The sequence below is a fragment of the Rhinoderma darwinii genome, chromosome 3 (genome assembly GCF_050947455.1).
Source record: "Rhinoderma darwinii isolate aRhiDar2 chromosome 3, aRhiDar2.hap1, whole genome shotgun sequence".
In the NCBI taxonomy this organism is placed as follows: domain Eukaryota; kingdom Metazoa; phylum Chordata; class Amphibia; order Anura; family Rhinodermatidae; genus Rhinoderma; species Rhinoderma darwinii.
In genome coordinates this window covers 429133497-429205585 of record NC_134689.1, presented here as the reverse complement: position 1 = coordinate 429205585, position 72089 = coordinate 429133497, and the positions used below count along the sequence as shown (strand labels likewise).

Sequence of the window (72089 nt, the reverse complement as noted above, 5' to 3'; positions counted from 1 at the left end):
AATGGATGGAGCCATGTACCATCAAATCCTGAGTGACAACCTCCTTCCCTCCACCAGGACATTAAAAATGGCTCGTGGCTGGGTCTTCCAGCACGACAATGACCCGAAACATACAGCCAAGGCAACAAAGGAGTGGCTCATAAAGAAGCACATTGAGGTCATGGAGTGGCCTAGCCAGTCTTCAGACATTAATCCCATCGAAAACTTATGGAGGGAGGTGAAGATCCGAGTTGCCAAGCGACAGCCTCGAAATCTTAATGATTTACAGATGATCTGCAAAGAGGAGTGGGCCAAAATTCCATCTAACATGTGTGCAAACCTCATCATCAACTACAAAAAAACGTCTGACTGCTGTGCTTGCCAACAAGGCTTTTGCCACCAAGTATTAAGTCTTGTTTGCCAAAGGGATCAAATACTTATTTCTCTGTGCACAATGCAAATAAATATATATAATTGTGACAATGTGATTTTCTTTTTTTTTTTTTTTTTTTATGTAATCTATCTCTCACTGGTAAAATTAACCTAGCCTAAAAATTCTAGACTGTTCATGTCTTTGACAGTGGTCAAACAAACAAAATCAGTAAGGTATTAAATACTTATTTCCTTCACTGTACATATTATGTAAAGACTATAGTTAACTGTATACATGTTTTCTTACATTTACACTAAATGTTTGTGCAACTTGTAAAAAATTACAATAAAAAAACTCTGATTGAAAAAAAATATATATGTTAAAAACTAACCGTTGAATATCCCTTATATTTATTACAAATGTAGCCCTTGACAATCTGACCTATCACAAAAAATGTCAAGGTTCTGCGACACGCGCTTGGCCCACAAAGGCCTCGTCAGCAACGCCTGTTTTTACGCATGTTTAGGCTGGTTTTTGGTGAAACACCCCCGATGAATGTAAAATAAGTGCAGTATCAATTTCACAGTGTTTTTTCACAGATCCATCTGAAAACAGATTTGACACTGTATTATCACACGAGAAAGATATTTAAGGCCCCATGGCACATATAGCACCCAGAGTGCAGGTTTCCAGTGAGGGCTCAGAACACTGCTGTGAGTACCTCACCAGTAATGTATCAGTGTGTACAGTGTTTAATCACCTTTATGTGCTATTTTACTGTGAGCTCTATGTGGGAAATGGGAATTGTGTGGAAAAGGTAAATATCCTGAAGGGGGTGCAGAACCTCCTGGAGAGAATGTGCCTACCCATGTAAATGACACAAAGGTTGATTTATTGACAGAAATTCATGATGACAATGACAAATTTCTATTGCAGGTCTTAGCTGGAGAGTAGGATAATCCTCCCCCTGATCAAAAGAGGTGTCTCGAGATAATTTTGGGAGACCCATTCTCATAAATGCTCGGAAAGGTATTATGATCATAAATGTTAAATAATTTCCAAATTGTGCCATGAATAAAGCTTTAGTTTAAAGAGTTACAGTGAAATTGTGGAACAGCTTCTGGTACCTAAGCCGTGCAGACGCATGATACTTAACATGGCTCATAATCATGTACTTGGGGGACATTTGGGGAAAGACAAAACAAAGAGAAAGTTCTTGTTTTTCTTGCCATGGGTATATAAGGGAAGTGAATAAATACTGTGAGTCGTGCCCCACATGTCAGATAAGTGCCCCAACGTCACACTTTCAAAGCCCTTTGTTTCCGCTTCCAATTATTGAGGTACCACTTGTAGGTAATGCCACCCTGCCCCTTGTAGGTAATGCCACCCTGCCCCTTGTAGGTAATGCCACCCAGCTCCCTGTTGGTAAAGCCACCCTGCCCCTTGTAGGTAATGCCACCCTGCCCCTTGTAGGTGATGCCACCCAGCTCCCTGTTGGTAATGCCACCCAGCTCCTTGTTGGTAATGCCAACCAGCCCCCTGCAGGTAATGCCACCCAGCCCCCTGCAGGTAATGCCACCCAGCCCCCTATAGATAATGCCACCCTTCCCCTTGAAGGTAATGCCACTCTGCCCCTTGTAGGTAATGCCACCCAGCTCCCTGTTGGTAATGCCACCCAGCTCCCTGTTGGTAATGCCACCCAGCCCCCTGCAGGTAATGCCACCCAGCCCCCTGCAGGTAATGCCACCCAGCCCCCTGCAGGTAATGCCACCCTGCCCCTTGTAGGTAATGCCACCCTGCCCCTTGTAGGTAATGCCACCCTGCCCCCTGTAGGTAATGCCACCCTGCCCCTTGTAGGTAATGCCACCCTGCCCCTTGTAGGTAATGCCACCCTGCCCCTTGTAGGTGATGCCACCCAGCTCCCTGTTGGTAATGCGACCCAGCTCCTTGTTGGTAATGCCACCCAGCCCCTTGTAGGTAATGCCACCCTGCCCCTTGTAGGTAATGCCACCCTGCCCCTTGTAGGTAATTCCACCCTGCCCCTTGTAGGTGATGCCACCCAGCCCCCTGCAGGTAATGCCACCCAGCCCCCTGCAGGTAATGCCACCCAGCCCCCTGTAGGTGATGCCACACAGCCCCCTGTAGGTGATGCCACCCAGCCCCCTGTAGATGATGCCACCAGCCCCCTGTAGGTGATGCCACCCAGCCCCCTGTAGGTGATGCCACCAAGTCCCCTGTAGGTGATTCCACACAGCCCCATGTAGGTTGCACCCACCCATCCCCCCCACATTCCAGGAGCAGTCACTGACTTCAATGTCCTCTCCTGGAGAGGAATTCCCTGCCACAGGTCGGGAATTCCGCTTCAGAAGTGAGTGACATCACTGTGTCCATATATGGACAGTGTAGTCACTCACTTCTCCTGTAGCGGAATCCCCGGCCATAGAGTCGGGGATTCCGCTGCAGAAGTGAGTGACATCGCTGTGTCCATATAAAGGACAGTGTAGTCACTCACTTCTCCTGTAGCGGAATCCCCGGCAATAGAGTTGAGGATTCCGCTGCAGAAGTGAGTGACATCGCTGTGTCCATATATGGACAGTGTAGTCACTCACTTCTCCTGTAGCAGAATCCCTGGCCATAGAGTCGGGGATTCCGCTGCAGAAGTGAGTGACATCGCTGTGTCCATATATGGACAGTGTAGTCACTCACTTCTCCTGTAGCGGAATCCCCGGCCATAGAGTCGGGGATTCCGCTGCAGAAGTGAGTGACATCGCTGTGTCCATATATGGACAGTGTAGTCACTCACTTCTCCTGTAGCGGAATCCCCGGCCATAGAGTCGGGGATTCCGCTGCAGAAGTGAGTGACATCGCTGTGTCCATATATGGACAGTGTAGTCACTCACTTCTCCTGTAGCAGAATCCCCAATCCCCGGCCGGGGATTTGGGATTCCGACTCCTACAAGGAGCAAAAAAAGACCCTCCTCCTCACATGCACTCTGCACTGTGAGGAGGAGGAGGAGGAGGAGAGAGAGCGTGTGAGCGACAGAACATGGCCGTCACTCGGGACACATTCCGGTGATGGGCGTGTATTACCCGGCCCCATAGACTTCTATGGCAGCCGGGCGGCCGGGTAACCGGCCGAAAATAGGGCATGTCCCATTTTTTGACGGCCAGGTTTCCCGGGCCGTCAAAAAATCAGTCGTGTGAATAGCCCCATTAGGGGTCTATTGTTCCTAATGCAGCCGGGTGACGGCCGATTTATGAACGGCCGTCACCCGGCCGGGAAACCCTGTCGTGTGAATAAGGGCTTAGGAGAACATGCCATAAAGTTCAAGATGTTGAAGTTGCCCCTAAATTTCCCAGATCAGATCTGATCAAGCATCAGTGGGATATGATGGACAAGCAAGTCAGAACCATGGAGGCCGCACCTCACAACTTACAGATCTTAAAGGATCTACTGCTAAGACCTCGATGCCAGATCCCACAGGAACATTTAGAGGTCTTATGTAGTCTATGCGTTGATGGGTCATAGCTGTTTTGGGGGTGTGTGATCTATACAACATCGGGCAGGTGGTTTTAATGTTATGTATTTATTTAAGCACACAGCATTCTACCAAAGCAATATAAAAACAGAATCAATTCACCATAAAAAAGTAAAGGGATTTTTTTAGCAACAGGGAAGGGATGGGGGCGCAGTTTATGATTTAAAAAAAATAAGCCAACTTTAACACAGGTGACGGATTGAGGTGATGGATGGAGCCAGGAAAGGAGCTACAGGAGTCGGCGTACCCTGTTACAGATATATTTCAAGTGGGCCAGTTGGGTCTTCATTAAGAGCTGCATATATGTTGAGGGGATGGAGGTGGAGGGAAATGAGGAGTATGTATTATAAATATGAATGCTAGGGATTGGTAAGGAAGGGGGGAGACAGAAGGTAACTCAATAAATAATTGTCTATCCAACATCTATTATGGCAAACTTTAGGGAGTGCGTGTGGTGGGGGTGGGATCTGAAACTTTTGTTGAGGGTACCAGCCGATTCCAGACACTTATACAGTCCAGTAGATATAAAACTCTTCCTAGAAGACATGTTTAATCTTATAGAAAGCTTCTTTAAAGTCTTTGTTCCTCAGAGTGTATATAATAGGGTTAAGCAGTGGGGTCACCACAGTATACATCAGAGACAAGACCTTACTCAGGATCAGGGATTGTCCTCTTGGTGGAAACATGTAAACAATGATTAATGTCCCATAAAATAAAGAAACCACAATGAGGTGGGAGCTGCAGGTGGAGAAGGCTTTATGTCTTCCGGTATTGGACGGGATCTTCAGAATAGTGATGACAATGTACACATAGGACATCACAATTATTATAAAAGGTCCCATGACAATAAAATATCCCAATATAAAAATCTGTTTATGAATGATGGATGTATCAGAGCAGGAGAGCTGCAGTATGGGTTCTAAGTCACAATAGAAGTGGTCAATAACGTGCGGTCCACAGAAATGTAAATTATAAACAGAAATTACGTCGATCAACATCACCATAAAACTAACCAACCAAATCAAAATTACTGATGTCACACAAAACGTATGATTCATGATGGAGTTATAACGGAGGGGGTTACAGATGGCCAGATATCGATCATAAGACATCACCGACAGTAGAAGACATTCCGAGGACTCCGAGGTGACAAAGAAAGAAAACTGGATGATGCAGCCGATGAGAGTTATAGTACTCCCTCCATACAGTACAGTGTGAAGCAGGATGGGGACAATATCTGTAGTCACCAGGATATCACACAATGATAGCTGTGTAATGAAGAAGTACATGGGGGACTGGAGGTTTCTACTCACTAAATATAAGGTCATGATAAGAAGGTTTCCTATAATTGTCCCACAGTAAATAATAACCAGTAGAGTGAAGAACGGGATTTGAAAGTTTTGAAGATTTGAGAATCCCAGAAGAAAAAGTGAACTGAAATTATTTGCAAGTATTGCCTGGAGAAAGCATAAGTAATTGCAGAACAATTCAGTAGTGGATCACGCAGCATGTCTTTGTAATTTTCAAGTAGGAATCTTTGTTATGATGATATATAATTTAAAAAAAAATAATATATATACTGTATATATATATAAATGAATATTCAAATGAACTGCACAAGCAGTTATTTAGTGACAAATATAATTTTATCACAGATTAATGTTTTTATTTTTTTTATGAATTTTCATTTTTTTCTGCTGAGCTGAATATGTTTCCTAAATGTGTCATTTAGTTATTTATGTTTCGCTGATTAAAAAATGTATATCAATATTTATATAAATTTCCTCTTAAAAAAAAAAGAAAAATGAAATTCAGCTCTGATTGTCTTGAAAATTAGTGCTCACCTCGTCTTTTTTTTGTAGATTCTCCATATTTGTGTCAATTTCAAATAATATTCAGTCTTATAATATTAGAATAAGGGATTGAAAACAAGGACATATTAATATGACGGTAGACAGTCCGGACATTTTATAATATATCTAAATCCGGTGATTTTGTAGCCGCATTTATAGAGAGTCTGATACCTGATCGAGTCCACAGAGAACTACAACCATCCCCTGAGCTCCCATGAAATCATTTTCTACTGAGATCAAATCTTCATTAAGTTTTTTTATAATTGACATCATATTTCAGAATATAAATTATAATAGAACAATTTAAAAGAATGAAACACTATATGGCTAAAATATGTTTTTCATAATTTTCAAAATGTGAACACTTGACCATCACACTTGTAGTATATGAGCTTGTTGGACAGCCCATTTATAAACTATGGGTGGTAATATGGTGTTGGACCCCTTTTTTGGCTACAACAGTCTCCACTGTTCTGGGAAGACTTTCCACAAGATTTTGGAATGTTTGTGGGATTTTTTGCCCATTTAGGCAATAGATTATTTTGAGGCAGGCACTGATTTTGGGGGAGAAGTTCTGACTCCCAATCATCATTCCAATTCATCCCATAGGTGTTGAATGGGGTTAAGGTAAGGGTTCTTTGCAACCACTCGAGTTTCTCCACACCAAACTCACCCAACTATGTCTTTATAGAGCTTGCATCATGCACATGGGCAAAGTCATGCTGGAACAAAAAATGGCTGAACCCAAACTGTTCCCACAGTAATGAAGTTAAATTGCACTGAACAAAAGGGACCAACCCCTGAAAAACAGCCCCAGATTATTACCCCTCCTCCACCAAATGTGACAGAAGGCATTCTAGTGGTATTCGCCAAACTCAGATTCCTCAATCAGAGTCTCAGATAGTGAGACGTGATTACTTCAGAGAACACACTGCTCCAGAGTCCAGTGACGGCGTGCTTCATACCACTCCTGCCGATATTTAGCATTGTGCATGCTGATCTTAGGCTTGTGGGCAGCAACCATTAAAAACAATTTCATGAAGCTCCGCATGCAAGGTTCTTGTGCTGATGTCACCTCTAGAGGCCGTGTGAATCTCTGCAGTGCGTGAGGCTAGGTGATTTTTACATGCCGCGTACCTCAGCACTTGGCGGCCCCTTCTCTGTGAGTTTTCCTGGTCTACCACTTCATGAGCTAGTGTTACTTTCAGATGATGCCAGTTCTCATGAATAGCGCTTACAGATGACCGAGGCAAATCTAACAGAAAATGATAACAATTATAGATGACTGGAGCAGATAAGAGTCATCTGATAGTTCCACACAGTAGTATAACAGCGTGCTGTATAGATACTTGTGATCGATGGTCTAAAGCTCCAACAAGGGAGAAAAAATGAGATAGTGCACTACCTTTTGGAAAAATGTGAACTCCACGTTTTTATTCCATACTTACAAGACAGACAGAGAATAAGAGCATAAGAAAATCTCTTGCGGCACGCCAAATTCTACAGCCCGACCCTGGGTTTGGCCCTTCCGGCTTCCTCTGGGGCATTTCTTGTAAGTATGGAATAAACACGTGGAGTTTGCATTTTTCCAAAAGGTAATGCACTATCTCCTTTGTTCTCCCTTGTTGGAGATGTAGACCATCGATCACAAGTATTTATACAGCACGCTGTTATACTACTGTGTGGAACTACAAGAACCAGCAATACAGAGATACACACCGGTGGAAGTTGGGATTTTCTTTTTTGCATGCAAGCTGGGTGGTCCCTGGTGAGTAAAAAGGGAATTGGTTATACTCTGCACCTCACTTTAACCAGCACCAGACCATTTGCAGTGTATGTTCCATTGTTTCAAGGCATGCCGGCCTAGCACCCTGCAGATCTGCAGTACAAAGTTGAAGGTGTGAATGTGGCGCCATATGGGGCTCTGTATAGCAGATCACATCTGTAATCTGTGGGTAAACCTCGCAGTAAATGGGGAAATTAAACATTACACAGTGCCTATTCCCATCAATGGACTGTCTGTTTGTGTAATATTGGACAGGACCTCCAGAGCAAGAGACACTCTTTCTAAAAAATCTCAACTCTGGCCAAGAGATGACAATCCTGAGCAGAGGACCTCCCTCTCAGAAAAATGTAGAATTTCCCTAATAGAATTTATGAAAATGGGTTTAATAGATAGAGAACTACTTTAACCCCTTCCCTCCGCAGCCATTTATCAGATTTTCACTTTTTTCCTCCCCACATTCCAAAAGCCATAACATTTTTATTTTTCCATCAATATTGCCATATGAGGGCTTGTTGTTTGTGAGATGAGTTGTAGATATTCACAGCACCATTTTTTGTACCATATAATGTAGTGGGAAAAGAGCAAAAAATTATATGTGGGGTGGAATAGGAAAAAAACAGTGATTCCTCAATCTTTTGGGTGGTTTTATTTTTACGGCGTTCACTGTGTGGTAAAAACGGCATGTTAACTTTATTCTGTGGGTCAATACGATTACAGCGATACCAAATTTATATAGTTGTCTTTATGTTTTACTACCTTTACAAGGGAAAAACTGATTGTTGAAAATAAAATATGAGTTTTGTCGCTATATTCTGAGAGCCATAACAGTCTTAAAGGGCCAGCGCGCACACTTATTAAATTTTCCCTAACCTATCCCCAGATCACCCTGAACTATAAAAAGGGCTTTGCCCTTCCCCTCCATGCCTGAGCGTTGTTATCTACCCATGTTCATATTGCAAATGGTCCCTTAGTTGTTATCCTGCTCCCAGTGTTCCCATATCCCGTATCCTGTATCATGTTGCTGTATTGTCTCCTGTACCTAGCCTTTAGTGGGAGTTGTGTGTGTCATCTGCCACGTCTGATGTCATCTGCCACGCCTGGTGCCTTATACCACGTCTGGTATCATCCGCCACGTCTGGCATCATCTGCCACGTCAAGTACCACCCGTGCCAAAGCCTCTGCTACTGTCTGAGCTCTTACAGGTACTCTCGTAATAAGGACTTTGCATAGAATGTTGTTTGGCCAGCTGCCACTCCTCTACGGCGGAGCGGCGTAGTGGGTCAACATACCCCCAGATTGTGACATAATGGCATTGTCACTCAGAGATCAACTGTTTGTAATTAAAAAGTTCAAGAAGTCTCTACAAGTAGGAGATCAGAAACGTATCTTACTTGACAGGGAATATGAGAGTCCTGTGGGCATGAACTTAAATGGAAAATAATGTTTCTTATTTTATGCAACAATGTTCATGTATTTACTATTCATCACTTACATTGTTCTGTTTTTTATGTGTTTAACATGGTGTAACATTGCATTCTAATAGAGGGATTGATAAGGGCCATATGTGTCTCATGAATTTGCATTTTATTTGTGATGTCGTATGTGACGTAGGTAACGTGTTTTCTGACGATCTGATGTTGATTGGTTATAGATAATTTACATATGTGATCTATTTGCAGGACATGTGCTATGAGTAAGAAAAGCTTAAAGCGACCCTCCAGTCCCCACAAAAAAATAAACCAAAAATAGTACAATGATTTTTAACTTACCTAGTGTCCATCCCGTTGGTTCTTCTATCTCCGTTGCCTCGTTCTCGGTCCCCGTTGTCTTCCATCAAACATGGCCCCCGCAGTCTCAGACTTGCATAGGGAGCGTAGTCTGCAAGTCTGAGACACACCCCCTCCTCCTTCACTGCCCTCTCATGGACCAGCGCTGATGACGTCAGAGCTGGTCCACTACTGACACTTCAGTGGGCACTTTAAAGAATCATGTTTTCTAGCAACTTTGTATAGTGAATTTTAGTGTTTTTCTAGAAAGTATGAATCTCGTTCTCCAAGTGCGGGACTGATCTTTTGGCTTAGCTGACAAATAAACAGATCTAGTAGAAAAAATAAATAATACTTCAGGTGCCCAAACACATCAGACAAAACTTGGCCAAATATCTAATGTATATGGTGCCAGGCAAATTTCCCCGACGGCAGGTGTAGGGGAAAAGAAGCATCGGACATACTGGATTGCAGCATGTGTGGCACATTCTCTTCTCTTAATTAAACAAAACGGCATGCTCGGCCGAATTTATAAATAAGCATATTCTCAATTTTCAAGTAATGCACAGGGGTAAGTTACTTATCTATTTTTCTGTGACATATATAGTGTCACTCTGGGTAGTGGTATGCCATTCTATTTTTTGATTATTATTTAATGCCCCATATATATTTTTGGGTTACCTCTGCATTACTGCTGGCAGATTAAAAAAAAATAATATTATGTATACTATTATTGTGAGTTATGCCTGTCTGTATATACATTCTTTATGCCAAGGGTTATAAGTTATACGCCTGTGACTTCTTTGTATATTTACTATAATTAGTGGTTGATAGTACAGTTTACCTCCTATAGTGATCTGACTGATCTTTTATATACAGGGTGGGCCATTTATATGGATACACCTAAATAAAATGGGAATGGTTGGTGATATTAACTTCCTGTTTGTGGCACATTAGTATATGGGAGGGGGGAAACTTTTCAAGCTGGGTGTTGACCATGGCGGCCATTTTGAAGTCAGCCATTTTGTATCCAACTTTAGTTTTTTCAATGGGAAGAGGGTCATGTGACACATCAAACTTATCGAGAATTTCACAAGAAAAACAATGGTGTGCTCGGTTTTAATGTTACTTTATTCTTTCGTGAGTTATTTACAAGCTTCTCTTTGTTTACAGCCATTGACATGTCGCAGATGTTAACACGTGAGGAGAGGATAGAAATTGTGTTGATGTCTGGTGAACGCAGTACGCTGGTCATTGCAGCAGATTTCAATGCAAGACACCCTACGAGACCACCCATCTCCCATGCTACAGTTTGCAAACTGCTTGCCAAGTTTCGTGAAACTGGTTCAGTGTTGTATTTGCCCAAATGCGGACGCATGAAAACTGTCACTAATGAAGAAACATCAGTGGCTGTCCTAGCTTCATTAAGCAAGAGCCCACAGCGTAGCACTCACCGCATGTCACTGGAGAGTGGCATCAGTCGACCATCCCTTCGGCGGATATTAGCTACTCACAAATGGCACCCTTACAAACTCCAGCTGCTGCGGCATCTCAACGAGGATGACACATATCGGCACACTGAATTTGCAGTATGGGCAAAACAAATATTGGAACAGGACCCTCAGTTTACACAGAACATTTTGTTCAGTGATGAGGCAAACTCTTATGTGAATGGTGAAGTTAACAAACAAAACCACCGCTATTGGTCTGACACTAACCCACATTGGATAGATCCCTCCAAGACTGTTGGAACACAAACATTGATGGTATGGTGTGGTGTATGGGTTACAAAGATAGTGGGGCCGTTCTTCATCAATGGAAACCTCAAGGCCACGGGATATATGAAATTGCTACATGATGATGTGTTTCCCTCTTTATGCACTGAAGCTGGCACGTTCCCTGAGTTTTTCCAGCAAGATGGTGCACCACCACATTATGGGTGTCAGGTCCGAGCATTCCTAGATGAACAGTTTCCTGGAAAGTGGATTGGTCGTCGTGGGCCAGTTGAATGGCCCCCTAGGTCTCCCGATCTGACCCCCTTAGACTTTTATCTTTGGGGTCATCTGAAGGCAATTGTCTATGCTGTGAAGATACGAGATGTGCAGCAACTGAAACTACGGATACTGGAAGCCTGTGCTAGCATTTCTTCTGCGGTGTTGCTATCAGTGTGTGAAGAGTGGGAGAAGAGGGTTGCATTGACAATCCAACACAATGGGCAGCACTTTGAACACATTTTATAAGTGATCAGAAACTTGTAAATAACTTATGTAAGAATAAAGTAACGTTAAAACCAAGCACACCATTGTTTTTCTTGTGAAATTCTCGATAAGTTTGATGTGTCACATGAAACTCTTCCCATTGAAAAAACTAAAGTTGGATACAAAATGGCCGACTTCAAAATGGCCGCCATGGTCAACACCCAGCTTGAAAAGTTTCCCCCCTCCCATATACTAATGTGCCACAAACAGGAAGTTAATATCACCAACCATTCCCATTTTATTTAGGTGTATCCATATAAATGGCCCACCCTGTATATATATATATATATATATATATATATACTAGTCTCTCAATGAATTAGAATATCAAACAAAAAGTTAATTTATTTCAGTAATTCAATTAAAGAGTGTCTCTCATATATTCTATAGATTCATTACATGCAGAGGGATCTATTTCCAGCTTTTCTTTATTTTAATGTTGATGATTATGGTAACAGTAAATTAAAGCCCAAGATTAAGTTTCTCAGAAATTTAGAATATAATATAAGCCCAATTTAAATAATTATTTTCTTTTGTTTTCTTCTCTTTTCTTTTCTTTTTCCTCTTTCTTCGGTTTTCTTCTTCTCTTTTTTTCTTCTTATTTTTTCTCTTTGTCCTTTCTTGGTTTTCTTCTGTTCTTAATCTTTCATTACTTTCAATATAGGATAAAATTGGATATTTGTTAGGTTCTCATTTTCAATAAGGCCTAGGAGTAAATGACCCCCTTACACTTATTTCAATACCTTCTTATTCCGGGGTCGCGCATGTACGGTGAGTCTGGGAGCCTCGCCCGGCTCTCTGACGTCTTTACGCTCATGCTGCGCCTGCTCTGTCTCCATGGACACGCGTCCTTGGGGGCACGCAGGCGCAGTGCGGACGTGACGACGAACAGCGGGGATCTCGCTAGATTGGCGAAACGCGCGTCGGGGCGCTACCATATCAGGCTGCAGTGTGGGGCCATCATACCATCTATTACCATGGGTAAGCTTGCAGACATATCTACTATGCATGTACAGACTCTTTCTGTTTTGTGAACGCTTTAGACACTTGAACTTTTGTTCGGCTGTGTTTGCCTGACTCTGACCTCCCTCTCGTGGTCTATCCTTTTACTCTGGCGTAATTCGCTATACAGCCTTCTGACTTTGGGTATTCTGGAGCACATGGTGTTAATTTAACCCTGTGTCTTCCTTAAGACTACTTTTGTGTTTTCACACATAGGCTACATACACGCCCGTTCTATAGGATTTGGACACGCATTGTTGGTCGTTGTGAGGCTTACATAACCGCTAAAGTATCTGTTATGCAAGACACCCTGGAATTAATTGTTTTGAAGCAACCATACTGTTTCTTTTTAGATCCCTTTAAATTTTATATTAATGTTATTTTATGTTGTATGTCCCAATAAAAATTGTAATTTATCTTTAAACATTGGTGGTGTTATGGCTTCCTTTTCTCCTAGTTCTTTATGATGCAATGAAGCTTGCCATTATATAAACCTATATTGGAGGTGCTCAGACACTTGTCATTGGCACCTAACTTGTGATTTAACCTGCTGAGTCTTTATATTTAAATAGTGGTAATCAGCCTGTGGCACTGCTGAGGTGTTACAATGCGGCGTGGCATGTAGGTGATCAGACTGTGGCACTGCTAAGGTCTTATCAATGCGGCATGGCATGGAGGCGATCAGCCTGTGGCACTGCTGAGGTGTTATCAATGCGGCATGGCATGGAGGCGATCAGCCTGTGGCACGCTTGAGGTGTTATCAATGCGGCTTGGCATGAAAGCGATCAGCCTGTGGCACTGCTGAGGTGTTACAATGTGGCGAGGTATGGAGGCGATCAGCCTGTGGCACTGCTGAGATGTTATCAATGCGGCGTGGCATGGAGGCGATCAGCCTGTGGCACTGCTGAGGTGTTATCAATGCGGCGTGGCATGGAGGTGATCAGTCTGTGGCACTGCTGAGCTGTTATGGAAGCCCAGGTTGCTTTGATATTGGCCTTCAGCTCCTCTGCATTGTTGGGTCTGGTGTCTCATCTTCCTCTTGACAATACCCCATAGATTCTCTATGGGTTTTAGGTCGGGCGAGTTTGCTGGCCAATCAAGCGCAGTGATACTGTGGTTATTACACCAGGTATTGGTACTTTTGGCAGTGTGGGCAGGTGCCAAGTCCTTCTGGAAAATGAAATCAGCATCTCCATAAAGCTTGTCACCAACACCAGCAGATGACACGACCCCCAAACGATCACTGACTGTGGAAACTTCACACTGGACGTCAAGACACTTGGATTGATGCCTCTCCACTCTTCCTCCAGACTCTGGGACCTTGATTTCAAAATGAAATGGAAAATTTACTTTGTGAAGTCTCCACAGTCAGTGATGAAGCAACCTGGGCTTCCATAACACCTCATTTTGCTTTTTGCATCCACCTAATATATGGGAATATATTTTGATTGATTGCCTTGTTTTACCACCATTTATCATGTATAACTATTTCATTGCTATGCTCAAGGCCTTTACACCTGTCTCATTCATCTTGGATTTACATACCTGGGTTGTGGCTTAATCCTATGGCCTACCGTATCGATTGTCTATCTCTTATTAACAATAATGTGGAGAATTTTAGTACAATAGTCTCAGTGACGGTTGAACCCCAGTAGTGTCAGCATTTATTGTGGTATATTTTTTTAAGCTTTCCCATACTTTTCATCTACATACATGTAGCACCTCATGTTATTGCTCTGTTTCCAGATATGTTATAATACTGGTAATATCTGTGCACACATGAGTTAACTGCTTATATTGAGTCCTGTAGTGGATGGATAGAGGATTTATTTATTTTTTTCGTTTTTTGGGGATTTCTCTTCCATCTTGTTCATATTGCTCTACTCACCTTTTTTAAACTGTGTATTTTTTTTATGTGCTTCTTATTTATATTTAATAAGGTTATTATTGGCATATACTATGGGTATCGTGTTCTCCTTTTTTGGTTCACGTGTAGGTTTTGATAGCTATTAGTATATCTATGGTCATTTAATACATGAAATGTATTAATACTTTAAAATCTCGGCCTTCTTTAATAGTGAAAGAAATAGAACAAATATACAAAGTTCTCATATTTAACCCCTTAAGGACGCAGCCTAGTTTGGGCCTTAAGGCTCAGAGCCCATTTTTCAAATCTGACATATTTCACTTTATGTGGTAATAACGTCGGAATGCTTAAACCTATCCAAGCGATTCTGAGATTGTTTTCTCGTGACACTTTGGGCTTCATGTTCGTGGTAAAATTTGGTCGATATATTCAGTCTTTATTTGTGAAAAATTGCAAAATTTAGAGAAAATTTACAAAAAATAGCATTTTTCAGAATTTAAATACATCTGCTTGAAAAACAGACGGTTATACCACCCAAAATAGTTACTATTTCACATTTCCCATATGTCTACTTTAGATTGGCATCGTTTTTTGAACATTATTTTATTTTTCTTGGACGTTACAAGGTTTAGAACATAAACAGCAATTTCTCATATTCTTAAGAAAATTTCAAAAGCCTTTTTTTGAAGGTGCCAGTTCAGTTCTGAAGTGGATTTGAGGGGCCTATGTATTAGAAACCCCCATAAAACACCCCATTTTAAAAACTAGACCCCTCAAAGTATTCAAAACAGCATATAGAAAGTTTTTTAACCCTTCAGGCATTTCACAGGAATTAAAGCAATGTGGAAATGAAATTTGCAAATTTCATTTTTTCTGCTGAATTTCAATTTTGTTCAATTTTTTTTTAGTAACAGAGAAGGTTTTACCAGAGAAACACTACTAAATATGTATTGTCCAGATTCTGCAGTTTTTAGAAATGTCCCACATGTGGCTCTAGTGCGCTCGTGGACTAAAACACAAGCCCTAGAAGCAAAGAAGCACCTAGTGCATTTTGAGGCCTCTTTTTTATTAGAATATATTTTAGGCAGCATGCCAGGTTTGAAGAGGCGTTGAGGTATCAAAACAATGGAAACCCACCAGAAGTGACCCCATTTTGGAAATTACACCCCTCAAGGAATTCATTTATGGTTTTTGTTATCATTTTGACCGCACAGTTTTTTCACAGCACCTATTTGAATTGGGCTGTGAAATGAAAAAAATGATATTTTTTCCAATAAAATGTCATTTTTGATCAAATTTTCTTATTTTCACAGGGAACAACATACCCCATTTTGTTGCCCAATTTGTCCTTAGTGCGGCAATACCCCATTTGTGGTGATAAACTGCCGTTTGGGCCCATGGGAGGGCTCAGAAGGAAAGGAGCGCTATGTGTTTGTTGGAGTCCAGATTTTGCTGGATTGGTTTTCGGGAGCCATGTCGCATTTGCAGAGCCCCAGAGGTATCAAAGCAATGGAAACCCACCAGAAGTGACCCCATTTTGGAAACTACACCCCTCAAGGAATTCATTTATGGTTTTTGTTATCATTTTGACCGCACAGGTTTTTCACAGCACCTATTTGAATTGGGCTGTGAAATGAAAAAAATGATATTTTTTCCAATAAGATGTCATTTTTGATCAAAATTTCTTATTTTCACAAGGAACAACATACCCCATTTTGTTGCCCAATTTGTCCTTAGTGCGGCAATACCCCATTTGTGGTGATAAACTGCTGTTTGGGCCCATGGGAGGGCTCAGAAGGAAAGGACCACCATTTGGCCTACTGGAGCTTTTCTGGTGCTAAGTCATGTGTGCAGAAGCCCCTGAGGTACCAGTACAGTTGAAACCCCCGAGAAGTGACCCCATTTTAAAAACTACACCCCTTAAGACATTCATCTAGAGGTGTAGTGAGCATTTTGACCCCACAGGTACTGTGTAAAAGATAATGCGCAGCAGATGGTGCAGTGTGAGATTTGCAATTTTATATATGTATATGCCATTTCAGTGTCCAATATAGTGTGCCCAGCATGCGCCACCGGAGATATACACCCCTTAAATTGTAATGTGGGTTCTCCTGGGTACGACAATACCCTACATGTGGCTGTTATCAGCTGCCTGGGCATACGGCAGGGCTCAGAAGGGAAAGATGAGGGGGGTAAGCTTTGCGGAGTGCATCAGGGTAAATTAAAAATCAAGGGATGTATGATACATTTTAAAACAATCTTTTATACAGAGCCCTGGTTTTTCGGGACACGTGTCACATTGGTATATTGTGTTCTTCCTTATCCCCCTCTTATAGCAGACTCTGCACCTCTTTTGACTCTTTCCCTTTCCACCGGTTTGGGGAACTTCTCCTGGAAAGTGTTGCCCTGGTACGATGCGTGTGGCCTCGCTTCCAGAAGTACTGGGTGCCCCCCCTTCCTGGTCCCTAAAGATTAGATCTTGAAATTCCAGGAAAGTTCCCCTCTGGCCTGCACATCGACGTAGCACATACGAATTGTACAAAGCCATCTGTATGATGTGCCCGGCCAGCTTCTTATACCACACCGCATGGCGCTGTAGGGCTTCAGGACTTGATTTGACAAGTCCATCCCTCCCATGTACCTATTGTAGTCCAGGATGCAGTCTGGTTTGGGGGTGGCCTTTCCTTCATATATCCTAAACCTGTAGGTATACCCTGATGCACTCTCGCACAGCTTATACATCTTCACGCCATACCTTGCCCTCTTACCTGGCAGGTACTGGCGGAATTGAACCCTCCCTTTAAAATGTACCAGGGACTCATCAATAGAAAAACACTTCTCGGGGGTGTATGCTTGGGAAAACCGGGCACTGGAACGGTCTAATAGGGGTCTCCGTTTATACAAACGGTCAAAACTGGGGTCATCTCGGAGTGGGCACGGCTCATTATCAGTATAATGTAAGAAGCGAAGTATTGCCTCATTTATTTATTTTTTTAGGTTCCAGTTCATTTCTGAAGTTGCTTTGAGGGGCCCATATATTAGAAACCCCTATCAAACACCCCATTTTAGAAACTAGACCCCTCAAAGTATTCACAACAGCATTTAGAAAGTTTATGAACCCTTTAGGTGTTTCACAGAAATTTAGAGCAAAGTAGAGGTGAAATTTACTCTTTTTATACCATTTTTTTTATAACACAAAAGGATTTATCAGAGAAACGCAACTCAATACGTATTGCCCAGATTCTGCAGTTTAGAGAAATATCCCACATGTGGCCCTCGGGCGGTAATGGACTGAAGCACCGGCCTCCGAAGCAAAGGAGCACCTAGCGGATTTTGAGCCCTCTTTTTTATTAGGCACCATGTCCGGTTTGAAGAGGTCTTGTGGTGCCAAAACATTGGAAACCCCCCAAAAGTGACCCCAATTTGGAAACTAGACCCCTTGAGGAATCCATTGTAGTTTTCATGGGGTGCATGCGGCTTTTTGATCAGTTTTTATTCCATTTTTAGGTGGCGTGGTGACTAAAAAACAGCAATTCTACTATTGTTTGTTTTTGTATACTTTTTTTTTTACAGCGTTCACCGTGCGCTATAAATGACACATTCACTTTATTCTGCGGGGCGATACGATTACGGCGATACCAGATGTTTATAGTTTTTTTTAATGTCTTATGGCGTTTGCACAATAAAATACGTTTTGTAAACAATCATTCACTTTTTGTGTTACCTTATTCTAAGCGCCAGAACTTTTTTATTTTTCAATCAATAAAGCCGTGCGAGGACTTATTTTTTGTGTAACGAACTGTAGTTTCCATCAGTACCATTTTTAGGTACATGCGACTTTTTGATCTCTTTTTATTCCATTTTTTGGGAGGTGAAGTGACCAAACAATTGTGATTGTGGTACGGTTTATTAATATTTTTTTTTACGGCGTTCACCGTGCGGGATAAATAACAAAATAATTTTGTAGTTCAGGCCGTTACGGACGCGGCGATACCAATTATGTATAGTTTATTTGTTTGTTTATATATTTTTATTAATAATAAATGACTGATAAGGGAAAAAGTGGGACTTTTACTTTTATTACTTTTAAAACTTTTATTTTCTTATTTTTACACATCTTTTTTTAACTTTTTTTTTACTTTATTACTTTGTCCCACTAGGGGACATGAGGGCAGGAGGCCCTGATCGCTAATCTAATACACTGCACTACATGCGTAGTGCAGTGTATTAGAACTGTCAGCTACTCACTGACAGCAAGCATAGTGGGTCCTGACGTTGTCAGGACCCACTAGGCTTCCGTCTATGGCATAGCCGGACGCCATTGTTTGGTGTCCGGTTGCCATAGTCACCATCGCCGGCCGCTGTCGCGTAGCAGGCCGGCGATGGCAGCTTAACCCCTAAAAAGCCGCGATCTCTATAGAACGCGGCTTTTAAGGGGTTAATCAGCGGGGACACAGCGATCGGTCCCCGCTGTAGGAGCTGTGACAGCTGCTGAACAAGACAGCAGCGTCACAGCTCCTGTATGTGTCGGGAGGACGGCCGAAACGGCCGTTACTCCTGAGACGTACTATTACGGCATGGAGCGCGAACGATACAGCTGCCATGACGTAATAGTACGTCAAGGAGCGGGAAGGGGTTAAGCCCAAACTCAAACTCAAATAAAGTTTAGGTATATATTTATTGAAAATTCTCAATATCTAGAGAGATTACAGAGTACATAGTACAAATTATATACAATGCATTTTGAAAGTCTTCAGATCATTTACATTTTTTCACATTTTGTTATGTTGAGGCCTTGTGCTAAAATTTTAAAAATAATCATATTTTACCCCATAATTTTGCACTAAATACCCCATAATGACAAAGTGAAAACAGAATATTAGTTCTTTGCTATTATATTGAAAATGTAAAAATAAAATCTTGCATTGACATAAGTATTCAGACCCTTTACTCAAGACTTAGATGAAGCCCCTTTGCAGTGATAACAACCTCCAGTCTTCTTGGGTCGGATTCTAGAAGGTGCACATCTGGATTTGGGGATTTACGGCCATTCTTCTCTGCAGATCCCCTCAAGCTTTGTCAGGTTGGATGGAGACATCGGTGGACAGGCAATTTCAGATCTCTCCAGAGATGTTCGATTGGATTTAAGTCAGGGCTCTGGCTGGGCCACTCAAGGACATTGAGAGACTTGTCCCTACGCCACTCCTTTGTTGTTCCTGGCTGTGTGCTTAGGGTCATTGTCTTGTTGGAAAAGTGAACCTTCCGTCCAGTCTGAGGTCCAGAGCACTCTGGATCAGGTTTTTATTAAGAATATCTCTGTACTTTACGCCATTCATCTTTCCCTCGACTCCAACCAGTCTCCCTGTCCCAGCCACTGAAAAAAAAAAATATGGCATGATGCTGCCACCACCATGCTTCACTGTAGGGATGGTATTGGGCAGATGATGAGCAGTGCCTGTGTAAAGGATCTGCCAGGCACTACGTCTGGGTATACTCCCAGGATTAATCAGCCGACACCTGAGGCCAGACCTCTGAGACTGACACCTGCTCCCACCAATCAGGGTGGCAGGCTCAGGAGTGGGAGAGCCTATCGCGGCCTGGTCAGTCAGAGTTAGCTCCGCCCACTGTCCATTTATAGCTGCCGTTTTCTCTTCCTCCTTGCTTGTTATTCTTCTTGGATTCCTGGCCCCACTGCTGCCTTGCTCCAGCCTGCTTCTGCCGTGCTTCTGCCTTGCTTCAGTTCCGTTTATCCTGCGTTGCTCTGCCCCTGGCTTGCTTCTGCTCCGTGCTCCCGTTTGTATACTCCACTACTTCCTGATCCTGACTGGCTCATTCACCGCTCCGTTTCCTCGCGGCGTTCCGTGGGCTACTGTATTCCCTTGCGTGTTCCCTGTTTGTACTCCCTTGCACTTAGACAGCGTAGGGACCGCCGCCAAGTTGTACCCCGTCGCCTAGGGCGGGTCGTTGCAAGTAGGCAGGGACAGGGCGGTGGGTAGATTAGGGCTCACTTGTTCCCTTCACCTCCTTCCTGCCATTACAGCCTGGTTTCATACAGACATGACTCTAAGAAATGAGGCTAAAATGTTCAATCTTGGTTTCATCAGACCACAGAATCTTATTTCCCAGTCTGAGTGTCCTTTAGATGCTTTTTTTCAAACTCCAGATAGGCTTTCATGTGCCTTTAACTAAGAAGAGGCTTTATTCTGGTCATAAAGTCCAGATTGGTGAAGTGCTGCAGTGATGATTGACCTACTGGAAGTTTCTTCCATCCTGACACAAGTTCTTTTGAGCTCAGCCAGAGTGACCATTGGGTTCTTGATCACCTTCCTTACAAAGGCCCTTCTCCTATTACTTGGTTTGGTGGGGCAGCCAGCTCTAGGAAGAGTCCTGGTTGTTCCAAACTTCTTCTATTTAAGAATTATGGAGGCCACTGTGCTCATGGGATCAGTGCAACATAATTTTGTTTGTATTCTTCTCCAGGTCTCTGCCTCCACACAATCCTGTCTCTGAGCACTGCGGACAGTACTTTCCTCCTCATGGCCTGGTTTTTGCTCTGATATGCATTGTCAGCTGTGAGACCTTATATAGACAGGGGTGTGTCTTTCCAAATCATGTCCAATCAAATGAATTTACCACCGGTGGACTCCAATCAAGGTGTAGAAACATTTCAAAGATGATCTAGAGAAATGGGAGGCCCCCAGAGCTTTTAAGTGTCATAGCAAAGTGTCTGAATACTTATGTCCATGATAAATGTGAGTTTTTCATTTTTAATAAATTTGCAAAAATGTCTAAAATTCTGATTTCACTTTGTCATTATGGGGTATTAAGTGCAGAATGATGGGGAAAAACATGTTATTTTTTATTTTACCATAATGCCTCAACATATCAAAATGTGAAAAAAGTGAAAGGGTCTGAAGACTTTCTGAATGCACTGTAATTCTCTGACTGACTTTACTCATAGCCTGCTGATAAGTTTCAGTCAGCGGTATAGCCGTAGGGATTATAGGGGTGTAATTGGGCTCCAATGCCAGGTGGCCCATATGCCCCTCCTCACCACATTAGTTTGCCAGTGCCTGGAATGATAGTGTTTACCCCATATACGTGTCAGGGACATCGAGTAAACAATGCAATGGGAGGAATTTTGTACTTAAAAGTCCCTTTCTCTCTCTTCCAAACTAGACAATTTTAAGTCTATGGAAGGCTTCTTTAAAGTCATTGTTCCTCAAAGTGTATATGACAGGATTAAGCAGTGGGGTCACCACAGTATAAATCAGAGACAAGATCTTACTCAGGATCAGGGATTGTCCCTCAGTAGGAAACATAAAAACAATGAATAATGTCCCATAAAATAAGGAAACTACAATGAGGTGGGAGCTACAGGTGGAGAAGGCTTTATGTATTGGATGGGATCTTCAGGATGGTGTTAACAATGTACACATAGGACATCACAATTATTACAAAAGGGCAAAATACATTAAAAACACCAATTATAGGAATCTGAATATAAAGTACGGATGTATCAGAGCAGGAGAGCTGCATTATAGGTTCTAAGTTACAGTAGAAATGGTCAATAATGTGCGGTCCACAGTAATACAAGCGAAACAAAGCAATCGCATACATCAACATTACTATGAAACCAACCAACCAAATGACATTTATAGACATAACACAAAACTTATGATTCATGATGGAGTTATAACGGAGGGGGTTACAGATGGCCAGATATCGATCATAAGACATCACTGACAGTAGAAGACATTCCGAGGACCCTGATACAGTAAAGATAGAAAACTGGATGATGCAGCCGATGAGAGTCATAGTGCTCCCTCCATACAGTACAGTGTGAAGCAGGGTGGGCACAATATCAGTAGTCAGCAGGACGTCACACAATGATAGCTGTGTAATGAAGAAGTACATGGGAGACTGGAGGTTTCTACTCACTGAATATAAAGACATGATAAGAACATTTCCTGAAACGGTCGCACAGTATATAATAACCAGTAGGGAGAAGAACGGGATTTTGAAGCTTTGAAGATTTGAGAACCCCAGAAGATTAACTGAGGTGACATTATTTGTAAATATTGCCTGGAGAAAAAAAATAAAATAATAATTAAGATATCAATTGTGCAAAATAGTTAAAACTTGTAGTGTTAATGTTCACTAAGGTGATCTTTTTTTTGGGGGGAAAAGATAAAAAAATTCTAATAACGGAAATATTTTATTGTAGTTGATTATTATTATTATTATTATTATTATTATTATTATTATTATTATTATTATTATTATATATTTCCCTTAAAAATCCCCTAATTTTTTCCCCCTCCCACACTATGATAAAGGCTTTAGTTGCTAAACTCATAAAGTATTTTATAAAGAATCTGATTTAAGTCTTGAAATGATCTATTTAGGTTATTTACATCTTTTAAATTAACTAAATGTTAAAATGAAGATAATAAAAGGTTGATATAAAAGAAAATGATTAACCCCTAATCTCACTGAACAATAAAAAAAACATGAAAATATGTAATTATTTATTTGTTTATCTAAAAATAATGCTCACCTCAGCTTTTTCTTGTTGGATCTCCATAATTGTGTCCATTTACAATAATAAAGTTATTGCGTGGAATCAGTTTTATAATATTAGAATAAGGCAATGACAACATGAATCTATTAATATAACAGTAGACGAGTCCAGACAGTATAACCAGCATTTTATAATGTATCTAAATCCGGTGATTTTATCGCTGCTTTTATAGAGCGTCTTATACCTGATGAGTCCACAGAGACCGATAACCATCCCCTGAGCTCCTGTGTAATTCTATTCTACTGAGAGATAATCTTTAATGAGTTTTTTGTTAAATAGAAAAATAATATAACTATCAAAAATACAAAAACATGATAACAAACTCAGTTAAAAATATTATTTAAAATGTTTGTTTATACTAAAAAAGTTACTGAATTATGTAGATTTTTGAATAAAATGTTTTATCCTAATATTAAGTCCTTTTTTTTTAGAAAATTTACATTTGACCCAAATACATAATTTTTAATTTCACCCTTTATTACTTTCAGAACTCATCACATTCAGTCTATGAAACTGTATTGTATTATGTATTGTGTTTCTTTTAATTTTTGTAAGTAGGTATATAGAATTTAAAAAGTATTTTGTAGGGTGGAATTTAAAAAAAATGCAATTTTGCCATGATTTTTGGGTTTCTGTTTTTTACGACGTTCACTGTGTAATAAAATGACGTCAATTTTATTCTGTGGGTCAATACAAATATGACGATACCAAATTTATAGATTTTTCTTATCTTTTACTATTTTTACAAAGTAAGAATTCTTTGTTAAAAGAAAATGATATTTTTCCGTATTCTCAGACCCATAACTTTTTTATTTTTCCGTCAATGGATCGGTGAGAGGGCTTTTTTTTGAAAGGCACACTATCATTTGTATTAATACCATTTTAAGGTACAAACAACTTTTTGATCTCTTTTTATTACATTTTATTGGGAAGCAAGGTGACCAGAAAAAAGCAATTCTGGCATTCTGAATTTGTTTCTCCTACAGCATTCACCAGGCGGGTTAAATAACATAATATTTTTATAGTCAGGACAGACGCGGCAACACCAGTTGGGCTTCTTTTTTTTATTGCTTAGATTATTTTTTGTTAAAAGTGGAAAAAGCCTTGTTTTTTTTTACTTTTAGCTATTTTTATATTTTGTCAGGTCAGCGTCAGGACCTCTTGTGCCAGGCCCTGAATGGCCTGATGTGGTGGATGGCCTGTGGGCCCCCTGGACTTTGAAAACCAGTCACAACTGCAACCGCTGCAATTCCTAAAGTTACGCCACTGCTTTACACTTACACCTTCACGCGATTTTGTCTCAAAGCTTATTGTTATGTAAAAAATGATTAAATTAATGTTAACTGCTAAAAGTCTGACCATGCAGAACCTGAGACACACAACACCTCCATTATTTCTTTACTATTATTATGGTTTACTATGTGCATATTATCTCAACCATGTTAAATACTCTGTAGGCGACAGGGAGTCAAAAGACCCTCTCTCCTTGCAGCTCTCTCTTGCCTGTTGCATCTGTGTTTTTTTAGTCTCTTTTTGACATTTATGTATTCCCTAGTCAAGGAAGTGTTAAGAAAACCTTCGAATTTCCACTGTAGTCCAGTAATGAGATGATTTTGCTGACCCTACCCTATAATAATAATACGATGACTGCTCACACTGTCCTCTATTGATAATGAGATGGCTTTGCTGATCCTGTCCTCTAATTCTCATGATAATGAGATGACTCTGCTGACCCCACCATCTAATATTGAGATCGCTCTGCTGGCTGCAATCTTTAATGATAATGAGATGACTCTGCTGACCCTTTCCTCTAATGACAATGAGATAACTTTGCTGATCCTGTCCTCTAATAATAATGAGATCACTCTGCTGACCCAACCCTTTAATTTATAATGAGATGACTTTGCTGATCCTGCTTTCTAATTCTGATAATATTGAAATGAGTCTACTGACCCCACTCATTAATGAGATAACTCTTCTTACCATGTCCTCTTATGATAATGAGAAGACTTTATTGACCCCGCCCTCAAAATGAGTCGGTTTAACCCCCCTCAAATGACTCTGCTGACCCTCCCTCAGTCTGCTTAGCAAAGCTGAAAGGTTAGCAGCAGAAAACAGGAGATGTCAAATTATTCTATAGAGGGATTAATGAACCGCTGGTCAGGAAATTGTTACTGTTATAAGGCTTCCATTCAATGTTGTTGACTTATTTTGATCACTTCTTCTTTAACCCCTTAAGGACGCAGCCTAGTTTGGGCCTTAAGGCTCAGAGCCCATTTTTCAAATCTGACATATTTCACTTTATGTGGTAATAACGTCGGAATGCTTAAACCTATCCAAGCGATTCCGAGATTGTTTTCTCGTGACACTTTGGGCTTCATGTTCGTGGTAAAATTTGGTCGATATATTCAGTCTTTATTTGAGAAAAATTGCAAAATTTAGAGAAAATTTAGAAAAAATAGCATTTTTCAGAATTTAAATGCATCTGCTTGAAAAACAGACGGTTATACCACCCACAATGGTCAATAGTTCACATTTCCCATATGTCTACTTTAGATTGGCATCGTTTTTTGAACATTATTTTATTTTTCTTGGACGTTACAAGGCTTAGAACATAAACAGCAATTTCTCATATTTTTAAGAAAATTTCAAAAGCCTTTTTTTTAAGGCACTTCTTCAGTTCTGAAGTGGCTTTGTGGGGCCTATGTGTTAGAAACCCTGATAAAACACCCCATTTTAAAAACTAGACCCCTCAAAGTATTCAAAACAGCATTTAGAAAGTTTTTTAACCCTTCAGGCATTTCACAGGAATTAAAGCAAAGTGGAGGTGAAATTTGCAAATTTCGTTTTTATTTCTGAATTTCAATTTTATTCTATTTTTTTTCTGTAACACAGAAGGTTTTACCAGAGAAACACTACTAAATATGTATTGTCCAGATTCTGCAGTTTTTAGAAATGTCCCACATGTGGCCCTACTGCGCTCGTGGACTAAAACACAAGCCCCAGAAGCAAAGAAGCACCTAGTGCATTTTGGTGGTGCTTTTTTATTAGCATATATTTTAGGCAGCATGCCAGGTTTGGAGAGGTGTTGAGGTGCCAAAACAGTAGGAATCCCCCAAAACTGACCCCATTTTGGAAACTGCACCCCTCAAGGAATTAATTTATGGTTATTGTTACCATTTTGACCCCGTAGTTTTTTCACAGCGCGTATTTGAATTTGGCTGTGAAATTAAAAGAATGACAATTTTTCCAATAAGATGTCATTTTTGATCAGAATTTCTTATTTTCACAGGGAACAAAATGCCCCATTTTGTTGCCCAATTTGTCCTGAGTGCGGCAATACCCCATTTGTGGTGATAAACTGCTGTTTGGGCCCATGGGAGGCCTCAGAAGGAAAGGAGCGCTATGTGTTTGTTGGAGTCCAGATTTTGCTGGATTGGTTTTCGGGTGCCATGTCGCATTTGCAGAGCCTCAGAGGTATCAAAGCAATGGAAACCCACCAAAAGTGACCCCATTTTGGAAACAAAACCCCTCAAGGAATTTATTTATGGGTGTTGTGACCATTTAGACCCCACAGTTTTTTCACAGAACTTATTTGAATTGGGCTGTGAATTTTAAAAAAAAAACTTTTTTCCAATAAGATGTAGTTTTGGCTCAAAATGTCTTATTTTCACAACGAATAAAATACCCCATTTTGTTGCCAAATTTGTCCTGAGTGCGGCAATAGCCTATTTGTGGCCATAAACTGCCATTTGGGCCCATGGGAGGTATTAGAAGGAAAGGAGCGCTATGTGTTCTTTGGAGCACAGATTTTGCTGGATTGGTTTTCGGGTGCCATGTCGCATTTGCAGAGCTCCAAAGGTATCAAAGCAATGGAAACCCACCAGAAGTGACCCCATTTTGGAAACTACACCCCTCAAGGAATTCATTTATGGGTGTTGTGACCATTTAGACTCCACAGTTTTTTCACAGAATTTATTTGAATTGGGCTGTGAATTCAAAAAAATGTAATTTTTTCCAATAAGAGGTAGTTTTGGCTCAAAATTTCTTATTTTCACAAGGAATAAAATACCGCATTTCGTTGCCCAATTTGTCCTGAGTGCGGCAATACCCTATTTGTGGTGATAAACTGCCGTTTGGGCCCATGGGAGGGCTCAGAAGGAAAGGACCACCATGTGGCCTACTGGGAATTTTCTGGTGCTAAGTCGTGTGTGCAGAAGCCCCTGAGGTATCAGTACAGTTGAAACCCCCGAGAAGTGACCCCGTTTTAAAAACGACACCCCTTAAGGAATTCATCTAGAGGTGTAGTGAGCATTTTGACCCCACAGGTATTGTGTAAAAGATAATGTGCAGCAGTTGGTGCAGAGTGAAATTTGCAATTTTCTATACATATATGCCAATTCAGTGTCCGATATATTGTGCCCAGCATGCGCCACCGGAGATATACACCTCATAAACTGTAATGTTGGCTCTCCCGGGTACGGCAATACCCTACATGTGGCTGTTATCAGCTGCCTGGGCACACAGCAGGGCTCAGAGGGGAAAGATGAGGAGGGGTAAGCTGTGCGAAGTGGATCAGAGCGAGTAAAACTGGGGTAAATTAAAAATAAAGGGATGGATGATAAATTTGAAAACAATCTTTCATACAGAGCTCTAGTTTTTCGGGACACGCGTCACATTGATATATTGTGTCCTTCCTTATCCCCCTCTTATAGCAGACTCTGCACCTCTTTTGACTTTTTCCCTTCTTGCCAGTTTGGGGAACTTCTCCTAAAAAGTGTTGCCCTGGTACGATGCCTGTGGCCCCGCTTCCAGAAGTACTGTAAGGCTTCAGGACTTGATCTGACAAGTCCACCCCTCCCATGTACCTATTGTAGTAGTCCAGGATGCAGTCTAGTTTGGGGGTCCCTGTACTGGTACCTCGTACAGGTACATGGGTACTGGTGTGGCATCTCCCTGGTCTTGTACTTGACACACAATATGTTGCTGCTAGATTGTGCCCTGCTCTCACCCCTTCTGAGTGTTTGCCCAAGCAGAGTCGTAGGGAGGCCTCTCAGGTTTCTTCTAGCAGTGCCGCATGCCGCAGGACTTCTGGAAGCGAGGCAGTTGAAGAGTGGGATGCTGGTATAAAAATTATCCAGGTAGAGGTGGTGACCCTGGTCCAGCAGTGGGTGCACCAAATCCCACACAATTTTTGTATTAACTCCCAGTAAGGGGGTGCATTCTGGGGGCTGAGTACTGGTGTCCTTCCCTTTTATATATCCTAAATTTGTAGGTATACCCGGATGCACTCTCGCAGCTTATACATCTTCACGCCATACCTTGCCCTCTTACCCGGCAGGTACTCGCGGAATTGAAGCCTCCCTTTCAAATGTACCAGGGATTCATCTATAGAAATACACTTCTCGGGGGTGTATGCTTGGGAAAACCGGGCACTGAAATGGGCTAATAGGGGTCTCCGTTTATACAAACGGTCAAAACTGGGGTCATCTCGGGGTGGGCACGGCTCATTATGAGTATAATGTAAGAAGCGAAGTATTGCCTCATTTTTATTTTATTTTTTAGTTTCCAGCTCAGTTCTGAAGTTGCTTTGAGGGGCCCATATATTAGACACGCCTATCAAACACCCCATTTCAGAAACTAGACCCCTCAAAGTATTCACAACAGCATTTAAAAAGTTTATTAACCCTTTAGGCGTTTCACAGGAATTTAGAGCAAAGTAGAGGTGACATTTAATTAATTTAATTTAATTTATTAGGCACCATGTCCGGTTTGAAGAGGTCTTGTGGTGCTAAAACAGTGGAAACCCCCCAAAAGTGACCCCTTTTTGGAAACTAGACCCCTTGAGGAATCCATTGTAGTTGTCTTGGGATGCATGCGACTTTTTGATCAGTTTTTATTCTAATTTTAGGTGGCGTGGTGACTAAAAAAACAGCAATTTTACTATTGTTTTTTATTCAATTATTTTTACAGCGTTCACCGTGCGCTATAAATGTCATATTCACTTTATTCTGCGGGGCGATACGATTACGGCGATACCAGATGTTTATAGTTTTATTTTATGTCTTATGGCGTTTGCACAATAAAATACATTTTGTAAAATATAATTTATTTTTTGTGTTACCTTATTCTAAGAGCCATAACTGTTTTATTTTTCCATCAGGAAAGTTGTGCGAGGACTTATTTTTTGCGTAACGAACTGTAGTTTCGATCAGGACCATTTTTAGGTACATGCGACTTTTTGATCTCTTTTTATTCCATTTTTTGGGAGGTGAAGTGACCAAACAATTGTGATTGTGGTACGGTTTATTATTATTTTCTCTTACGGCGTTCACCGCGCAGGATAAATAACGACATAGTTTTGTAGTTCAGGACGTTACGGACGCGGCGATACCAATTATGTATAGTTTATTTGTTTATTTATATATTTTTATTAATAATAAAGAACTGATAAGGGAAAAAGGGGGACTTTTACTTTTATTACTTTTAAATCTTTTATTTTCTTATTTTTACACAACTTTTTTTTACTTTTTTACACTTTTTTTACTTTGTCCCACTAGGGGACATGAGGGCAGGAGGCTCTGATCGCTATTCTAATACACTGCACTACATGCGTAGTGCAGTGTATTAGAGCTGTCAGCTGTTCGCTGACAGCAAGCATAGTGGGTCCTGATTTTGTCGGGACCCACTAGGCTTCCGTCGATGGCGTAGCCAGAGTCCATTGTTAGGATTCTGGTTGCCATAGTAGCCATCACGGCCCGCTATCGTGTAGCAGGCCGGCGATGGCAGCTTAACCCCTAAGAAGCCGCGATCGCTATTGAACGCGGCTTCTAAGGGGTTAATCGGCGGGGACCATCGCGATCGGTCCCTGCACACTAAGCTGTGATAGCCTGCTGTCGGAAACAGCAGGTATCACAGCTCAGACACGCGCCGGGATTAAATGGCGCCGTGTTTACTCAGGTCAGTAATAGTACTGACCTGAGCGCGAACGTTCTACTTAGCAGGACGTACTATTACTGACCTGAGCGCGAAGGGGTTAAACTTTTTTTTATTGCATTCTTTCTGAATATTTGTAACTTTCTCAAGCTTGTGTCCCCCCCATGGTATTGGACTCCCCATGGCTACACTATGTCTGTGCTGTAGTTTTTCCATCTATAAAAAGGGACAGCAGTGATGACTTTGTCTGTTTTATTGACCAGGAGATAATATTGTGTTTTCACCTTTATTTTACAATGTAAAATGTATTTTGATTATTTTTTTCAAAAAAATAAAAAAAAAACTGAAATGCAAGAAAGTAAAGGCAGGTAAGATGAGAGAGGCACATGAATGGTCTAGGTCTTCCCTGATGTGGGTATAATTTATACAGTACTTGTCTTGAGCTCATCAATGGTTCTCATTCCTGACAAAGTCTGATCATGTATAGAGGAAGCATTGACTGAAATTGAAATTTGTGGATTTTTCGTACAACTTTTGTTTCTTCACATATAGATAGCAAAGCCGTGATGCTAATTTTAACCCTTCCTTTAGTCTATAGTCTATATACAGTATAAGGCAGGTAAATCCCACTAGCAGCCCTCATATGATCATATGAATAGGACCTTTTTTATAATTATAAGGGGTAGTGTGGCTAAATGCCGCACTTTAAAGGCAGAACTTGAAGCTTCTGAAGGGCCAAAATGCAAAATCTGTAATATGAACGCCCACCTAACATGTGCCATTTATAATACTTGTGTCAATATTACTAAAATCTATTTTGTCATATAATTTGGCACCTATAGACTTTTATGGGGGGGGGGGGGCTACTGCACTTTCATATGCCTCCAATTTCATACTATAGCATATAGAGGCTTTCTCTCTTGGATACCATACAAATTGTGTATTATGGAGGTAGAGTATTACTTCTAGGGTAGAATACCTCCATATAAATGTGCTATATGAATGTACAGTGCAATAGCCCACAGAGTGTCTACAGCTCCATAGGCTACAGGTACTCCATGTAACCCTGCACAGTCCCCTGCACACAGTCATGTATATGTGACCTAGAGAAGATTAAGTAGAACATGTTTTATGAGATTAGAAAAACATGAATGCCTCTTCCAGAAATAGCGCCACTCCGGTCCTTTTGGTTGTGTCTGGTATAGCAGCTCAGCACGCAGGAACTTGAAATCCAGACAGGAGTGGCACTTTTTCTGAAAGAAATACAAAATGTTATAGTATTTTATATTACCGCAAATATATGTATTATAATTTAAGATTTCATTCATTAATTTTTATTGTTATGATAAAGGGATTAATGTCAAATTACATTTAAAATAGAGTTTAAAAAATTTATAATTTTTATTTTAAAATGTAATTTTTATTTTACATTTTAATTTTTTTATGACATTTAATTCAACATAATTTTGTGTTTGAGGAAGTTTTCCTATGGAACTAAATATGTTGTAATTATTTATTATAATTTATTATCAATTTTTAATCTCTCGAGAGTGTTTGGCGTGCCGCCTATGAATCTTTAAAGATTTTATCTCGTTTGATGTTTCTGTTTGTTTTTACTTCTGTGAGTATGGAATAAACTTAGCGTGGAGCGGACAATTTTTAGAAGGTGTTGCACTATGTCTCTTCTTTTCATCTACTAGAGACATAGGATCTTTTTACTACCATGATCTTATTAAATGTCGGGAGACGATATGAAGCTCTGTGGAACTACAGGGATAAGAATCACCACCTACACCCTCACTGGATTGCGGACTGTCTACTGCTATTTCCTGAGAGAGAGTGTCTATACCAAATTCGTAGTGAACTGTTTAAACCAGTGCCGTCTGAGCGATACACAATGGCGGATAATCATTAGGGCGGTTCGAGCGGCCGCCCGGGGGCCCAAGGCTCCCAGGGGGCCCATGGCCAGCCAAACCGCACATGATCGCACGGGCCCCCTCATGCCCGGTGGCGTTGCTAGCACCGGTGATGGCCCCGGTGCTCGTGGCAGCCATATTCAGTGGCGTAACTATATGGGTCGCAGCAGCCAGGGGGGCTATAGTACTATATATGTAATAAGCTACAAGGGCCCCTGTTACTATAGTAACTGACAGTACTTACCCCTCCTCTTCCTGGAGTACATCGGAAGTTTTGATGTCACAGCGCTGTGCGCAGCGCATAATGTCACGACAATATGTGCTGTGCACAGCATCCCGACACTTGATGGAGTGAGGACCTGCGGCCGAAGAGGAGGTAAGTTTAATTTTAGTGTCTTGCTGATGGGTCGGGTTCCGACACCCGGGACCACCGCCAATCAGCTGTTTTGAAGGGGTTGCAGCCGCTCATACGAGCGCTACTTCCCCTTAATTCCGGTCACTTTCTCACTCTGAATCGACGACACGGACGTGTCAGCGATTCACAGTGTAAGCAAGTGAGGGAAATGAAGGGGAAGCAGCACTCGTACAAGCTCTGCACCCCCTTCAAGACAGCTGATTGGCGGGGGTCCCGAGAGTCTTACCCCGACCCATCAGCTATTCATGGCCTATACTGAGAAAGGCTATCAATGTTTAGAGACTGGACAACCTTTAAAGCCTACCGTGTGTTAGGCTTAGATACAGGGTCCCAGGTTACACTGCATAAGAATGCTGTCTGCTGCACCATGTATCTAAGCCTACCTTAGGCTTAGATACAGGGTCCAACAAACAATATCACACATGCACATGGGCCCTGTTCACATCACCGCTGCCCTTCCTTTGAGGGGTTACGTCTGGTTAACCCTCAACAGAAAGGCAAACGGAAACCTTGGCTTCTGTTTGCATCACCATTGATCTCAATGGTGATGGAAACTTTGCTAATGGTTTCCGTTTGTCACTGTTGTGAACGGGTTCCGTTGTTTTGGTGGAATTAATAGTGCGGTCGACAATGCAAAACCACGGAACCCTGCCACAACGGTGAGAAACGGAAATCTTTAGCAACTTTTCGGTCACCATTGAGATCAATGGTGAGGGAAACAGAAGCCGAGGTTTTAGTTTGCCTTTCTGTTGAGGGGTTAACCTGACGGAACCCATCAATGGAAGGGCAGCAGTGATGTGAACAGGCCCTTACTAATGGTTTTTTTTTGTGTTTTTTTTTTTTTACAAGTTTGGTTTTTGGACTACATCGGATTCGATGACGTTTTTTTTATTCTCAATAAAATGGTTAATGAGTGTTGTGTGGGGGTGTTTTATTTCAATAAATATATTTTTTCTATGTCTTTGTATTTTTTTTTAACTTTATCGCTACCAACTTACTAATGGCCGCTGACAGGTTGACAACCTCCATTACTAAGGCGGGGCTTAGTGTTAGCCGGTGAAAAGGCTGACACTAACCCCCATTATTACCCCGGTACCCACCACCACCAGTGGTACCAGGAAGAGACGGGTGTGCACTAGGCGGCCACAGGCTGCTATTATTAGGCTGGGAAAGGCCAAAAACAGTGGCCCTTCCCAACCTGGTAATGCTGCCTGCTGCTGCTGTGTTGTATCTGGCTGGTTATAAAAAATGGGGGGGACCCCATGTCATTTTTTTAAATAAATAATTGGACAGCACGATGTGGGGTTCCCCCATTTTTATAAGCAGCCAGATACAACATAGCAGCAGCAGGCTAGCGTTACCAGGGTGGGAAGGGTCACAGTTTTTGGCCTTTCCCAGCCTAATAATACCAGCCTGCGGCCGGCCCAGAGCCCCCTCCATCACTACAGATGGTTGGGTACAAGATCAAACCCGGCTCTTCCTGGTGGCGCTGGGTACGAGGGTAATAATGGGGATTAGTGTTAACCTCTTCATATCTAACATTAAGTCCCCCCCCCTTAGTAATGGGCGTTGTCAATCAGCCAGCATCTATTACTAAGGTGGTAATTATAAAGTTTAAACAAACTTTAAACATAGATAAATTATTTTATTGAAATAAAAATTCCACACATCCCTTGTTATCCATTTTATTGAGAATAAAAAAAAAAGCAGTTGTTGAAGTAGTCCTCAAATCTGAAGTAGTCCAACAACCAAACTTGTAAAAAAAATACAAACACAAAAATAATTAGTAACACATCAAAAAGGAAAATAAGTTTTATACTTACCTTTCCTGGCTACAGCGCTGGAGATGCAATGTCAGCGAGCTGGGCCCTATATCTAATCCTATCATGTGGGATACTGTCTGCTGGGCCCTATATCTAGTCCTATCATGTTTGATACTGTCTGTTGAGCCACTGTATCTAATCCTCTAATGAGTGCTACCATCTGTTAAGCCGCTGTATCTAATCCTATCCATAGCTATAGGGCCGTAGTGCTATAGATATTCTGTCTCATATATATATATATAAATATACACTACCGTTCAAAAGTTTAGGGTCACTTAGAAATTTCCTTATTTTTGAAAGAAAAGCACAGTTTTTTTCAATAAATTAATCAGAAATACACTCTATACATTGTTAATGTGCTAAATGACTATTCTAGCTGCAAACGTCTGGTTTTTAATGCAATATCTACATAGGTGTTTAGAGGCCCATTTCCAGCAACCATCACTCCAGTGTTCTAATGGTACATTGTGTTTGCTAACTGTGTTAGAAGGCTAATGGATGATTAGAAAACACTTGAAAACCCTTGTGCAATTATGTTAGCACCGCTGTAAAAAGTTTTGCTGTTTAGAGGAGCTATAAAACTGACCTTCCTTTGAGCTAGTTGAGAATCTGGAGCATTACATTTGTGGGTTCGATTAAACTCTCAAAATGGCTAGAAAAAGAGAGCTTTCATGTGAAACTCGACAGTCTATTCTTGTTCTTAGAAATGAAGGCTCTTCCATGCGAGAAATTGCCAAGAAACTGAAGATTTCCTACAACGGTGTGTACTACTCCCTTCAGAGGACAGCACAAACAGGCTCTAACCAGAGTATAAAGAGAAGTGTAAGGCCCTGCTGCACAACTGAGCAACAAGACAAGTACATTAGAGTCTCTAGTTTGAGAAATAGACGCCTCACAGGTCCTCAACTGGCAGCTTCATTAAATAGTACCTACAAAACGCCAGTGTCAATGTCCACAGTGAAGAGGCGACTCCGGGATGCTGGCCTTCAGGGCAGAGTGGCAAAGAAAAAGCCATAGCTGAGACTGGCTAATAAAAGGAAAAGATTAATATGGGCAAAAGCACACAGACATTGGACAGAGGAAGATTGGAAAAAAGTGTTATGGACAGACGAATCAAAGTTTGAGGTGTTTCGATCACACAGAAGAACATTTGTGAGACGCAGAACAACTGAAAAGATGCTGGAAGAGTGCCTGACCCATCTGTCAAGCATGGTGGAGGTAATGTGATGGTCTGGGGTTGCTTTGGTGCTGGTAAAGTGGGAGATTTGTACATGGTAAAAGGGATTTTGAATAAGGAAGGCTATCACTCCATTTTGCAACGCCATGCCATACCCTGTGGACAGCGCTTGATTGGAGCCAATTTCATGCTACAACAGGACAATGACCCAAAGCACACCTCCAAATTATGCAAGAACTATTTAGGGAAGAAGCAGGCAGCTGGTATTCTATCTGTAATGGAGTGGCCAGCGCAGTCACCAGATCTCAACCCCATAGAGCTGTTGTGGGAGCAGCTTGACCGTATGGTACGCAAGAAGTCCCCATCAAGCCAATCCAACTTGTGGGAGGGGCTTCTGGAAGCATGGCGTGAAATTTCTCCCGATTACCTCAGCAAATTAACAGCTAGAATGCCAACGGTCTGCAATGCTGTAATTGCTGCAAATGGAGCATTCTTTGACGAAAGCAAAGTTTGAAGGAGAAAATTATTATTTCAAATAAAAATCATTATTTCTAACCTTGTCAATGTCTTGACTATATTTTCTAGTCATTTTGCAACTCATGTGATAAATATAAGTGTGAGTTTTCATGGAAAACACAAAATTGTCTGGGTGACCCCAAACTTTTGAACGGTAGTGTATATATATATATATATATATATATATATAAAAATGAAAGAAATGCTTGAAAAAGGTCCTATAGCAGGACGGAAACGTTGCAGCTGTTGACTGAATAAATCACATACTTTTTGGAACCATCGGAGTGCTTTGGGATTTCTTTTGTTTATGTCTTATAATCCACGGATCTGGATTAACTGCTTGCACCCATTACCATGTTGGAATCTGTCGCAGAGTGCTGCTTATCTCTACCTATATATATATATATATATATATATATATATACATATAGATATCTCTATATATCTCTCTATATATATATATATATATATATAGTACAAAAATAAGGCAGCACTCCGTTCAAATATAGGTGAAAAAGAGGGTACTTTATTGTCCCATAAAAAGCAACGTTTCAGCTCCTTCCACTGGAGCCTTTCTCAAGGCTTGAGAAAGGCTCCAGTGGAAGGAGCTAAAACGTTGCTGTTTATGGGACAATAAAGTACCCTCTTTTTCACCTATATTTGAACGGAGTGCTGCCTTATTTTTGCACTATATACAATTGGGATCTTGGTCTGCTTCCATTGGCGTGCACCCACATTATACCGGTGCTGCTGGATCTTTTTGTCTACCTATATATATATATATATATATATATATATATATATATATATATATAAAAGATCAGTCAGATCACTATAGGAGGTAAACTGTACCATCAACCACTAATTATAGTAAATATACAAAGAATTAAAGTCACAGGCGTATAACTTATAACCCTTAGGCATAAAGAATGTATATACAGACAGGCATAACTCACAATAATAGTACACCTAATATTAAAAAAAAATGGATCTGCCAGCAGTAATGCAGAGGTAACCCAAAAATATATATGGGACATTAAATAATAATCAAAAAATAGAATGGCATACCACTACCCAGAGTGACACTATATATGTCACAGAAAAATAGATAAGTAACTTACCCCTGTGCATTACTTGAAAATTGAGAATATGCTTATTTATAAATTCGGCCGAGCATGCCGTTTTGTTTAATTAAGAGAAGAGAATGTGCCACGCATGCTGCAATCCAGTATGTCCGATGCTTCTTTTCCCCTACACCTGCCGTCGGGGAAATTTGCCTGGCACCATATACATTAGATATTTGGCCAAGTTTTGTCTGATGTGTTTGGGCACCTGAAGTATTATTTATTTTTTCTACTAGATCTGTTTATTTGTCAGCTAAGCCAAAAGATCAGTCCCGCACTTGGAGAACGAGATTCATACTTTCTAGAAAAACACTAAAATTCACTATACAAAGTTGCTAGAAAACATGATTCTTTAAAGTGCCCACTGAAGTGTCAGTAGTGGATCAGCTCTGACGTCATCAGCGCTGGTCCATCAGAGGGCAGTGAAGGAGGAGGGGGTGTGTCTCAGACTTGCAGACTACACTCCTTATGCAAGTCTGAGACGGCGGGGGCCATGTTGGATGGAAGACAACGGGGACCGAGAACGAGGCAACGGACATAGAAGAACCAACGGGATGGACACTAGGTAAGTTAAAAATCATTGTACTATTTTTGGTTTATTTTTTTGTGGGGACTGGAGGGTCGCTTTAAGCTTTTCTTACTCATAGCACATGTCCTGCAAATACATCACATATGTAAATTATCTATAACCAATCAACATCAGATCGTCAGAAAACACGTTACCTACGTCACATACGACATCACAAATAAAATGCAAATTCATGAGACACATATGGCCCTTATCAATCCCTCTATTAGAATGCAATGTTACACCATGTTAAACACATAAAAAACAGAACAATGTAAGTGATGAATAGTAAATACATGAACATTGTTGCATAAAATAAGAAACATTATTTTCCATTTTAGTTCATGCCCACAGGACTCTCATATTCCCTGTCAAGTAAGATACGTTTCTGATCTCCTACTTGTAGAGACTTCTTGAACTTTTTAATTACAAACAGTTGATCTCTGGGTGACAATGCTATTATGTCACAATCTGGGGGTATGTGGACCCACTACGCCGCTCTGCCGTAGAGGAGTGGCAGCTGGCCAAACAACATTCTATGCAAAGTCCTTATTACGAGAGTACCTGTAAGAGCTCCGACAGTAGCAGAGGCTTTGGCACGGGTGGTACTTGACGTGGCAGATGATGTCAGACATGGCGGATGATACCAGACGTGGTATAAGGCACCAGGCGTGGCAGATGACAGCAGACGTGGCAGATGACACACACAACTCCCACTAAAGGCTAGGTACAGGAGACAATACAGCAACATGATACAGGATACGGGATATGGGAACACTGGGAGCACGATAACAACTAAGGGACCATTTGCAATACGAACATGGGTAGACAACAACGCTCAGGCAAGGAGGGGAAGGGCAGAGCCCTTTTTATAGTTCAGGGTGATCTGGGGATAGGTTAGGGAAAATTTAATAAGTGTGTGTGCTGGCCCTTTAAGACCGTTATGGCTCTCAGAATATAGCGACAAAACTCACATTTAATTTTCAACAATCAGTTTTTCCCTTGTAAAGGTAGTAAAACATAAAGAAAACTATATAAATTTGTTATCGCTGTAATCGTATTGACCCACAGAATAAAGTTAACATGCCGTTTTTACCACACAGTGAACGCCGTAAAAATAAAACCACCCAAAAGATTGAGGAATCACTGTTTTTTTCCTATTCCACCCCACATATAAGTTTTTGCTCTTTTCCCACTAAATTATATGGTACAAAAAATGGTGCTGTGAATATCTACAACTCATCTCACAAACAACAAGCCCTCATATGGCAATATTGATGGAAAAATAAAAATGTTATGGCTTTTGGAAGTGAAAATCCGATAAATGGTTGTGGAGGGAAGAGGTTAAAGTAGTTGTCTAGGCACCGCTCCTATTTGCTGTTCTATCCCTCTATTGCACATTTGGGAATTTATCCACATGCCACTGCACATGTTTTATCCTTCGCCTAAATAAAACTTGGAAGAAGATTCCTATATTTTAACAGAACCAACAGACTCCTCGCTGGATCTATTTCTTTGTTTCTTCCTGTGCTTTCACGTGTGCCGACACGGGGATCCGTGCTTGAGTGACTCAGCATATCTGCATAGGTGAGATGGAGGAACCCTCCCATATTTTTTCTATCTATTAAACCCATTTTCATAAACCCTATTAGGGAAATGCTACATTTTTGCTCAGGATTGTCCAGAGTTGAGATTTTTTAGAAGGAGTGTCTCTTGCTCTGGAGGTCCTGTCCAATATTACACAGACAGTCCATTGATAGGAATAGGTACTTTGTAATGTTTAATTTCCCCATTTACTGCGAGGTTTACCCACAGATTACAGATGTGATCTGCTATACAGAGCCCCAAACGGTGCCACATTCACACATACAACTTTGTACTGCAGATCTGCAGGGTACTAGGCTGGCATGCCTTGAAACAATGGAACATACACTGCAAATGGTCTGGTGCTGATTAAAGTGAGGTGCAGAGTATAATCGATTCTATTTTTACTCACCAGGGACCGCCACAGGTAGGTTTGGACTAAACCGGTCCGATTCGTAAAAGAGGTTGAAATCCTCAACACCACAAGAAACAGGAATAAATCGATAAACTTTACCGCTCAGACGGTTGCAAACATAAAGTCTAAAGTGTCCATCAAGGGTTCTCCTTTCCCCCAGCTCAAATGCATAAAAGAAAATCCCAACTTCCACCGGTGTGTATCTCTGTATTGCTGGTTCTTGTAGTTCCACACAGCAGTATAACAGTGTGCTGTATAAATACTTGTGATCGATGGTCTAAATCTCCAACAAGGGAGAAAAAAGGAGATGGTGCATTACCTTTTGGAAAAGTGCAAACTCTACGTGTTTATTCCATACTTACATGACATGCCCCAGAGGAAGCCGGAAGGGCCAAACCCAGGGTCGGGCTGTAGAATTTGGCGTGCCGCAAGAGATTTTCTTATGCTCTTATTCTATGTCTGTCTTGTAAGTATGGAATAAACACATGGAGTTTGCATTTTTCCAAAAGGTAGTGCACTATCTCCTTTTTTCTCCCTTGTTGGAGATTTACCCAAATACCCACAATTTTCCTGTGCTAGAGTTCTCATTATTCATATGGCTAATAGGAGAAAAAAATCAGCAGGGGTGCTAATTGCGGTGAAGGATTCTGTTTCTATCATGCTTCTGGATTACGTTGTGTCTGATAAATAATGACTCTATAACAATTGCTAACATTTATGCCCCTAACACCTCGCAGACTTGTTTTCTGAACAGAACAATGCAACTAATTTGGAAAATTCATAATGGTAAATTCATAATTTGTGGGGACTTTAATATCATTACTCCTGATAATCATTGGGATACCACTAGCCGGGGCAGGAGATCTCTCCCAATTCCCTCTCCATGGTTACATACAGAAGATTTGTATGACACGTTCAGATGTTTAAATGCTTCATCCAGGGAATTTACTTTCTATTGACCAAGACACAGGGCCTTTTCAAGGATAAATCTAGTTTTGGTGGACAGGTGGACTTCACATTTAGACCTCAAATCCTCCGAGGTAGGCCTAACAACTTGGTACGGTCATGCCCCCATTTACCTCACCCTTAATGTTTCCCTGTCACCATCTCCTCCCCAATCCAGGAGAAATAACACTTTCCCAAATGAATCTTCCAAAAGATAAATTCGGTACTCTATCATTTGAAGAATAATTTTATTGGAATTTATCCCAGATATAGACTCCTTTGTTACTTGGATTGCCCTTAAGGCAGATATAAGAGGCTTATGAGCCAACAAGCCTCCCATTTAAAAAACAAACACTAGCTGGTTGGAAACCATGTTGACCCAATTATGTTCCTTGGGATCCCAATTACAGCGAGATGATTCAAAGGTTTTACACATTGAATCTTTTGTCCCTAAGACGCAAGCTGAAAATGCTTATTACTATTCTTCCTATAATAAAGCTGGTAAGTTTATGGAACACAGAATAAAACAAAAACAACTGAAATCTAAAATATCATATTTTATATCACCAGATACAAATTCCAAGATTTCCAAACCGCAGGATATAGCTGATAGTTTTAGCTTCTTTTATTTCCAGCTTTACAATTTAAAAGATGACCCATCTACACCACAACCATAGGAGGAGTTAATAGCTCAGTTCTTGGAGTCCATCCATTTACCTTCCCTTACCCAGAAGCAATTTAGAAAACGACAGCTTAGGGGCTGTGATATTGCATTATGTGGGGTTTATTGTGAGCCCTCAGCAGAGAGGAATGATTCTGTAATCAGGTACCACAGGTTGTGTCTCCAGCATATGGACAATCAGATGAGTCAGAGGTGCAGACACAAGACATAAAGTGTCCTCATTGTACAGTCTCCACAGGGGATCACCAGGAGGCACCACCATCACCCAGCTAGTGTGCAGACCAGCAAACCAAGCAGATCCAATTATCTCCCCCACTGTGCCCTCATCCTGGCTGTGGCAGAAAATAGTTGGGTAATACACATAATAGTACAAAAACCACAACTCACCTACAGACAGTGGAAATACAAACTAAAGTCATTATAACAAATCATGGTGAATAGAAACTGCCAAGATGTTCCTCCCTCTGGTATATAAGGGCTTGTCCTGGGGAGGATGGAGATCTCCTGGATGTAGACTTTAATGAGAGCTGAAGCTGAGGCCGGCGCTCTGAGGCGTTTCTTGTAATTACCTGATTTTGGGGACTGTGTGCTGTCCCTGCATTGAAGGCCACTTGTTCTCTAGCATTGGCTGCAATAAATCCAGTTGAAGTTGCCCTGTCGTCACTGGCTCTGTTGATCGTGCATCAACTTAACGAACCATGACATGAGCGATCTAAAATTATGAACCCTCACAGGCGACTAGGGGGGACTGACTCACATTTTGCGTCACTACCCCAACATGTCAATATGTGCCATGGGGCTATAAATTTTATTAGCTTTTATTGTCAAGAGGAAGCTGAGAGACACCAGACCCAACAATGCAGACGAGCTGAAGGCCGCCTATAAAGCAACCTGTGCTTCCATAACACCTCAGCAGTGCCACAGGCTGATCGCCACCATGTCACGCTGCATTGATAACACCTCAGCAGTGCCACAGGCTGATCGCCTCCATGCCACGCCACATTGATAACACCTCAGCAGTGCCACAGGCTGATTACCTCCATGCCATGCCGCATTGATAACACCTCAGCAGTGCCACAGGCTGATTACCTCCATGCCACGCCACATTGATAACACCTCAGCAGGGCCACAGGCTGATCGCCTCCATGCCACACCGCATTGATAACACCTCAGCAGTGCCACAGGCTGATCGCCTCCATTCCACGCCACACTGATAGCACCTCAGCAGTGCCACAGGCTGATCGCCTCCATGCCATGCCACATCGATAACACCTCCGCAGTGCCACAGGCTGATCGCCTCCATGCCACGCCACATTGATGTAGTGATTTATGCAAAAGGAGCTCCGACCAAGTATTGAGGGCATATACTGTACGTACTTTTCAATAGGCCAACATTTCGGTATTAAAAATAATTATTGAAATTGGGCTTACTTAATATTCCAATTTTCTGAGACACTAAATGTTGGGTTTTCATTAGTTGTTAACCATAATCATCAACATTAAAAGAAGAAACTGCTGGAAATAGATCCCTCTGTGTGTAATGAATCTATAGAATATATGAGTTTCACTTTTTGAATTGAATTACTGAAATAAATTCACTTTTTGATGATATTCTAATTCATTGAGAAGGACTGGTATATATATATTTCTAAAATTATTATACCAAAAAAAATAAAAAACTTCCCCCAAAAATATGAATGCATACGATATATGTTTAACAATATACACAAAAAGGGAAGACTGTATGGAGCTGTAGTTTATTTTCTACAGTTTAATTCTTAATTTCTAATAATAATAATAATAATAATGATTTATATTCTGATCAGCATTGAAGGATATTTTTACTCGTTGCTCATTTCCTTAATGACCTACAGTCTGCTCATATTTCTAGGGAACATTCCACATGGGATTCTTTATAGAATATTTAAGACACTCGAGATTCTATATTTTCCACAAGACAAGCACCCAGAACTCAGCGACGGTCTGAATATTCCTGTACATATTCGTCATTATTATTGTTATGTACATATAACGAGCTGACAGCAGATTTATATGTTTAGGTATTTATGTGGTTTTTAGTATTGTTTAATTATGTCCAGTATTAGGCGCTGCTCCAAGTTTGTTTTTTAATTTTTGTTTTTCATCTGTGTAAAGTGTAACTTTTACAGCAGAGTAAGCTGTCATGTGTGTGTGTGTGTGTGTGTGTGTGTGTGTGTGTGTGTGTGTGTGTGTATTTGTGTATGTTCAGTAGTTCTGACCACACTGTTACTTGCAGGATGTACTTTTCATAAGTTTACCTCTTCTTCCCCTCAGTTCTGTACAGTACTGTAAGTTGCAGGGTTCAGTGATATACAATAACAATCAGATACAGGGACAATTTCTAGGGGGACTCTATGGAGGGCACTATCCACAGAAGCCTCTACAGGAGGCTCTTTTAGGGAGCAGTATCTACAGGAGGCTCTATAGGGTGGCTCTATGTATGGGGGCACTATCTACAGGGGGCTCTATGAGGGGCACTATCTACAGGGTACTTTATTCAGGGAACTATTTAGAGGGGGCTCTATGAGGGGCACTATCTACATGGGTCAGTGTGTGTGTGTTTGTGTGTGTATGTTGCTATTATAATCATGTACACAGTGTATTGTGCTATTATAATTAGAGGTGCAGTGCACGGTGCTATTATATTTAGGGGCGTAGTGTGTGGCTCCATGAGAATTTTATCTTTGCTTATAGGTGCAGAAATGTTTGAAAAGTGAGTAACTGAAGACATTTGAGCAGCAAACTGCAGAAATGGGTTGTGGTCAGGAGAAGTCATCATAGAGGTCTGGACCGGATGGAGAAGAAAAAAAGAAAAAGAACGACTAGAATCTGAGATGTCACCTGTGAGTCACTTACTGTAAATGTTTATTCTGCCTCTAATCAGTGCTGTATTCACTGTATGATCTGCAGCAAGATGATGGGTGGTAAGACTTTTTTTTGTGAAACAGCAACTCCTAGCATATCCTTACCATTGTTTGGGTCATGCTGGGAGCTGTAGTTTTATGCCGTACAAACCATTGGCAGGGATTAAACTGAATTTGAAAATGATCTCTGTACTGAGCTGTATTTGTGCTGGTTCTGTATATATGTACTGAGCTTTGTTCTGGTGCTGTATGTATTCACTGAGCTTGGTTCTGTTGCTGTATTTATGTATTGAGTTTTGTTCTGGTGCTGTATATATGTACTGCACTTTTTCTGGTGCTGTATATATCTACTGAGCTTTGTTCTGGTGCTGTATATATGTACTAAGCTTGGTTCTAGAGCTGCATTAATGTACTGAGCTCTGTTCTGGTGCAGTTTGCTACCCAGACATCTGTGGCTCCTTGTTTTTGCAGCATAGCTTCACCTTCCTATGCAAAGCAAACTCCAAGACATGCAGTTCATATTTATATAGTACTGCCATATTGTCCTAAAAAATAATAGGGTCATATGAATAGTTCCCCCCAAAATAATAGTGCCAATCACAAAGTGTCCATTAAAATATTGCCATATGCATAGTGACCCCTCAGTAGCACCGCACTTTGAGGTTGTGGGAGGCCTTCTAGGTCCCCAAGCTAATGGATGTCCTAGTGCTCCTTGGTCTGGCTCTATAATTCGACCCTAGGTGGGTCTACAGATAATTTAACTAAATGACAAGGTTCCATATTCCAAACACTTCTTATAATCTCTTATAATTCCTGTTTATATGGTGTTTATAAAAGTTGTTATATTCATATATAGGCATGTTCCATGTTTTGTGTTAACAGAGACGTTACCTCAGCAATACCTGGTCCAATGAGGCGTTCTCTCGTTTCAGGTTCAGCGTTTGGATATATTAGTTACACCAATAAATGGCCTAATTCTCATTTGCAAGTTTCCATTAGATATAATATTCTAGTAAAAAATATTCTCCATCTTTTATTTATTCTACCAACGTGCTTGCACAATGAACCAGACAATGATAACTGAAATATTTCTCGTTGGCTTCCATAATCTTCAAGATTTAAAGTTCTTTGTCATCTTTATGTGCCTGGTCATGTACTTTGCTACAATAACTGGGAATCTCACCATTTTCTTGTTGGTTTCCACCAGTCATCACCTCCGATCTCCAATGTTCTTCTATCTTGGTCACCTCTCTTTCTCTGATATCTTGCTCATTTCCAACATTGTCCCATTTTTGGTGCATATTACACTGTTTAATGGTGGCCTACTGTCCCTTAAGGGCTGTATAACTCAGTGTCTTCTGCTGACAGCAATGTCCTATGACCGTTATCTCGCTATTTGCAGCCCTCTGCACTACTCCACCATTATGAGCCCACGACTATGCGTATATATAGTTATATTTTGCTGGTCTTTGGGATTTATAATAACTCTGGTACCAATATTATTGATGCAGACATTGTGGTTCTGTGGTCCCAATGTCATTGACCACTTCTTCTGTGACCTTGGACCTCTTCTGGAGCTATCCTGTTCAGATGTTTCCATAGTAAAATATGAGGTGCTGTCTCTCTCTGGTCTCTTAACCATTATCCCCTTTGTGTTTATTGTGGTCACCTATGGTTATATTTTTCTAACTATATTGAAGATCACTTCAGTCACTGGGAGGAAGAAGACATTTTCGACTTGTAGTTCTCACCTGGCTGTTGTATGTACTTATTATGGAGCACTCTTTGCAATTTATGTAGTACCCCGCAGACGGTATTCATTGAATGTCAACAAAGTGGTATCTCTCATGTACTCGGTGGTCACCCCTTTATTTAATCCTATTATATATGGCTTAAGAAATCAAGAAATCAAGATGGCCATCCGAAATTATCTTCTGATAAGTAGTAGAAACCCCAGAAAATTATTTTGTATTCTTCTTTTATGAAATGCATTGAAATTATTTAAAAAATATAAAGTCCCTTGTGAGGAATATATATGTACAGTCTTAAGCAAAACTTTAGGCACCTCTTGTCAAATGACTTGTTAACCCCTTCCCGCATGCAGCCATTTTTCAGATTTTCTCTTTAGTTTTTTCTCCCCACCATCCAAAAGACATAACTTTTTTATTTTTCCATCAATATTACTTATGAGGGCTTATTTTTTGCATAATGAGTTGTAGATGTTTACGGCACCATTTATTATACCATACAATGTAGAGGGAAACAGGAAAATAAATATTTGTGGGGTGGAATAGGAGAAAAACAGCGATTCAGAATTTTATCGGCATTCACCATGTGGTAAAAACGCCATTTTAACTTTATTCTGCGGTTTATACGATTACGGAGATATCAAAGTTTTTGTTATGTTTTACTACATTGACAAGGAACAAAATGATTGTTAAAAATATATTTGAAATAGATTCAGCGGTATGAGGACTTGCGGAGCGAGCTGTATTTTTTATTGGTACAATTTTGGGATACTTGATACTTTTTGATGACTTTTTTTTCCATTTTTTTGTGGGGGATGACGTGACCAATAACAGCGATTCTGGCATTTAAATTTTTTCGTTTTTTACGGAGTTCAACAGGGGGCTAAATAAGAATATATAGCAATAGTTTGGACTTTTACAGATGCGGCAATACCAGTTATGTTATTTGTATTTATTTTATTACATTGTGCTTGGGGGAAAATCTGAAAAGTTTTTTTTTATTATTTTAGCGTATATATAATTTTTTTACTAGTCCCCCTAGGGGACTCGAATCAGGGATTGTTGGGTCACTTGCATGATATACTACAATACTAATGTATTGACGTATATTGTTGTACTGTTGAAAGCAGGGCTTCATAGGAGTACAAAGATGGCAGACCTGAGGGCCTTCAACAGGCCCCCAGGCTGCCATGCCAACTGTCGGCACCCCGCGATCACGTCAGTACAACTTAACAGGGGGCTGCCCCCATTTTTAATTTATAGTAAAAACACAGACAATACTCCCTCCCAATCTCTCCTTGTTAATGAAGTAGGCACAGATAGTACTGCCTCCCTGTAAATTATATAAGTACAGGTAACACTGGCTCCCTGTATCTCCCTGTAAATGATGAAGGTACAGATAGTACTGCCTCCTTGTTTCTCCATGTAAATTACGTAGGCACAGATGGTGCTGATTCCCTGTCTCTCCTTGTTAATGATGTAGGTACAAATGGTACGGCCTCCCTGTCTCTCCCTGTAAATGATGTAGAGACAGATAGTACTGTCTCCCTGTCTCGTCCTTTAAATGAAGTAGGCACAGATAGTAAAGCCTCCTTGTCTCTCCATGTAAATAATGTAAGTGTAAGTGTAGATAGCACTGCTTCCCTGTCTCTTCCTGTAAATGATGTAGGTACAGAGAGTACTGCCTACGTCTCTCCCTGTAAATTATGTAGATACAGATAGTACTGCCCCCTGTCTCTCCCTGCAAATTATGTAGGCACAGATAGTGCCGTCATCCTGTCTCTTCCTATAAATGCTGTAGGCACAGATAGTAAAGCCTACTTGTCTCTCTATGTAAATGATGTAATTACAGATAGTACTGCTTCCCCGTCTTCCCAATGATTTTTAACTCATATGTCTCATAAATGGGACACTTATTTTAGAAAGTGACTTTTGTGAATTTTTACTGTGTATTAACATGTGACCCTTATCTAAAAGAATTTAAGGCCCTGTGCAAACGGCATGTGTTTGACAATTTGTTTTGCGCTGAAAAACACGTCAAAAACGCTTGATATAAGCTTCCCATTGACATCAATGGGAAAATGTGCTGTGAGTGCATGCGACACATTTTGTTTTTTTACGCGCACACATATAAAAACCGGGCCGCATACAAAAAGAAGCCTCAGGTAAATTCTTTGCAGCCAAAAATGCGCCTAATTCCCAAAGTCAATGTGAGTCCTTAGTATGTACCCAATAACGTGCCAAAAGTGCGCACAAAACATGCAAAAACTCAACTAATAGGCGTCAAAAACGCCTTTAGTTTAAAAGCGCTTTACAAATACGCTAGCGTTCTTGATAGGTTTTTAGCGCCGTGTGTATAAGGCCTAAGGGGAGAGCTTCAATTCAATAATGGCTTCTTTCCTCCAGACTGAAGGAATCTTTTTGTAAAGCTGCTTATTTTCTTAACCCTTTCATTCTTCATTTAGCAAAACACAATATTTTAATAGAGACTCTATGTGAAATAAGTTCCAGCTACTATGTATCACACATTTTCACCAATAGTCCCTAAAATCCTGCTAACTGGACTAGAAAGAGGAAAGGGTTTTATCGAAACAGGTATAAATAAATGTGTTTTTGGGACATTTCTGAGTTGAAGGGGGTTGGGGCTTAAAATGTCCCACAATTTTGGATTCCAATGTTGGTGAGCACCTTGCATGTGTCCTGTTCATGCTAGAAGAATTGCTTTTCTGTGGCCTGATACACCTCAGCATTTTGTGGAAATATGAGGAAGAAAATGCTGTCCCAGATTAGAGCAGTGCAAGAGAGTTATAATAATAACAAGCAAATATCACTGGTGTCAACTGAGGAAAATAATCAATAAGAATTTACAATGAATTCAACACAATCACTGTCTCATTTATATGGTGGGCACAGTGTTCATTATAGGGACATTAAATTAAATAACAAAAAAAAAGTTTAATACCATCTGGTTATATGCAATGAATGACAATAAAACACAAAGTACATGGTCAACAGAATGTCACCCCTTAACATCATATCTTTATAATCTAATCTAAAAGCTTTTGGAACATCTTGTTCCAAAACCATTGGAACTACATTATTGTGATGTTGGTTCTTCTTTGGTCCACTCTTTTGAAAAGATTTTGAATACACTTTGCATTCGGTATGCCATGTACATCCAGCCACTAGGAGCATAAAAGGGTTGGGAACAGATGTTGGGTGATAAGGCCTGGCTTACAAATTCATAATCTATAAGAGATGCAGAGATATCAGTTGCACCCAGGCCCGATGCTCGCAGAAGACACCGGTATTATACATGGTACAAGGATGGTGGAAGACCCATTACAGACTTTGCATTAAAAAATGAATGTTACACCTCTGGTTTGATGGACATAATTCTGTTGGAGAAGGTTGTTCCTAAAGGTTTACTAGACAATAAACACACTAATAGATGACCGGGGCAACTCTATCCGGGCAGAATTCTGACAAGTTGACTTTTTGGAAAGGTGGTTTCCTATAACAGTACAACATTAAATGTCATGAGGCTCTTCAGTAAGACCAATTATACGGCTATTATTTCTCTATAAAGTATTTATGGATGTGGACTTCACTTTATCAAACTGATGGTAATAATCATGGTTGAAAGAAACAAACTAGAAAGGGTGACCTTCGGCTTAGGACTAGATGGTGACTTTTGGTCAACCACGAGTCATGGCAAAATCACAACATTACTCTGACTGCAGCAGGACCTCGATGCTGCTGCATTAAAAAAATGGTTCAAAGTGACCTTGATAGCATTGAATAAAGTCCGACCCAGTCTTATAACATATTTCCAATGGATAAAAAAAATGTCCAAAGCCAGTTGCTCTTTAGGCAAAATTAGCAGTAAGATGACATCACAAAATGAAGGCAAGACGCCAATAAACGTAAAAGAAAAAATGATAATTTTGGGTCACTCATGCAATGTTTCTTGAGTTGAAATTCCTGGGTAAATAAAATTGATATATCTGAAACAATACATTGTGATTTGAGAGTTAGGAGGAGTTCCTACAAATCTAGTTAGCTGAGGCCGGGTGCCCTGACATATCTTATATCGCACTTTGTATGGTTTTTCTTTTTAACTTTTGAAATATGCACTTGAGTATTTGTGCAGAGCCGCTAATATCTCCTGATTCCGTAGAGTGTAAATGATTGGGTTTAGCAGCGGGGTTACAATGATGTATAACAGGGAAATCACTTTGCTCAAATTGGTTGAATTGTCCTTTAATGGAAATAAATAAACACTTATCAAGGTCCCATAATACGTGCAAACCAAAACCAGATGTGAGCTACAGGTGGAGAAGGCTTTTTTTCTTCCCACAGCTGATGATATCCTAAAAATGGCAAAAGATATAAAGATGTAGGTGACCACAATGAAAATGAATGGAAAAAGAATGACGGGAACTGAGAATAGGAAAGCCTGGATCTCCACCATGGACGTATCAGAGCAGGAAAGTTTTAGTAGAGGGGATAGATCACAGAAAAAATGGTCAATGATATTGGGTCCACAGTACTGCAGTTTATAAACTAGAACTGTAATAATTAAGGTTATGATTAGAGATGAGCGAACTTATGAAAAGTTCGGTTCAGCTGGTTCGCCGAATTTCATGAAAAAGTTCGATTCGGACCGAACTAGTTCTGACCGAACCTGTAATACAAGAAAGCCCCTAAAAATCGTGTATAACACTGTTTAAAAGCCCTAGAAGCCCTAGAAGCCCTGTATAACACTCTTAGGTCACCCATGAGTGTATCCAAGTACTTTTGAGCTGTCTTTAAGGCAAAGTTAGTGTCAAAGTTACGCCAACATGTATGGCTATAGGAAAACGGATGGGACACGGTGATAACTAAAAGAAACCACTGCACTTGTGCATGTTGTATTCTTAATGCATTGTTAAAAAAAGGTACAAAAATTAACCATTTTTGGCGGCAGATGCCTGCCAGGGTTCATACATATAAGGTGGTAAAAGAAGAAGCAATGGCTTTTAACAAGCCCTCAAAAAATTGACCCTTTATGGTGGCAGATGCCTGCCGGGGTTCATCCATACATGGATGTAAAAGCAACAAGCAATGGCTTTTGACAAGCCCTCCAAAAATTGACCCTTTTTATTGGCAGATGCCTGCCGGGGTTCATCCATACATGGATGTAAAAGCAACAAGCAATGGCTTTTGACAAGCCCTCCAAAAATGTACCCTTTTTATTGGCAGATGCCTGCTGGGGTTCTTCCATACATGGATGTAAAAGCAACAAGCAATGGCTTTTGACAAGCCCTCCAAAAATTTACCCTTTTTATTGGCAGATGCCTGCCGGGGTTCTTCCATACATGGATGTAAAAGCAACAAGCAATGGCTTTTGACAAGCCCTAAAAAAATGTACCCTTTTTATTGGCAGATGCCTGCCGGGGTTCATCCATACATGGATGTAAAAGCAACAAGCAATGGCTTTTGACAAGCCCTCCAGGCCTGCTTGTAGCAGACGGCAGTGGAGGTGTATTGTTGGTAGTAGAGGTAGCCAACACAGACAGCAAGGGTGGTAGACTGGTAGTAGTAGTAGTAGCAGCACATTAAAAAAAGATACTGGACGACAGTCACAGGACAAAGCCCTGTAGTGGGGCAGGCCTCAGGCCTGCTTGTAGCAGACGGCAGTGGAGGTGTATTGGTGGTAGTAGAGGTAGCCAACACAGACAGCAAGGGTGGTAGTAGTAGTAGCAGCACATTAAAAAAAGAGACTGGACGACAGTCACAGGACAAAGCCCTGTGGTGGGGCAGGCCTCAGGCCTGCTTGTAGCAGACGGCAGTGGAGGTGTATTGGTGGTAGTAGAGGTAGGCAACAGACAGCAAGGGTGGTAGTAGTAGTAGCAGCAGCACATTAAAAGAGACTGGACAGTCACAGGACAAAGCCCTGTGGTGGGGAAGGCCTCAGGCCTGCTTGTAGCAGACGGCAGTGGAGGTGTATTGGTGGTAGTAGAGGTAGCCAAAAAACAGCAAGGGTGGTAGTAGTAGAAGTAGCAGCACATTAAAAGAGACTGGACAGTCACTGGACAAAGCCCTGTGGTGGGGCAGGCCTCAGGCCTGCTTGTAGCAGACGGCAGTGGAGGTGTATTGGTAGTAGTAGAGGTAGCCAGCGGACAGCAAGGGTGGTAGTAGTAGTAGTAGCAGCACATTAAAAGAAACTGGACAGTCACAGGACAAAGCCCTGTGGTGGGGCAGGCCTGCTTGTAGCAGACGGCAGTGGAGGTGTATTGGTGGTAGTAGAGGTAGCCAACAGACAGCAAGGGTGGTAGTAGTAGTAGTAGCAGCACATTAAAAGAGACTGGAGAGTCACAGGACAAAGCCCTGTGGTGGGGCAGGCCTGCTTGTAGCCAGGGCCACCATCAGGGGGGTATTAGGGGTAGTGGTGTGAGGGGCCCGGCCAAACCTAATTGAAAGGGGGGCCCGGCCACTGCTGCGACTTGTCTTTGGTAGAAAAAAACGGGCCCCTGCAAATGAATGTCGTGAGCTGCGGGCCCCCCACTCTCATGGGGGCCGTCAAACACCGCCGACCGATCACGCGCACCCGCAAACTCGCGACCGTCCGAGCACGCACCCGGCAAAAGCGCGCACCCGCGACAGCACGGGCGCTCGCAGAAGCAACAGCACGCACGCTCGCAGCCTCGACAGCACGCGCACCCGCGATCGCACTTGCGATCGGCCGCGCGCGCACTTGTGATCGGCCGCGCGCGCACTTGCGATCTGCCGCGCGCACACCCGCGAACGAAGCGCGTGCTACCGCGGACACACATGGACCCAACTTACCTGGAGCCTGGCTGGAGGTGAAGGACTGGACGTCTGGACCGAAGACCTCGCCTGGAAGACCTCGCCTGAAGGACCTCGCCTGAAGAGGACTGGAGTGGGAGCAGCAGCTCTTCTGACACGGTGAGTAAAGTGTGTCAAAGTGCTGTTTATGTATGGCCCTGTTCACACAAAGTATTTTGCAGGCAGAAAAAAAATCTGCCTCAAAATTCCTTAAAGAATTTTGAGGCAGATTTTGACCTGCACACACTATCTTGCCGCGTTTTTTTGCTGCGTTTTTTGCCCGCGGCGATTGAGGACAGCAGACAAAAAACGCATTTTCTGCCTCCCATTGATTTCGATGGGAGGTCAGAGGCAGAACCGCGGCAAGAAAGGACGTGCTGCTTTCTTTTTTCCGCGACTGGCTCCCATTGATTTCAGATTAAATCAATGGGAGGCGGTTTTGGAAGTTTTTTGGTGCTGATTCTGACGCAGTGTCCGAGTCAATATCAAGGCCCAAAAACTCTGTGAACTGGGCCTTATTGTTAGAGCTTATTCAGACGAACGTGTAATACATCCGTGCAATGCGTGTGATTTTCACGTGCCTCGCGCGGTCCTATGTTACTCTATGGGGCCGTGCAGACTGTCAGTGATTTTCACGCGCCTCGCACGGACCTATGTTACTCTATGGGGCCGTGCAGACTGTCAGTGATTTTCACGCAGCGTGTGTCCGTGTGTCCGCTGCGTAAAACTCACGACATGTCCGATATTTGTGCATTTTTCGCGCATCACACACCCATTGAAGTCAATGGGTGCGTGAAAATCCCGCCCAGCACTTCCGCAGCAGTATAAACTATGAATGAAAACAGAAAAGCACCACGTGCTACAAACATACAAACAGAGTGTCATAATGATGGCGGCTGCGCGAAAATCACTCAGCCGCGCATCATACGCTGCTGACACACGGAGCTGTTATGGATCTTTTGCATGCGCAAAATGCCAAGTTTTTTGCGCGCGCAAAAAGCACACGCTTGTGTGAATCCGGCCTTAGGGTAGGAACATACTAGGAATGAACAATGCGGATTTTATGCAACACATTTTATTGTGGATAATCTGCAGCGTATCACAGTCGCAGCAGAGTGGATGAGATTTGATTAAATCTCATCCACACGCTGCAAAAAAAAATGGACCTGCCGTGTGGCTTTGGCTTTTTAAGCCGCAGCGTGTCAATGTATTCTGTGGAATCGCTGCTCCTCTGTTGCGGAAATGCTGCGGTTCTGCCGCAAAAATCACAAATGAGAAAAAAAAAGAAGGCACTTTTTTAAATTTATAAAAAAGTTTAGACTTCCCCCGGCCGTAGTCCTGGTGACGCGATCCTCTATTCTTAGCGCAGCCCCGCCTCCTGTCATGATGTTTCATCCCATGTGACCGCTGCAGCGGTCACATGGTCTACAGCGTCATCTCAGGAGGCGGGGCTACGTTCAGAAGAGAGAGATACGTCACCAGGACTACGGCCAGGGCAAGTCTAAACTTTTTTTTTCCCTGCAGGATTCCCGCAGCGGACACGCCTCACCAAACCTGCGCCACTATTTGGTGCGGTTTTGCTGGCAGAATTCCCTGCGGCTACCGGGGCGGATAAGCTGTGTAGTTTTACTCAGCATATCCGCCTAGTGTGTCCCTTATGATGTCGCTCCTGGAGCTGATGCCGGTCTCTAAATAGGCAGTTGGTCCAGTAGAATTTGGAATTATTTTTTTTTTGTGAACCAGCTTAAAAAAAGACAAAACTTTTGTGTTAGGGCCTGTTCACATCACCTTTTTATTTTTTCTCATTTGTGATTTTTGCGGCAGAACCGCGGCATTTCCGCAACAGAGGAGCGGCGATTCCACAGAATACATTGACATGCTGCGGCTTAAAAAGCCAAAAGCCGCACTGCAGGTCCATTTTTTTTGCAGCGTGTGGATGAGATTTGTTCATATCTCATCCACTCTGCTGCGACTGTGATACGCTGCGGATTATCCACAATAAAATGTGCTGCATAAAATCCGCAGTGTTCATGCCTAGTGTGTTCCTACCCTAAGGTCGGATTTACACGAGCGTGTGCTATTTGCGCGCGCAAAAACGTGGCGTTTTGCGCATGCAAAAGGTCCATAACAGCTCCGTGTGGCAGCAGCGTATGAAGCGTGGCTGCGTGATTTTCGCGCAGCCGCCATCATTATGACACTCTGTTTGTATGTTTGTAGCACGTGGTGCATTTCATTCATAGTTTATACTGCTGCGGAAGTGCTGGGCGTGATTTTCACACACTCATTGACTTCAATGGGTGCGTGATGCTCGAACGATGCACAAATATAGGACATGTCGTGAGTTTTACGCAGCGGACACACAGACACACGCTGCGTGAAAATCACTGACAGTCTGCACGGCCCCATAGACTAACATAGGACCGCGCGAGGCACGTGAAAATCACACGCGTTGCACGGATGTATTACACGTTCGTCTGAATAAGCTCTAACAATAAGGCCCAGTTCACAGAGTTTTTGGGCCTTGATATTGACTCGGACACTGCGTCAGAATCAGCACCAAACAACTTCCAAAACCGCCTCCCATTGATTTAATCTGAAATCAATGGGAGCCAGTCGCGGAAAAAAGAAAAAGCAGCACGTCCTTTCTTGTCGCGGTTCCGCCTCTGACCTGCCATCGAAATCAATGGGAGGCAGAAAATGCATTTTTCCCTGCGTTTTTTGTCTGCTGTCCTCAATCGCCGTGGGCAAAAAACGCGGCAAGATAGTGTGGGCAGGTCAAAATCTGCCTCAAAATTCGGTGCGCGGTTCCAGGCGGTCGCGGGTGCGCATGCGCTGGAGTTTGCGGGTGCGCGCGATCGGTCGCACGGGCGGCGGTCTTTGACGGCCCCCATGACGACCCCCCATGCTACCCAGGGCCGCCATCAGGGGGGGTATTAGGGGTACTGATGTGAGAGGCCCGGCCAAACCTAATTGAAAGGGGGGCCCGCAGCTCACGACATTCTTTTGGTGAAAAAAATGGGCCCCATTGCAGGGGCCTGTTTTTTTTCTACCAAAGGCAAGTCGCGGCAGTTTGCCGGGCCCCCCTTTCAATTAGGTTTGGCCGGGCCTCTCACATCAGTACCCCTAATACCCCCCCTGATGGCGGCCCTGGGTACCATGATATAGTTCTGGACGGAGTACCGTTAACAGGCGGTGCCACGGTAGGGGGGGCCAGAAAATTTAGCTGTAGGGGGCCCTGAAATTCCTGATGGCGGCCCTGCTTGTAGCAGACGGCAGTGGAGGTGTATTGGTGGTAGTAGAGGTAGCCAGCGGACAGCAAGTGTGGTAGTAGTAGTAGTAATAGCAGCACATTAAAAGAGACTGGACAGTCACAGGACAAAGCCCTGTGGTGGGGCAGGCCTCAGGTCTGCTTGTAGCAGATGGCAGTGGAGGTGTATTGGTGGTAGCAGAGGTAGGCAACAGACAGCAAGGGTGGTAGTAGTAGTGGCAGCACATTAAAAGACACTGGACAGTCACAGGACAAAGCCCTGTGGTGGGGCAGGCCTGCTTGTAGCAGACGGCACTGGGGTGGATTGGTGGTAGAAGTAGTAGCAGCACCAACAGCGGCACATTAAAAAAAGAGTGGACAGGACAGAATCCCGTAGCAGCAGGCGCCAGTAGCAGGCGGCAGCGGCAGCAGCAGCAATGTCAGATCTAATCAGTGGCATCAGGCACAGGGGTTTTAAAATCCTCACCGATCCACGCTTAATTAATTTTCAGAAACGTGAGATTTTCCAAGCTGTTGGCGGACAATCTTGTTCGCTTAGGGGTGACGAAGCCCCCTGCCGCGCTGAAAACCCTCTCTGACGCTACACTGGAGGGTGGACAAGACAGTACACCCATGGCAAACTGGGCCAGTTCTTGCCAATGATCCAATCTGCTGACCCAGAAGTCCATGGGGTCTGGGATCAGCATTTCTGATGGAGAAAGGGCACAGTCCAGGTACGAGTGAACCTGGTTGTTTAAGTGCTGCACCTGGTGATGGTGAACATCCCTTTGGTGACTACGATGTGTGTCAGGTCGGGGTATTGGATGTAAAAATGTTGTCATCATATTTTCCAAACTGAACTGGCTGCTGCTGCCGCCGCTGTCGCCTGTTGCAGAGGTAGCTCTGCCAGAGGCGGTGGAACGATGAGACAGTGGGGAGCGGAGAGTGGCCCCCCCGGTCAGACATGCTTGCAGCAGGTGTTTGCCGTTTGAAAGCCGTGACAAGCTGGCTGCATAGCTTCTCTCGATAATAAGCCAATTTTGCCTCCCTCTCGGAAGGCGCAAAAAACTCCCCCATTCTGGCTTTATACCGAGGGTCTAAAAGTGTGGCTATTCAGTACTCATATCTTTGCTTCATGCTAACAATACGACAGTCAGCGCGCAAGTAACAAAGCATACAGATCGCCATCCTGGCCAGCGTTTCAGACGGCCCGGTTGGTTCCATCTCCGCACCATACTGCCATGGTTGTCCATCATCAAGGTCGTCGTCAGACTCGTCATCACCACCATCACTGTCATGTTGTACAGCTGCCTCGTCCCCTATCCCTTCCTGTGATTCCATCTCCAAATCCAGCTCCTCTTCAGGTCCTGTTTCCTCATCCTCATCCTCCTCCTCCTCCTCAACATCCATAGCCAGATGTGATCCTTCCTCCATCCTTTGCTGAATCATCGCTGTGAGCGTTTGCTCCATAATGAATATCAGTGGCATAACATCGTTCATTCCGCTAGCGTCACGGCTCACAAATCGTGTGGCCTCTTCAAAGGGCCTCAAAACGCGACATGCATCTCTAACCATCTGCCAGTGCCTGAGCTCGAAATTACACTGGCTCCAAACGCTGCCCGTCTGCTGCATCAGGAAATCATTCACGGCTTTCCACTGTTCGTACAGACGGTCCAACATGTGCAGGGTGGAATTCCAGCGTGTTGGAACGTCACAAATCAGCCTGTGTTCTGGGAGAATGTTTTGACGCTGCAAGTCCAGGAGAGCGTGCTTAAATGCATACGAACGTATAAAGCGAACGCAAACCCTCCTGGACATGGCCAGCACACCCTTCAAACCAACATATGACTTTAAGAAGCGTGTTATGACCAGATTGATCACATGTGCCATGCAAGGAGCGTGTGTCAGGTGACCTAGACGCAGTGCAGCCACAACGTTCTTCCCGTTATCAGAGACAACATTGCCCAGTGTGAGTTTCAGAGGAGACAGCCAGCGTGTGATTTCCTCCTTGATGCACAGCAGCAGCTCCTGCCCTGTGTGGCTTTTCTCGCCCAGGCTCAGCAGGTGTAAGACAGCGTTGTGGCGCTTCACCTTGCACCTATGAAAAGAGGAGGGAGGAGGAGTGGAAGATACGCTGTGTCCTGTCGGGGACGGGAAGACCTCCAAGGAGGAAGGCAAGGAGGAGGAGGAGGAGTAGGAGGAGGAGGAGGATTGTAGGCACCTGGTGTCCGGAGTTGAACCAGAAAGATACAAGCGTGGAGGTGGTAATGCCTGGCATTGCTGCGGTGGTGCATCGGACTGCAAAATATTGACCCAGTGGGCCGTGAAAGACATGTACTGTCCCTGCCCATAGTTGCTGCTCCACGTGTCGACGGTGGCATGTACCCTGCTGCACACGGATAATTGCAAGGACTGGCACACCTTTTCCTCCACATGCTTGTGCAAGGCAGGGACATCTGTTTTGGAGAAGTAATGTCGGCTAGGTATTCGCCACTTAGGCTGAGCGCACGCCATCAATTGCTTGAAGCCGGCAGAATCGACCAGGTGGTACGGCAGCGACTGCACCACCAACAACTTAGCCAGGTGTGAATTAAGCCACATGACAAGTGGATGACTGGGTATATATTGTTGCTTATTGGACAACGATTCCGTAATGGATAACTGACGGGACGTATTAGGAGCACTAGATGACAGTGATGATGATGATGACAACGACATGGTGGATAAGGCCTGGCTACTACTTAGATGACAGGGACTCGGAGCAGCAGCAGCAGCGGCAGAGGGGTCTTCATTAGATGTACATGATGGTGGGGCATGTCGATTGTCCCACATGGCCTTGTGATGCCACTCCATGTGTTTACGTAGAGCGGTAGTTCCTACATTGCTGCCCTGCCCACGCCTTACTTTCTGCTTGCAGATACGGCACTGTGCCATGTTTTCGTCCTCTGGGAAGGTACAGAAAAATTGCCACACGGCAGAGTACCGTAAAGAGGTAGTACCACGTCCACCACCACCACCACCACCAACACCCGAGCTTGCCCCTTGTCTGGCAGGCTTTTTTCGGGAGCCTACACCAGCATCAGTGTCGCCGTCACCGACTCCTGAGCTGACCCTACCGCTGTAACGTTTTGCAGATTGACTTCTGCCCCTACCTTGGCTTGGCTGTTTATCACGGCCAGTGCCGCGACTACTACCCTCCTCCTCTGACGCCGACATCACCTCGTTACCTGGTTCACACATCCTGTCTAAAACAACATCATCATCATAGCCTTCCTCATCATCCCCGCCACTTCTGTCACTGTGTTGTGAATGTGATGTGACATGATGGCGGGCTCCATGCCCCCCCTCATTACTTCGTCTGCCACCACGGCTACCACCACCAACACCCCCACTACCGCAGCTATGCGTCTCGGACACCGCTTCCACCTCCACCACCGCCGCAACACACTCCGTTGGCTGACTCGCGGAAAACAAATCATCATCATCACTATGTTGTTCAGTATTTTCCTTCGCACCCGAGGAGATGTCTCTTAGGACTCTCAGGAAATATGGCTTCCCGCTAGGAAGGGGGAGTGAAGACATAGATGATGGAATGGAAACACTAGAAATACCTATATTACTACTGTTACTGTGCCAAGGAACTGTAGAGGATCTGGAATCCAACGAAACCTGGCTTGAAGCCAGATCGTCAGAGTCTTCCTGCTGAGATGACCGCGAGCCAGCCAACCAGTCCACAATGGCCGTATTGTCTAAAGTAACCCGCCCACCGGAGATGGACAAGTCTGGCTTGCTGATACTGCTACTACTACCAGCAGGCACATGGCTGCTGCTACTAGTGGAACTGGGCACATGTCTTGTGCCACAAATGCTGGTACTGGGTCTGGCACCAACAGATCCAACATTTGGACTAGAAGAGGACACGGCATGGGTGTTTTTTCCTCTACCCCGTCCTTTCACAACCTTTTTTTTACCAGACATTTCACTGCTGGAGTGCAGCAAGTTGAATCAAAACCCGGGGGATGAGCCCCTTCTAAAAGCCTATTCACACTGACACTGGCTTGGCAAATGGCAATGAATGAGAATTTCTTTCAGCCACGCCGCGCTGCACTCAGGGAATGCTGGGCCTTGTAGTACTACTACTACAAAGGCTGCCTGTATTGCAAGTTGGATTGTTATTTCGTTATGTTAATGGCTGGGGATGCGCCCCTTCTAAAAGCGTATTCACACTGACACTGGCTTGGCAAATGGCAATGAATGAGAATTTCTATCAGCCACTGTGCACTGACTCAAGGAATGCTGGGCGTTGTAGTACTACAAAGCCTGCCTGTATTGCAAGTTGGATGCAACGGGGATGAGCCCCTTATAAAAGCGTATTCACACACTGGCTGAGTAGTGAGTAGTGGATGAGCCCCTTCGATTTATAGATTCCTGCCTTTTAGATTCCTAAAGCTTTCCCTTACTGCACAGAGATGCTATCCCTACAGCTCCTGTCTCTAAAATGGCCGCTGAGCTCCGTGCATAGACTTTTATTGCAGGCTTGATCCCGCCCCTATGCTGCCTCCTGATTGGCTGGGAGAGCCGTTTGCAAGGCATTATGGGGTAGCCTGATGTCAGGTGATCTTGTGAAATCCTCCATTTTAGATGTAACATGTGGCAGGCGGCAAAATTTAGCCGGGTTCGGTCAAAACGGGTTCGGCCGAACCCGGTGAAGTTTTGATTCGCTGCGAACCGAACTTTTCCCGAAGATCGGACCGAAACCGGGTTCGGTTGTCCCTGTTAGCTCATCTCTAGTTATGAGAAATCCTACGAGCCAAGGCCAAAAGACAAGGTTCAGCTGGAGTCGAAGGTCCATGATGGACATGTATCTCAAGGGGTTGCAGATGGCCAAGTAGCGGTCATAGGACATCACCGTGAGCAAAAAGCATTCAGAATTGGTTGATGCAGAGAAGATATAAAATTGGATCATGCAGGCAGTAAATGAGATGGTGTCACCTTCTTTGATGATAACGGTGAGCATTTTCGGCACAATATTGGTGTTGGATAATATTTCAAAAGAAGAAAGCAAGCTGAGAAAAAAATACATTGGAGTGTGAAGACGATGGTGAATCATCACTAACAAAATAATCAAGAGGTTTCCTGTCAAGGTCACAATGTAAATGAAAAGAAAGTGTAATGACCGGGGGGGTAGGGAAACGGACAAGTGAGCCCTAATCTACCCGCCACTCTGTCCCTGCCTACTTGCAACGACCCGCCCTAGGCGACGGGGTACAACTGGGCGGCGGTCCCTGCACTCAGTAAGTGCACGACAAACACGACAAACATACAAGGGAATACAAGCAAGGGAAAAGGGGCAGTTGCCCACGGCAACACCGTGAGCAACCAGAGTGGTGAACGAGCCGAGTCAAGCCAGGAGTGTGCGAGGTACCAAACGAAGAGCAAAAGAGTAGTCAGTAAGCCAGGGTCTGTATGGAGCAGGAACAAAATAGAAGGAGCTGTAGCTGGGCCAGGAAACCACACGAAAAAGAATAACAAGCAAGGAGGAACAGGAAATGCAGGTATAAATAGACAGAGGGCGGGAGCTAGCTGAGTCTGGCCAGGCTGCGATAGGCTCTCCCACTCCTGAGCCTGCCAGCCTGAGTGGTGGAAGCTGGAGTCAGTCTCAGGGATGTAGATTCAGGTGCTGACTGATTAATTAAGGGAGTTAACCCCGAAGCTGTGCCTGGCAGATCCTTTACAGTACCCCCCCTTTTATGAGGGGCCACCGGACCCTTTCTAAGTGGACCTGGCTTACTGGGGAAACGCAGGTGGAACCTCCTGACCAATACCCCAGCGTGAACATCCCGGGCGGGTACCCAAGTCCTCTCCTCGGGCCCGTAACCTCTCCAATGGACCAGGTACTGGAGGGAGCCTTGGACCATCTTGCTGTCCACAATCCTGGCCATCTCGAATTCCACCCCCTCAGGGGTGAGGACGGGAACAGGAGGTCTCCTCGAGGGAGCCAAGGACGGGGAGCAGCGTTTAAGGAGGGAGGCATGAAACACGTCGTGTATACGAAAAGACGGGGGTAACTCCAGCCGGAAGGAGACAGGATTGAGGACCTCAATGACCTTATACGGCCCAATAAACCGGGGAGCAAACTTCTTGGACGGAACCTTGAGACGCAAGTTCCTAGACGACAACCACACCAGATCCCCGACCATAAACAGGGGGTTAGCAGAACGTTTTCTATCAGCCTGAGTTTTTTGTACGCTCTGGGACGCCTCTAGGTTCTTCTGAACCTGGGCCCAGACTGTGCACAGTTCCCGATGAACGACCTCTACCTCGGGATTGTTGGAACTACCAGGTGAAACGGAGGAGAACCGTGGATTAAACCCAAAATTACAGAAAAAGGGGGAGACCCCTGACGAGTTACTGACCCGGTTATTAAGGGAAAATTCAGCAAGGGGAATGAAAGAGACCCAATCATATTGACAGTCAGAGACAAAACACCTTAAGTATTGTTCTAGAGATTGATTAGTCCTCTCCATTTGACCATTGGTTTCAGGATGGAAGGCAGAGGAGAAGGACAGATCAATCCCCAACTTCATACAGAAGGCTCTCCAAAACAATGAAACAAATTGTACCCCTCTGTCCGAAACAATATTGACAGGGACCCCATGGAGACGCAGGATGTGTTTGACAAACAAGGTAGCCAATGTCTTGGCGTTGGGTAGTTTCTTGAGGGGCACAAAGTGGCACATCTTACTGAAGCGGTCTACCACCACCCACACCACCGACTTGCCTTGGGATGGAGGCAAATCGGTGATAAAATCCATGGAGATATGTGTCCAAGGTCTCTGGGGAATGGGCAACGAACGCAGTAAGCCCGCTGGTCGGGACCTGGGAGTCTTGGACCTAGCACAAACCTCACAAGCGGCGACTTAGGCCTTAACGTCTTTAGGCAACCCAGGCCACCAATAATTTCTGGTAATGAGGTGTTTGGTACCCAGGATGCCTGGATGACCAGATAGTGCGGAGTCATGATTTTCCCTAAGTACCCTTAGCCAGAATTGCAGGGGAACAAACAGCTTGTTCTCAGGAAGGTTCCCGGGAGCTGAACCTTGATCAGCAGCAATTTCAGAGACTAAATCAGAATCGATCGAGGAAATGATTATACCTGGAGGCAAAATACAAGCAGGATCTTCCTCCGAAGGAGGGCTGGCCATGAAGCTACGCGACAATGCATCAGCCTTAATATTTTTAGACCCAGCCCTATAGGTAACCAAAAAATTGAATCTAGTTAAAAAATAACGCCCATCGAGCTTGTCTCGGGTTTAGCCTCCGGGCAGATTCTAGGAAAACCAGATTCTTGTGGTCGGTAAGGACCGTTACCTGGTGTCTAGCCCCCTCCAGGAAGTGGCGCCACTCTTCAAATGCCAATTTAATGGCTAAGAGTTCGCGGTTGCCAATATCATAGTTACTCTCAGTTGGCGAAAACTTCCTGGAGAAGTAGGCACAGGGGCGGAGATGGGTGAGGGACCTGGTACCCTGGGACAAGACAGCCCCCACTCCCACCTCAGATGCGTCAACTTCCACGATAAATGGCTCCATTTGGTTGGGCTGAACCAGCACCGGGGCCGAGATAAAGCACTTCTTAAGGACCTCAAAAGCCTGGACAGCCTCAGGAGGCCAGTGGAGGAGATCAGCACCTTTGCGAGTGAGGTCCGTAAGAGGCTTAGCGATGACCGAGAAGTTAGCAATAAATCTCCTGTAATAATTAGCGAACCCCCAAAAACACTGTAACGCCTTCAGGGAGGCAGGTTGGACCCATTCCGCCACAGCCTGAACCTTGGCGGGGTCCATGCGGAATTCATGAGGAGTGAGGATTTGACCCAAAAATGGTATCTCCTGTACCCCAAACACACATTTTTCGGTTTTGGCAAACAGTTTGTTTTCCCGAAGGACCTGGAGCACCTTCCTGACATGCTCAATGTGGGAGGACCAGTCCTTGGAAAACACCAGTATGTCATCAAGGTACACTACAAGAAATATCGCCAGGTAATTTCTCAAAATCTCATTTATGAAATTCTGGAAGACCGCAGGGGCATTACACAACCCAAAGGGCATGACGAGGTATTCGAAATGGCCTTCGGGCGTGTTAAACGCAGTCTTCCACTCATCCCCCTCTTTGATGCGAATAAGGTTATACGCCCCCCGTAGATCCAATTTAGAGAACCATTGGGCCCCCTGAACCTGATTAAAGAGATCAGGTATCAAAGGAAGGGGATACTGGTTCCTTACCGTGACCTTATTCAGGCTACGGTAGTCAATGCATGGCCTAAGACCACCATCCTTCTTCCCCACGAAGAAGAAGCCAGCACCTACCGGAGAAGAAGAGGGACGAATGTAACCCTTGGCCAGGGATTCCTGGATATACTCTCTCATGGCTTCACGTTCGGGACAAGAAAGATTAAATATCCTACCCTTAGGAAGCTTAGCTCCTGGTACCAATTCGATAGCGCAATCGTATTCTCTATGAGGAGGTAACACTTCGGAGGCCTCCCTAGAGAAAACATCAGCGAAGTCCTGAACAAACTCGGGTAGCGTATTCGCCTCCTCAGGGGGAGAAATAGAATTAACAGAAAAACATGACGTACAACATTCATTACCCCATTTGGTTAGCTCCCCAGTATTCCAGTCAAACGTGGGATTATGCAACTGCAACCAGGGAAGGCCTAGAACCAAATCGTACGATAATCCCTGCATCAACAGTACAGAGCATTGCTCCAAATGCATGGAGCCAACAAGGAGTTCAAAAACAGGGGTATGCTGTGTAAAATAACCATTAGCAAGAGGAGTGGAGTCGATACCCACTACCGGGACAAGTTTAGGCAAATCAATCAGAGGCATAGCAAGAGACATAGCAAATTCCACAGACATAATATTAGTAGAGGACCCTGAATCCACGAAGGCACTGCCGGTAGCAGACCTACCACCAAAAGAGACCTGAAAGGGAAGCAAGATCTTAGTACGTTTCCTATTTACTGGAAATACCTGTGCTCCCAAGTGACCTCCCCGATGATCACTTAGGCGCGGAAGTTCTCTGGCTGCATTCTTACGCTTAGGACAGTTGTTCACTTGATGCTTGTCATCCCCACAGTAGAAGCAGAGACCATTCTTCCTGCGGAATTCTCTACGTTGTTGGGGGGACATGGAGGCCCCGAGTTGCATAGGTATCTCTGAGTCTTTCCTGGAGGAACGAAGCAACGGAACTTCGGGAGGCATCATGGGGGAGTCGGAGGAGAAAACACATAAACGTTCATGTTGTCGTTCCCTGAGACGTCGGTCAAGTCGTACCGCTAAAGCCATAGCCTGGTCTAGGGAGTCAGAAGAGGGATAGCTAACTAGCAGGTCTTTCAGGGCATTCGACAGACCCAACCTAAACTGGCACCTTAAGGCAGGGTCATTCCACCGAGAAGCTACGCACCACTTCCTAAAGTCAGAGCAATACTCCTCAACAGGTCTCTTACCCTGACGCAAGGTCACCAGCTGACTCTCGGCAAAGGCAGTCCTGTCAGTCTCGTCATAAATAAGTCCGAGACCAGAAAATAAACAATCAACGGAGGAAAGTTCAGGGGCGTCAGGAGCCAAGGAGAAGGCCCACTCTTGGGGCCCTTCCTGGAGCCGGGACATAATTATACCCACCCGCTGGCTCTCAGAACCTGAGGAATGAGGCTTTAAACGAAAGTAAAGCCTACAACTCTCCCGAAAGGAGAGAAAAGCCCTCCGGTCCCCTGAGAACCGGTCGGGCAACTTGAGGTGGGGTTCAAGAGGTGCGGTGAGGGGAACTACCAAGGTAGCATTAGGCTGGTTGACCCTCTGAGCCAGGGCCTGGACCTGTAGGGAGAGACCCTGCATTTGCTGAGCCAGGGTCTCACGGGGGTCCATAGTGGTGTCAGGGACCAGGGTAAACTAGGTATGGGCTTGTTATTATGTAATGACCGGGGGGGGTAGGGAAACGGACAAGTGAGCCCTAATCTACCTGCCACTCTGTCCCTGCCTACTTGCAACGACCCGCCCTAGGCGACGGGGTACAACTGGGCGGCGGTCCCTGCACTCAGTAAGTGCACGACAAACACGACAAACATACAAGGGAATACAAGCAAGGGAAAAGGGGCAGTTGCCCACGGCAACACCGTGAGCAACCAGAGTGGTGAACGAGCCGAGTCAAGCCAGGAGTGTGCGAGGTACCAAACGAAGAGCAGAAGAGCAGTCAGTAAGCCAGGGTCTGTATGGAGCAGGAACAAAATAGAAGGAGCTGTAGCTGGGCCAGGAAACCACACGAAAAAGAATAACAAGCAAGGAGGAACAGGAAATGCAGGTATAAATAGACAGAGGGCGGGAGCTAGCTGAGTCTGGCCAGGGTGCGATAGGCTCTCCCACTCCTAAGCCTGCCAGCCTGAGTGGTGGAAGCTGGAGTCAGTCTGAGGGATGTAGATTCAGGTGCTGACTGATTAATTAAGGGAGTTAACCCCGAAGCTGTGCCTGGCAGATCCTTTACAGAAAGAGCTAAAAAAGTAGATTTTTAAGATTTGTAATGTTTTGAAATCCAAGAAGATAGATTTCTGAAATCCTGGTCTGGTTACGGTCATTCATTTTAAAGGGCCGGTTGGTTTACAGGATCTGATAATAATAGTTAAATTATTCCAATAAAATGTCAACATTTGACCATCCATAAGTCATTTGAAAAGCTAATGAAAAAGTCATAAAAACTTTACTTGACTAGTTCTAAACATCATATTATCTAAAGCTTTATGTACAAAGGCTTATAAACCTACACATTGTCATATCAATGATATGGTACCCATAAAAGTGTACTGCATCTCCACATGCATCTGATTTCATGCGGAGGTACACTAATTTTTATATTGTTTGATTCATATGACTTGTTGAGGCACTGACTTGTGCGGCACCTTACTGGCTCTGTGCACACCGCTCTGTCATGTTCATGAGGGCTTAAGTTACTTTACTCTCTACAATAAGACAAACTCCCTCGCCATATAGCTGATCATGGGGGAATCCAAGTGCTAGTGGCTCCCACAATAGTGAGGAGAGTATTCCTTTATTCCTACATCAGCCATAACATTAGAACCACCTGCCTACTATTGTGTACTACGCGGCTACGCAGCTCACTCACAGTGTTCACATACTAGTCAGCCTGGTCGACTTTCTAGGACTACGCTCGTACACGGCTTAAATCCTGTCTACTGTCTCTTCCGAAGTCTGTGGACATAAACACTCAGTGGTTTCGAACTGGTTCACCAATCGCAAAATGCAGTTTCTATGCGGAACACTTTTTCAAAATTTATTGTGAAAGTTTTGATGTACTGTCACAACAGACCTCGTTCTTGCAACATCCAACACGCAAAAAGCTTTTTCTTGCTTGGATGTCGCCCTCTTATGTCACACCATGTAAAAACATTTCACATTTGGCTCTTGAAAATGAAAGATGAAAGCTGTGGTGTGATTGGTTGTATGGGCAACCCTGTCAGTTTTCCTAACCCAAAACAAATTATGACTAGTCCCACAAAAAAACAAGAACTTATGCAACTGTGTACTGATAAAATAGGAAAGTTACGACTGCCCAAGTGCTGAGAGCGCAAAAAAAGAAAATAAAATTGTTGTGAGTCCTATTTAGTATTTTAATTAATTTAAACATTTTTAAGACTTGTAGCTGTTAACCGTGGATGTCAACATTTTATTATAGAGTGTAAAATTTGCAGCGGATCTTCAATGCAATCCTGGCAAAATCTGCATTTAACATGTGTGGATTCTGCCGCAGAACTGGCACTGATTAGCGGCAAAATCTGCAAACAAAAAAGTCCACCACATGTAAACTTATGAGACCAAAGGAAGAAAAAGATGCTGAGAAACCAAAGGGTAATGGAAAAATAAAAAAATTCTTTATTAACATACATAAGTCATACAATAATAAAAGGAATCCATAGGCCAACAGTAAAAACAAGGATGCTCAGCGGGAAATTGTCCAAATAAACACTGATAATGCATACAGTATGTGTGAATGCCCTGATGAAGCCAGTGCAAACGATGAGGATATCTAAGGTATTTGATTTAGGTAACCAAATCAGATATAAATGCATGCATATTTGCATGCAGTAAAGGTCAAAGAATACATTATTCCTTGTTCACAAAAAGTTGCAATCAGTGGCTAGTGTCTTAGTCAGGGTGCAATATATGCTAAACACCATACATATATTGTGCATGCAGAAAGAATAAACATGCACAGACAAAAGTAAAACAAGAGAAAGGTATGTTAAATCAGTAAGTAAGCCATAGTATGGAAGTATGACATACCCATAGTGTAAAGACCGGACAATCACAGCTGGGATCCACCCCAACGCGCGTTTCGGCGCTAATGCCTTCGTCTGGGGGTGGTGTTAGGTTGAAGTCCTAGACCCTTTATGTGGGAGCAGACCAATAGGCTAGGTTTAATGCACCTGATGTGTATGCTAGATAAGGCTGTATGCCCTGTATAATTACAGGTCGCGGTTTCCTGGAGGCTAGAGAAGCCGCGCCCACGTCGGCGCCAGCAGCGACGAGCTGGAGTCCGAAGCAAGTGACAGTGTCAGGGAAACCCGGTCACGTGGTTCGGAAAGCAGGCACGTCACCAGTAACGAGGACGGGGTTCGGGCCCCAGCCACCAATGAAAGAGCGACACAGGGAGAAAAGATCGTATCCGATGGAGGAGATAGCACATTCAATAAAGTGCAATACAAAGTGATGACATAAATCGTGAAAGTACACAAATTCTGCAGTTGATGGATGGTAAACAAACCATATCCATGATCATAAGTACATGTATACAATGTTAGTTTTATGTTGTTGAACATTTATATATGAGAAAGAAGAAAAGTGAAGTGTGAAAGAAAACGCTAAGTTACACTTATACTTATACACTTATACAAGGCACTATACAGTATGAAACATACATACATGCAAACATACATGCACATATACACATACATACCGTACATACATGACAACATACATACATACATGCAAACATACATACATAAATAAACTCACCTAAGACGTTCCCACGAAGATTTGAATGGTCCCGTCACTTTTCTTCTTACTGCTCCCATTCACAATAACAGAGCGGTGGGCGCAGATGACGTAATCACGTGTGCCTGATATGATTACGTCATCTGCGCCACAATGCATGTAATGTAATGTAATGTAGTGTAGTGTAGACTGCGCTGCAGCCTGTGATTGGCTGCAGAGGCGGTCACGTGGGATGAAGCGTCATCCCTGGAGGCCGGCCTTCTGACGTCATCCTGACGTGCGTGACCGCCACTACAGCCTGTGATTGGCTGCAGCGGCGACATGGATGAAACGTCATCGCTGGAGGCTGGACAGGAGGAATGTAAGTATGAACGTATTATTATTATTTTTTTATTACATTCAAATTTTATTTTCCGGGGGCCGAGCATGTACTGTCAAGGTTGCTGAAAGAGTTAGTGCAGCCCATTAACTCTATCAGCACCCTGGACAGTAGCATGCTCGGCGCACGGAAATTACAGGTTCGGTCCGAACTAGTTCGGTCCGAATCTAACTTTTTCGTGAAATTCGGCGAACTAGCCGAACCGAACTTTTGATAAGTTCGCTCATCTCTATCCATAATGCGTGTTCAGTGATTACAAGATCTGAATGTAGAATTTTTTTATTTTATTTTCTACCGTGCTTATTGGGTCAGCAGTAAATTACGCAATTTTGCAGGCTTTTGCGGGCTAAGAATGCGACTCAGACCCTTGACATTTTTTAGGGTAGGTCAGAGTGTCAGCTGTTACATGTGTCTGAAGTTTGAGGGCATTGAGGCGATTCGCTTTTAAGATATTATTTTTTCATTAGAACTAAACTGTAAGCGTGCGTAAAAACAGGCGTTACTGACGAGGCTTTCGTAGGCCAAGCGCGCGTCACAGAATCTTGAAATTTTTTAGGATAGGTCAGAGTGTCAAGGGCTACATGTGTAATAAATATAAGAAATATTTGACTGTTAGTTTTTAAGATATTAATTATTTAATAAAAATAAATTGAAGCCGTGTGGAAAAACAGGCGTCGCTAACGAAGATTTTCCTGGCTAACCGCGCCACGTATCGTCACGAGTCTGGGCGTACATACTCAGGAGATGGTGACATATAATGTTTTCAGGTATTGTAACTCCAAAACCACCTGCACTTGCCCTGCCCCAAGCGCTGTGGCGAGGCACGCCAGCAGCAAATAGCAATACCTTCACTAGCAAGGGCAAGGGACTCTGACAAGGGCAATGCTTCCGTGGACACTCACTCCTATTGGAAAGACATGGAAACCAGAGCCAAAAAGTGCCCGAGCGGTGTGTGGGGCAAAGCATAACACAACACAACATGCACACCTCATACAAATCACATGGCATGCACACCCCACACATGCAGCACATACACCAGACTGTAACTTCACAACACAGAAACACACATTTAGTCTGTCAGTCACACTGCAGTCACCTGTTCACATAGTTTCTCTTGCTGCGCCTTCACCTCCCATCTTATCAACAGCGTCTCACAGGGGTGACATTAGAGCTTGCTGCCACCGCTTTATCTTTGACATGTCCATCTACAGATGCAGCATCCTACTAGACTCCTCCAAGGTTTCCTCGTCCAAGTCTTTATCTTCTTAGGGAACTGCTCCATGTCTCCGGCCTACATCTTGTCTCTCTCTTAGCACAGGGTACCTCTGCCCTCCATGTGGCCTTGGCCACAGCCTGCTCACTTCCTGCAAAACAGTTGTATATATGTCTATGAAAAAAAATGACATCTAGTGATCCCTAATCAGTAGTTACTATTCCCTATACATTGAACTACATCCAAACAGGGTGGAGCACAGTATGACTCAGCATATATCCAGGTTATACCACATATATACAGTCACCATTACATTTCTATAGTCTTTGACATATGGGGGAAATAAATGTTTACATACTGACATCGCTATCGAGGCAAAGCAGGCATCGCTAACGAGGATTTTGCTGGCTAACTGCCCAACGTATCGTCACGAGTCTTGGCGTACATACTCAGGAGATGGTGACGTATAATAGTTTCAGGGCTTGTAACTCCACATTGATCGGTTCCGGTATTTTGGTAAAACCGTTAATATTTAGCTATAAATAAGGGGAATTCCGCGATGTTTATGGGGCAAAAGAGGAGTCCACTTTTAGAAAAGACGACGGTGTCGTATTGTTCCGCTCTGCAAGGCAAACTAATGGACGCCTAGCTAAGATCCATCAGACCCATGGTTTAGTTTTCGACTCGCACGCGCACGCCACCGTCACTACACTGTACAAATTTCGAGGTCAGACCTTTAGTGGTAAACTCCTGGAGTCAGAAACGATGCCGGTCGCTTCCCTGAAGATTTAATTTTTCACTTTGCACCGCTGGCGGTGCAGGCAAAAGTCAATAACGGACCGCATCGGTCCATACAAAACTTTCGGTCCCAAAAGGTAAAATAGACTCTAAAACACACTCTAGCGCGCTCAGAATTTTTTCGTCACTTAAACCCTAGACCACTCGTTAGAGGCTGTGAAGGTTACACCTTCACCTGAACCCAATTGGTTGCCCCCAACCTCCTACACCCCCTAAGTAGCGGACTTTACTGCTGCCACAGAGGTCCAAGTTCAGATAGCAGGGCTGTCCGAAATTTTGTTTTTTTAAGGTCTTTTTTTCGGACAGCATTGTAGACAAAATTGATGAGCAAACAAATGTCTGTGCTCAATAATTTATTGCTGTCAACCCCGGTAGTTTTTATGCCAGGCCATACAGGTGCGATGATCCCTTCCACCCAGGTCTCTGAATGCCCCATGGGCCCAACCAGCCTAGGAGAGGTTGGTCAGAATGGGCCAAACGATGGAGCTTCCCACCCGTTTGTAAATCTCTGTTATTTTTTTTTCGATTTTCTTAGTCAATTTTAGAGGTTTTAACTGCATCTCTGGAGATGCCGGGTTGATCTTTTGCATCTCCAGAGGTGCCAGCTGCATCTTTTTGCATCTACTGAGGTGCTAGATCCTTGTTTTGTGGATCTCTACAGGTGTAAAGACACTTTACACACTCCGTGTGGTTAAGAATAAAAACACTGATGCACCATTGATGGGGTGGACTCACAGCAGTGTTCTGAGTCCTCACATGGAATTTGGGGGCATACTCACATTTTGGGGTGATTAACC

General features: G+C 43.2%; 3 protein-coding genes across 3 annotated transcripts; 1 reads left to right on the top strand and 2 right to left on the bottom strand.

The window, feature by feature from the left end:
• Positions 1 to 4427: 4427 nt before the first annotated feature.
• On the bottom strand, positions 4428 to 23010 carry LOC142750761 (olfactory receptor 10C1-like). The gene is made up of 3 exons (XM_075859738.1): positions 22984 to 23010; positions 22365 to 22508; positions 4428 to 5348 (listed from the first exon to the last, which is right to left on the bottom strand). The coding sequence occupies exons 1-3, from the start codon at positions 23008 to 23010 to the stop codon at positions 4428 to 4430; spliced, it is 1092 nt and encodes a 363-aa protein (XP_075715853.1).
• Positions 23011 to 45072: 22062 nt separating this feature from the next.
• LOC142750760 (olfactory receptor 5G26-like) lies at positions 45073 to 45996 on the top strand. Its single transcript, XM_075859737.1, has one exon. It carries the CDS (start codon positions 45073 to 45075, stop codon positions 45994 to 45996), a length of 924 nt encoding a protein of 307 aa, XP_075715852.1.
• A 3880-nt stretch (positions 45997 to 49876) lies between these two features.
• Positions 49877 to 66472, bottom strand: LOC142750758 (olfactory receptor 5G25-like). The gene is made up of 4 exons (XM_075859736.1): positions 66389 to 66472; positions 60628 to 61010; positions 54046 to 54082; positions 49877 to 50311 (listed from the first exon to the last, which is right to left on the bottom strand). Exons 1-4 carry the CDS (start codon positions 66470 to 66472, stop codon positions 49877 to 49879), a joined length of 939 nt encoding a protein of 312 aa, XP_075715851.1.
• Between the last annotated feature and the right edge of the window lie 5617 nt (positions 66473 to 72089).

What these genes read in the sequence shown, in the direction of transcription:
- LOC142750761 (XM_075859738.1), bottom strand. Translation starts at nt 23,010, where the DNA reads ATGGAGATCCAACAAGAAAAAGCTGAG. An exon ending in TCCAACAAGAAAAAGCTGAG is followed by an intron (nt 22,509 to 22,983) that starts GTGAGCATTATT and finishes TTTTTTCTCCAG; the next exon opens with GCAATATTTACAAATAATGT. An exon ending in TTATCATGTCTTTATATTCA is followed by an intron (nt 5,349 to 22,364) that starts GTGAGTAGAAAC and finishes TGCTTTCTCCAG; the next exon opens with GCAATACTTGCAAATAATTT.
- LOC142750758 (XM_075859736.1), bottom strand. Translation starts at nt 66,472, where the DNA reads ATGAATGACCGTAACCAGACCAGGATTTCAGAAATCTATCTTCTTGGA. An exon ending in CTCGTAGGATTTCTCATAAC is followed by an intron (nt 54,083 to 60,627) that starts TAGAGATGAGCT and finishes TAGACTTGCCCT; the next exon opens with GGCCGTAGTCCTGGTGACGT. An exon ending in CGTATCTCTCTCTTCTGAAC is followed by an intron (nt 50,312 to 54,045) that starts GTAGCCCCGCCT and finishes TATAAACTGCAG; the next exon opens with TACTGTGGACCCAATATCAT.
- LOC142750760 (XM_075859737.1), top strand. Translation starts at nt 45,073, where the DNA reads ATGAACCAGACAATGATAACTGAAATATTTCTCGTTGGCTTCCATAAT.